Source organism: Phascolarctos cinereus, unplaced genomic scaffold, assembly GCF_003287225.1.
Source record: "Phascolarctos cinereus isolate Bilbo 61053 unplaced genomic scaffold, phaCin_HiC Scaffold_4;HRSCAF=312, whole genome shotgun sequence".
Taxonomy (NCBI): domain Eukaryota; kingdom Metazoa; phylum Chordata; class Mammalia; order Diprotodontia; family Phascolarctidae; genus Phascolarctos; species Phascolarctos cinereus.
In genome coordinates this window covers 558,663,935-558,736,023 of record NW_027555847.1, presented here as the reverse complement: position 1 = coordinate 558,736,023, position 72,089 = coordinate 558,663,935, and the positions used below count along the sequence as shown (strand labels likewise).

General features: G+C 40.6%; 2 long non-coding RNA genes across 2 annotated transcripts; both read left to right on the top strand.

Annotated features, from left to right (window-relative positions):
- The first annotated feature begins 20,780 nt into the window (after positions 1–20,780).
- Positions 20,781–33,564, top strand: LOC144457002 (uncharacterized). The gene is made up of 2 exons (XR_013486259.1): positions 20,781–20,885; positions 32,274–33,564. It is a non-coding gene; the product is annotated as an uncharacterized LOC144457002 (long non-coding RNA).
- A 1,990-nt stretch (positions 33,565–35,554) lies between these two features.
- LOC144457001 (uncharacterized) lies at positions 35,555–43,021 on the top strand. The gene is made up of 2 exons (XR_013486258.1): positions 35,555–35,878; positions 42,170–43,021. It is a non-coding gene; the product is annotated as an uncharacterized LOC144457001 (long non-coding RNA).
- The last annotated feature ends 29,068 nt before the right edge of the window (positions 43,022–72,089 follow it).

The window sequence follows — 72,089 nt, the reverse complement described above, 5'->3', positions numbered from 1 at the left end:
ACTAGAATAATGGAAGGATTGGGAAAGGCTTCCTCTAGAAGGTAGGATTTTATCTGGGACTTAAATGAAGCCAGGGTAAGCCAGGAGGCAGAGATGAGGTGGGCAAGCTTTTCAGGCATAGGGACAGCCAATGAAAATACCTGAAGTCAGGAGAGTGAGTGTCTTGTTGAAGGTACAGCAAGGAGGCCAGTGTCATTGGAGCACAGAGTTTGAGGGGTGCATAAGGTCTAAGAAGACTGTAAAGGTGAGAGACAGGGAGGCCAGGTTATAAAGGACTTTGAATGCTAACCAGAGTATTTTATATTTGGTTCTGCTGGTAATAGGGAGCCACTAGAGTTTATTGAGTGGGAATGCAGGGGGAGGAGGCAAGAAGGGTAACATGGTCAGGTATTTTAGGAAATTCACTTTGACAGCAGATTGGAGAATAGACTGAAGTGAGGAGAGACTTGTGGCAGGGGGAACCAACCAGCAGGCTGTTGCAAAAGAGCAGATGTGAGGAGCTTGGAGCCTGCACCAGGGTAGTGGCAATATCAGGAGAGAGAAGGAGGACAGTGTGAGAGAGGTAAAATTGACAGACATTGGCAACAGATTAGATGTGGTGGGGGAAAGGAGTTGAGGATTACACCTAGGTTGCAAGCCTAAGTGACTGGAAGGATAGAGGTGACCTTGAAAATAATCAAGATTGGAAGGGGGGAGGCTTTTAGGTGAAAGATAATGAGTTCAGTTTGGGACAGTTTTCTAGAACAAAGACTTTTTCTTTTTGTTTTATCCCCAATGGCTAGAATCATGCCTGACATATAGTAGGTACTTAATAAAGGCCTGATGATTGATTGGTTGTCTGTAAAACAAGGAAAAATACTTTGGAATTGACCTCACAAGGTTGTCATAAGGCTCAAAAGAAATAATACATACAAGGTACTTTGCCAATTTGAAAGTATTACACTAACATAAGTTATTATTGACAGAATGTTTTCCTTTGCCCTTTGGGAGATATAATTTATAATGGGGTTTTGAGGGGGTTCTTTTTTTTGGATACTAGCTGTCTTTCACACAACAAAGTTTCTGGAAACTCAACTCATTTCTGTCCAAATATTAATGCTGTGTGTGGTTTTTCTAGGAAAGCTAGTCTTCTGAGCAAGAGATACTCTTTTCTCTGTGTGGGGGAAGAGGAGTTGTCTCTGGACCTGACAATTCTGTGGAGTTACCTCACTTACTTTGTGAAATACTAACAATCCACACGTGCAGAGCACAGTCAATGTAAGAGGAGATAACGTTAACACCATCCTTTAAATTCTATAGCTAGGGACAAGGTTCTTCCTATTAGAGATCAAAAACTTCAAAACTAAAAAGAGAGGAATTGGCAGCTGTTTTAATGGAACAAAAACTCACTTCACATGAGTGAAATTGATCAGATCCAGGATCTCAGAAAGAAAGGCCTGGAGATGGAATGGATTTCTCAGGAGTAATTGGGAAAGTCCCTCAGGATCCAAGCTGAGGATTTTAGCATCAACCACACAACCATGGCAGTCATCTATTCATAAGCAAGGCTCTCCTCCTCAGGCCCTGCCCCCAATCTTTGTTCAGAAAAACTGCCCAAGATGTGGATCATCTTTTCTTGGGCTTAAGGTCTTAGAATTAGGTTCTATTGCCTGAATTCAGGGGATGATATTTTAACATAAAAGTGTGGGAGTGTTGTTTAACTGCTGGCTACTTTTAAAGGTAAATTATGCACCCAGCTCTGGGATTTGCCCCTGAATCATCCCTGAAAGCATTGCTCGGGCCATAAGGACTTTCCCAAAACCTAGTTTTGCAATAACCAAAAAGATTCTTTCAACATTTCAACTGTTTAAGACAGGTTTTTAAGAAAGACTGACTCCTCAAGTCAGTTCCAACTATTTTGAATGTACTGTGTTTAGCAAATGATCTGTGTGACTTTTGACTTCCAAGTTGTTGGGGTTTGTTTTGGTTTTGTTTTTTTTTTAATTTCTGTCCTGTAAAAAGTAATCTAGGTTATCAATCTCCCCTTCCATTAAATTTCCATCCTATTCAACGAGTCACAGAAAGCAAATTTCTTGTATCTCTTTAACTCACCTTTCATATACATATAACTTATCTAGGTAGTGTCCCCTTAGCCAATAGCCTATTAATTAAGGATGGTCCATAGTGTCTTCTCTTAGTGTCTTCGGGGTGACCTAAGGCCAAAACTTTATCAAGAAATAGTGAAGATCTGAACGTCCTGCCTTCTTTTGAACTCCTCTAGAATCACAATTTCACAAATGGAAGGGCTTGTGCCTGGCATTTGCCATTTTATATGGGCATGTATGCATAGATTCTCTCTCTGTGACTATGTCTCTATCTCTGTCTCTCTGTCTCTCTCTCACACACACACACACACACACACACACACACACTATAGATATAGATTTATATAGATATAGATATACACTTCAGATACATAGAGGAATATGTGTGTATATTAACTCTGCTTCAGTGACCCCAACTATGTTGTTGTTCAGTAGTTTTTCAGTCATATGCACCTTTTCATGACCCCACTCGAGGCTTTCTTGGCAAAGATACTGGAGTGGTTTGCCATTTCCTTTTCCAGCTCATTTTACAGATGAGGAATGGAGGCAAACAGAGTTAAGCAACTTGCCCAGGGTCACACAGCTAGTAAGTGTCTGAGACCAGATTTGAACTGGGGTCTTCCTGACTCCAGGCCTGGCTCTCTATCCACTGTGCCACCCAGCTGCCCTGATCCCCACTATGATAAAAGCTAATAAAAAAGACAAAAATGCTAGAATAGAATTGGATTTGGATGCAGAGGACATTCATTCAAATGCCAATCTTGCTACATTTATAAAGTATTTAGCACAGTGGCTAATACACAATGGGTACTTAATAAATGCTTGTTCATCTAGGTGACCTGTAAGATCCTTTCAAGCTCCAGATCTTAATTCTTACAATAGACTCTACAATATATCACATCATTTGGGAGGTGTCTTGGTACCTGGTACAGTAGGATAGGCATAGGATTCGAAGTAAAAAGATCTTAGTTCAAAACCCAGCTGTGTCTGTGAGACCCTGGGCAAGTGACTCAACCTCCATAGGCCTCAGTTTCCTCATCTGTAAAATGAAGGGGTTGGAGTCCATGACCTGTAAGTCTCCTTTCCAGCTCTAAATCTACAAGCCTATGAGCCTGCAACTGCACCAGACCAAATTTAGGAACTATTTCACCCACCACTGGAACGTAGCCATGCCTTGGTACCAAGCAGCTGTTGGATGGTGCAACAATAGACAACAGTTTGGGACAGGAAGTGAAAAGTACCACATCCTCTTGAAAGTACAAGGGGAATTTATTAGGCCTATTATCATGGCTTCACACTTGTTCAGCACTGACAGTTGGGCTCCAGTGCCTCACAAAAAGACTCGACTGCTGTGTTACCAGCTTCAGCACAGTGTAATTCCCCTAGCCTTTGCTTGAGAGGCAGAGCTGAATCTCTGGGTCTTAAATGCCTGGCGAAATCAATCAAATATATACTGAGAACCCTCCTCCCCTTCCCAGCAGGTCATTGTGCTAAGTGATACGGGCAAGGGGGAAAAAAAACCCAAAACACCAACTTCAAACAATCCTTCAAGAAGCTTAGAATGCTGGAATTTTAGAACTGGAAACCCACCTTGGAAACTATCTGTCTGGGGAAGCAATATAATAGAATCGAGTCAGAAGATCTGGATTCAAATCCACATCTGACACTTAGCAGCCATAACCTTGGGCAGATCACTGAACTTTCCTCAGTTTCTCATCTCATGTACTACATGACCTTCCCAGCTCTAGCTCTCCCATCCTATGAACTTCATGATCTAATTGGAGAGACAATGAATGAACAGACAAAATGGTGTGCAAGGCACCGTGTGAAAAGTGTCTTAGAGACAATTTTGTGTCAATAGTAAAAAGAGCACAGGGTTGAGAATCAGGATTTTGGGTTTTGTCACTAACTAAATGAATAACCCAGAGCAGGCCATTTAATACCTCTGAGGTCCCTTCCAACTCTGAAGGTCAGTGATCCTCCAAGAGTTCAGAGGAGGGAAAACATGGAAATCTTCAGCATTCCAAGAGTCCACTTAAGAACCCAATCCCCAAACATTGTATGATGACTGCATCATACAATGGAAAGAGCCCTAGTTCCAGGGTCAAGGACCTTGAGTTCAAATTCCACCTGTGTTCCGTATGGCCTGGGTGACCTTTCTGCCTGGACAAATCACTTAATTTTCCTTCACTTCAATTTCCTCATTTGTACAATGAGGAGCTGAGGGTGTTAGATTGGATGGCCTCTGAGGTCCCTTTCTGCTTAAATTCCATGATCCTGATGTCCAGGCAAATGTCCACAGCCTTGGTTGAAAGAGGATCAAATGACAGTCAACAAAAAGAGGGTAAATGGATTCTGAGTCTTAGGGTTAGGGAAGACATGAAGCAGGCAGCTGGGCCGTTGAGGGGACTTGATGGAAGAACATTGAGATGGCACAACAAAAGCAAATCCTAATCTTACAGCTGAATCTGTGCATTTATCATGGGAGGTGCTGAAACAGATTTCCGTCTTCAGACCACTACAATACAAATAAGGTACCTAGGAAGGAAAAGGAAAAATGGAAAAGAATGTTTTTCCTTTGTTTACCTCTCCTCACTTCTATCTAAAGCTCTGTTCACTGGAACTTCTGCCTGAGATTATGTTATTCTCTGTCTTTGATCTCAGACCTCCTCCCAATTCAATTCCCTTCACAGAGCTTCTGAAGGCCTGGAGCCCAAAGAGATTTGGTGGCAATAGGAGGCCTAGCTTACATCTACCCTATGGGGTGAACCATGTTTGACAAGGCCCAGACTCCATTATCCTAAATTTAATGCAAAGAAAGAAGGAGAGAAAGTTTGCTTTTGGCAATGAAACATCTGCCCATAGTTTACCAAAGTCGAATCTCTGATCACTCCCTGAAGCCACAGAATAGAAAGCTGGATCCTCAGCTCTCTCAAGGACTGCCAAACATCAACTCTTTGGTTGGATGGGGAGGAAAGCAGAAAAGTCTCTTCCTCCCATCTTAAGACCAAAGCTTTAGACTTATATTGCTGTGTGAAGGCTATAACTGGCAATGATTTTAGTTTGTCAGGCAGTTTGCCTACACAGAGGAGATGTTGGAATTGGTGGGGGTCTCTCTACAGAGATGCAAGACCAGCACTCTAGTTCACAGGGCCCACAGCCAGCATCACTAATTCTCAGAAGTCATCTGGTCCAGTTTACATGCACCCAGATCTCAACAACATCCCCAATACAAGGTCAGTTTAAAAAGGCGTAGTATAAGGATAATGCAGCTTGTAAGCATTCTTCAGCCATTTCTTGAGTTGGCTTGACTGCCCCCCTCCACTCGCCACCCCAGAATTGAAAAGAATCATTTCAAAGAACTGTAGAGTGTTAGAGCTGGGAAGGCCCTTAGAGCACAGATAGTATAGCAGGAAGAATGCTGGATTTGGAACCAAAAGACAGGACTCCACATCTGCACTTTGGCCCTTACTGTGTGACCACAGGCATATTAGTCAACATCACTGAGCCTCAGTTTCTTCTACCCTGTGAACTTTAAAATACCATATAAATGTGAGTTGTCATTAGCTGATCCAGCCCTGGTCTGGTTAATAGGGAGGCAGGAGAAAGGGGAAGGAACCAGAGTGGACAGCAAACAATTGTTGGCTTCAATTCACATTATTCTGTGTTAGGGAAGTGGTTCTACAGGAGGGGAAAAAATGCATCCTAATATTTTAAATATATGCCTCCTCCTAAGCTTTGAGCCCTACTCAGGCTAAGGTCATCCTGGATTCCTCACTCTCTTACCACCCCTATCCCCCTATCTAAATTGTGGCCAAGGCCTCTCTATTTCACTTTTGCAGCATCTCACCAACATGTCCTCTTCTCTCCTCTGACATCAACATCATTCTGGTGCAGGCTGTCATCACCTTGTGCCTTGATATATAGCCTGCTGGTGGCTCTGCCTGCCCCAAGTCTCTCCCCACTCCAATCCATCCTCCATTCAGCCACTAAAGTAATTTTCCTAAAGTGCAGGTCTGATCATGTCACTCCTGCCCCAACTTATTAAACTCCAGTGGCTCCCAATCACCTCCAGAATTAAATACAAAATGCTCTGTTTGGCATTTAAATCTCCTCATTACCCAGCCCCCTCCCACCTTTCCAGTCTTCTTGTACCTCTCTCCTTGATATCTACTCTTTAATCCAGCAACGCAGGCCTCCAACATGGGCCTCCTGGCTCTTCCATGAACAAGACATTCCATTTTCTCTGGCTGTCCTGATTGGTGGAATGTTCTCCTTATTCTTCTCCACATACTGATCTCCCAGGCTTCCTTTAAGTACCAGCTAAAACCCTTTTACTAGAAGCTTCCCACAACCCTATTCATTCCAGTGTTTTCCCTCTGTTAATTATTTTGTATTTGTCTTGTATACAGCTTGCTTTGTACATATTGTTTGCTTGTTGTCTCCTCCTTTAAAGTGTAAGTTCACTGAGGAAAGAGACTATCATTTGCCTCTTTTTGTACAGTGCCTAACACATAGTAGGCACTTAATAAATATTCGGGGGTTTTTTGGTTTGGTTTGGGTTTGGTTGGGTTTGGTTTGGTTTTTGTGAGGCAATTGGGGTTAAGTGACTTGCCTAGGGTCACACAGCTAGTAAGTGTCAAGTGTCTGAGACAGGATTTGAAATCAGGTCTTTCTGACTCCAAAGCCAGAGCTCTATCCACTGCGACACTTCACTGCCCCCACACTTAATAAATTTTGATTGGTTGATTGACTGAAGAATATTTGTAGGGACTCTCTAGAGAGATTTTCCGCCTGGGACTTTCATTAGTAGATATATTAGATCCATTAGGGAGAAACAGTAATTTTTTATTCTCTTATTTTAAACTACAGTTGTATAGCAGGTTTTCTGGAGAGTTTCCTTAAATAGGTCAGGTTGTTGTTGTTTTGGGGTTTTTTTCAGATTATTTTTGCTTTTGTCAATTTGTTAAATGTTTAAGTTATGGATACTTGCTATATTACTGAATCCTATATAAGAATTGATATTGAGGCTAATATGAAAAGTATAAAATGCTGACACTTGGCAATTTGCCTAGAACATATTATGATAGGTCATAAAAGCTCTTTTTTTCCCCTTTTATTACTTTGCAGACCTAGAATGCTTGCTTTATTTGTGACATGAGTTCAGTAAGCCTACCTAAGATGCTTTTGTATTGTAAGTCATTGGAAATGATTTGTATATTGTCCTAGAAACCCCAGAGTAATCAATCTTACATGCTTAATTCCTTTCACTAGGAGCCTCACCCTCATTCTGGGCTTATTTGATTTTGTTTTCTTTAATCTTTGAGCCTACTTGTCTTGTTACTGGATGAGTCTGGAATTCCTTTAGGAGAACCCTTTAAATATCAGGGATCCATTGGGGGAAATTTCAGGTGCCCTTTGGAATAGGGGCCCAGAGAAAATTTGACAGAGGTTTGAAAGAGAATACCTATGATACAGGTACCCCTAGAGAAATTTTGGTGTGCCCTGTGAAGATGGACACCAAGAAAATCTGTCTGAACCCTGGTAGATGGCCTTATGTACTGAGGGAACCATGGAAGAACTTGTCACCCAGGACAGTTTGGTTTCTCACCTAAGAGTGGGGAAGGACTTTCAGTCAACCCCAGGTCCCTATTCCTTGTATCTAGAGGTATGAAAACATGTGAATTACATGTTTTGATTACAAACTACGCCACATAGATTTTCCCTGGAAACCCTTTAGTACAAGGCTCTGAGGAAGGCATTTAAAGGAAAATGCAGAGTCTACCCAAGTTACTAGAGGGTTAGCCATGATTTGACCTTTGCCAAACCAGTAAATTTGCTGAGAACAGCAAATACTAAAACTGAGGAGAGTATAAATGTAGAGCCAAAACCATCCCACCTCACTTTAGCTTGATACCTTAACTAGGTAAGGACAGATTTCCATCAAAAGTCTTTAAAAGTAATTTGATAAAGTGAAATGATGAGAGGTCTACTCTACTTGACTATGGTATTTTATTAAGCTCTCTAGATCCTGTATAAGACCATTAGCTGAAATGGGAAGTTTTTCTAGAAACTGGAGCTTGGAGTACCCACTGAACTACCTGGGGAGAGGATGGAGGCTAGAGAGGAAGGGGTGACAAGACTTTGACTTTGGCCTTTAACTTCCCTCCTTTGACCAGAGGTCAACTTTCTCACTTTAGAGATATGAAGGATGTTGTATACCATCTTTCCAATGGTGTCTTAAACAGCATCTCCAATTCAGCTGGCAAGAAAAGTCAATAAGCATTATTTAAGCATGTAGTATGTGCCAGGCACCATGCTAAGCAATAGATACAGATTACAAGCAAAAAGACAGTATCTAATGGGGCAATACAAAACATAAAAGGAAGCTGAAAAGGGCTGGGGTGGAGGGAGGGAAAGTATACATTGGGACACAGTGAGAGGCAGAGTTGAGGGAGGAAAGAGGGTTGTTCCTCAAAAGGGAGGCTCTGGAAGGAACTCACCAATGGGTGGAGGGAACTGCAAGAATGGAGGGATAGCCCAAGGTGAGAAGATTATAGGTGATAAGGAACTTGCAGGGTGTGAAGATTAAAGCCATGAGGTCAAAGGGCCACAGGAAAACTGGAACTTTTCCCAAAGTAAGAAGGCCACAGGGAACTTCCAGGTTGCAAAGGCAGCTGAGGTATGACTATGAAGTCCAAAGAGTCAAATTAGCGCTATGACCATCAAGGTCTCCAAACTTCTCTGGGCCCATTTGCTCACCCAAAACTCACAGCTAGTAAGTGTCAGAGCCCAAGTCCTTTGACACCAAACTCAAAATGGTCAGCAGCATTTATAACAAGAGCCAAGGACAAATTGAACACAAACTCACCATGCCTAAGGGAAGCTTTTTGTGTGTGTGTGTGAGGTAATTGGGGCCAAGTGACTTGCCCAGAATCACACAGCTAATAAATGTTATGTGTCTGAGTCCAGATTTAAACTCAGGTACTCAAGACTCCCGGGCTAGTGCTCTGTCTACTGAGCCACTTAGCTACCCCATGGGGGGGGTGGGGTTTGAGCACTCCACAATCAGGAGAAAAGGCCCTCTAGCAAGGAGAAGCCATAAGCCCTCCCCCACTCTTTGCCAGTGTGTTCTCTACACTTGAGCCCAACTTCCCCTGGATTCTGTGTGGACTTGTGGAAAATGTTTTACAGAACTTTAAGAGGATATTTTCTACCTACTGGTCTTAAGGTGCAGTGGTAAATACCCCTTTCTAAAAGCTAAATTCTAAAAGTAAATATTGTGTAAACTCCCCTTTCTAAAACCTACTTAATGCTGTCTGACTAAATGATTCTCAGCTGATAACCTTGGGAGAAAGAAGCCAACGGGGGCTCAAGCCAAAGGCACTAATGAATCAGCCCCTGTCCCCTTAGGAGTACCTCTGTAACCAGGAGGGGAAGATGTAGCCAAGTGACTCCTCAGTGTGAGTGGTAGTTTGCATAAGGAGCCACAGAACTCACCTGAACTTCAGGTGCTCTGAAGTAGCTTTCAAACCCCAAAGTGATGGGTCCAAATAAGTTGGGGAAACTCTGCCTTAAAAGGTTTCACTTTCTCTAAATACATATTTCTATCTCCCAAAATGACACTAATGAGGTCTGTATTTTCCTTAGCTGATCTGTCCAGGGCAGGAACCAAAAGAAACAGTATTAAACATGTCTCTACAGGAAGCTGCTCTCTGCAGATTTACTCCATCCAACCCACTTCAAAGTCTAGTTAATCCTGAATCAATCCTGAGGTGTCTGGACCAACAAAAGGTGCTGACTGCTGCAATGAAAGGACTCCTTACCTTGGCCTTTTTACACAGAGGGCTTCTGTTTGTCCAGCATCTATGCCAGGTCAGGCACTTCAAACAAACCCTTATATATATCCTGAGGAAAAGGGCAGAGCAGGCCCACATGGGAAAGAATCCATGTCTAAACTTCCACAATCAATCACACCAGAGGGGAAACAAGGAAAATATTTGAATGGCTCCTATGCCAGAGCTGCTACGCTGTAAGGAAAACAGCAAGAGGGTGATGAGGGAAGAAGGTACTTCCACGTACAGATGTCTGGGAAATTCCATTCCTTTGTCTGTTCTATACCCCCCACCTATCCACTCCAAAATCTGAAGTCAAGCGCTCTGGCTGTGAGCGATCTCTCCAGAAAGGCTCCACTAGTGACACTGTGGCTACTCCTGAACTTTATCAGAACTTACAGCTAACATTACCATCATATAGATGAAAGGGGAGCAAGGGAGGGAGATTCATCTGTTCTTACGGTATAGCAAGATTCTGATTGGCAGCATTATGTGTATGAAATACCTTGGGTTTGGAATTAGAAAATGGGGGTTCAAACCACACCCCTGCCATTCACTATCTTTGTGACCCTAAACAAATTATTTCATCTTTCTGAGATTTTCAGTTTCTACATCTATGAAATGGGAGATATCTTAGACTTGGTATGACTCAAGCCAGTCTCCTAGTAATTTAGGATCTGATTTTAGAACAAAATGTACTATTTGAAGTTCATTCAATGGTTAACAAAAGATGGTTTATTCAGTCATAGCATAGAAAGGTTACTCACTATCAACTTCTGGATGGCTTTGTCCAGGTCTGTAAGTGACCCTTTAAGTTCAAGAGAGCTGGTGAGTCCAGGGTCCAAAGGGTGGAGCTAACTTCCTCAAGAGAAAATGGCCTGAAGAAAGATGAACCCAAGTCCTGGCCTGGATTGGCAGAAGATATGGACAGGGAACTTTTTCAGACAGTTCAAAGCTACCCCAGTTTCATCTGCCATACCCTCTGACTTGATCAGATATCTAAATATAACAGGGACAAACAGTGCTAGAAAATGCAGAGAGTACTAGGATGTATATGCCAAGGTAGTCAACAACAGAAAGAAATACATCATATATCAAGACATTCCTAGCAGCCCTTTTTGTAATGACAAAAACAGGAGATAAAGTAGGCCCCCTTGCAAAACAACTGAACATAATGTGGCATATGAGTGAAGTGGAATATTATGGCACTATAGAAATGATAAATATGAGAAATTCAGGGAAACATGGGAAGACTTGTGTAAACTAATACAGAGTAAGTGAACTAATATAAAGTAAGTAGATATAGGAAAACAATATATACACTAATGTAAATAACAAACAATTCTAAAAGACAGCCAAACTCTGATTAATTGCAACGATCAATCTTAGCCCTCCCAAAAGAAGATGAAACACACATCCCTCCCCCTCAATAGAGAGGTAGGGCACTATAGTGAAGAATATTATATATATAATCAACTCTGGTTGCTTCGCTGGTCATTTTTGCTTAATTGTTTTTCTTTGTTACAAGGATAAGTTTAATTAGTGTTACAGAGGGAAGGATACTGGGAAATGTTTGTGGTATAATAACAAAAGGCATCAATAAACTTTTTCTAAGAAAAAATATAGAATCTTTTTTAAGTATTCAAAAGTTCATCGCAAACTGATCTATTTGATTAAGTAGGCAATCAGAGAGTAAGGAGACTTGGGTTTCAACCTTGGTTATAACAAGGTCAGAATGATTACCCCATTTGTAAAACAATCAATAAACATTTATTAAGTCCCTACTATGTGCCAGACACTGTGCTAATATGATCCTCAACTCCTCCACATTTGCTTTACAGGAAGCTGGTGAAATTTCATGAATCCACAAGTACCATCCTTTAGTGTAGTACAAAATGCTATAGAGTAACAAGGTATAGTCTTGCCTGTTACTGTTACCTGGATGATGACTCTCATAAATGCAGAAATTGAAACAACTGAAGGAATTCTCTGAAAGCAAACATTCTTCTTAATTTACTCTAAATACCAAAAGATTGGTTATTGAAATTAAAATGATTTTTAAAAAAAGGAAAGAATGGAGAGGAGAGAGGAGAGGAGAGGAGAGGAGAGGAGAGGAGAGGAGAGGAGAGGAGAGGAGAGGAGAGGAGAGGAGAGGAGAGGAGAGGAGAGGAGAGGAGAGGAGAGGAGAGGAGAGGAGAGGAGAGGAGAGGAGAGGAGAGGAGAGGAGAGGAGAGGAGAGGAGAGGAGAGGAGAGGAGAGAGAGGAGAGGAGAGAGAGGAGAGGAGAGGAGAGGAGAGGAGAGGAGAGAGAGGAGAGGAGAGGAGAGGAGAGGAGAGGAGAGGAGAGGAGAAGAGAAGAGAAGAGAAGAGAAGAGAAGAGAAGAGAAGAGAAGAGAAGAGAAGGGAAGGGAAGGGAAGGGAAGGGAAGGGAAGGAAGGGAAGGGAAGGGAAGGGAAGAGAAGAGAAGAGAAGAGATGGAGGAAAAAGACCAAACCAAGCCTAAGGATTTCTTTTATTTTCTATGTCAGGTCAGCCATTCTCTGGGTCGGAGATGATCAAGGTCTCTTGTCAGATTTTGTCAGGAGGCTGGAGAGTGAAGAGGACGTGCCCACATGAACTTTCTGTCTTTCACCCTGGCCAGTCCCAAAGCACTTGCTGGGCTTCACTGATTGATGACATAGGAATAGCCTTGTCTGGCCCTGAGAAGAGACGCAGCAGCTGTTCAGAAGCCCTGGAAGTGACCCCATTCAGCATTTTTTAGACAGACAGCACAGAGGGATATAGTGTCCGTTTACAGCAGCAAGCGAGGTAATATTGGTGTAGGAAAAAGAGCACCACTCTTGGAGACTTGGTTTTGAATCTCTGCTCTAAAACTGTGTGCCCCTGGGCAAGTCACACTCACTCTTCTGACCTTTAGTTTCCTCATCTCAAAAATGGAAATAATACTACTTGTTCAATGTATATAACAGAGCCATTGGGGAGAAAGTCCATGGAAACCCTGAAAGTGCCATATGAATGCTAGTCATTGTCATTCTCAGAGTAACAACAGCAGTAGAAGGAAGAATTTCCTTACCTGACCTCTGGGTGAAGCAATGGGCCCTGAGATTCAATGTGAGTATTATTAAAGAGTATTACATATATAAGAAGAAAGGGATTTGTGGCATCTGAAATGACCATGAGTGAAGTAACCTCTACACTTTATCTTGTAAACGGCAGGTGGTTGGCATCAGTGTGCCAGTATATGTTAGGCTTCCAGTCAGAGAAGACCATGCACATAAACAACCATGAAATAACAATGCCCACTCTGCTCTCCTGCCACCTAATTCTTCCTGCTCTTCCCATTCCTGGGACAACTCTAACTATTTCTGTTCCCCCTACATCTTCATCAGGTACCTGACCCTTCCTGAACCTAATTCCCCAGGTCCAGCTTCCTCCCACCACAATATGCCCATTTCCCCACTCTCTAGTATTCATGTTACAAATTCACAAAAGTAAAACTTCTTGGAAAATTTTAAATTTTAATTAAATTTGAAGATTTTAAATTTTAATTAAAATTTAAATAATGTTTTAAAAGACCAAGGCAAAATTCAAGAGGGAGTGAATCTTGCTGACCTCTTTCAACTCTTTTCCCTCCCATCAGCCCCTGAGGTTGTATGTGATATTCTTAAATGCTTTATTTGGGTGGTATGACTAAGGGCCTCCACCAGATTGCTCCCCTAATGCTTCATCATGGACCTGTGTTCTTAAAGACTCAGCTATTGGAGAACAAGCATCATTGGCAGGGCTCACCAAGTTGCAAAGCCCTCAATCTACAGCTGGCAACAGATTATGTGACTACTGGCCAAGACCAAGATAAGGTCAGAGAGGTTGTTACTCAGGTTGGGCATAGGTAGATGAATTTTTCAGCTACATCTTCTCTTGAAGACTGTGCACCAGCTCCCAGAAGGATTGTCATCTCTATCAGTAGACAAAGCCCAGTGTGGTCCAGTGAGATAAGCCCTGGATATTAAGCCAGAGGCCCTTAGTTCCAGTCCCACCGATCTCACTTCTGACTCGGGCAACCCTGGGCAAGTCATTTAACATTTCCCACATCTGTAAGGGGGGGGGGGCGGTTGGATTAGATGGTCTCTAAGTTCCCTTCCACCTCTAAATTTATGATCTTATCAATACAGCAATGAAGACCCAAATCCTTGGAATTTCAGAGTAGCAATGGAGTACTGTCTGGAAAACTTTGTTTCAGAAGTACAAACACTGACTCTTGCTCCAGACTTCTTTGAAATGTCATAGATGGGCTCCATGCATTTTGTGCATGGATTAATTCAGCCATGTTGAGGTGAGAAGATCTCATTCAGTCACTGGACCTAAGAGGAATTCTGTGGTTTCTCAGAACAAGGGTATGTACATTGCTTTTCCCCATGAGTGTCTGCTTTCTTTCAGTTTGGCTCAGGCAGCCAAGGTGCAGACCTGACTCAAACACATGCCAAAGGGCTTAAGGACTGCTTACAAAAGAGGGAAAATCAGGCTGCACAAACTCTTCTGAGTACCAAACATTTTTTAATTATTATTTTCATAATGTGCCTCTTCCCTCCCCCCACCCCAATGATTCAGGAATGATGGCTAGCCTCCTGGCTGGGTGGGAGCCAAGGGCCAGCTTTACAAAGGAAGCCGAAATGAATGAGGTCTGTATTACCCAGCTGGTCACTTCACACAGTAGCTCTCATGAGGTCACGGCTTGGGGACGGCTGTTGCCCCATTGAGTCAGGCAGAGTAACAAGCATTTGGCAGCTGTGTGTGTTGCTGATGCCCATGGTATGCACAGCCCTATCCAAGGTACAATCACAGAGAAGTTCTGTATCAGAAATAGGAGTTATGTCCTCCCCTTCCTTCTGGAAACCAGAACTCTCAATATTAGAAAGTCAGAGTTTAAGAGCTGGAACCTTAGATCATTCTACCATTTTGATAGCTTGGTGTTTATAGGCAGAAAGAACACTGGAGAACAACCATGACTTCAAACATCTGATAATGAAGCATGCTTTTGGCTTCTTGTCAAAGTGATGAGGACTAGAGGTACAGAATAAAATGTTCATTTTCAGAAATGGCCAACATGTAGCTTTTTTTCTTTGCTTGATTATGTTTATTTGTTGTGAGAGAGCTTCTATCTGGGGAGATAGTAAGACAAGTTAATGGGTAATGATAAAAATTACTCCCCAAAACTGATAAAACATGTTAAAATAAACAGAAAGGAAACAAGAAAAAATTTAAAAGAGGACATACACAGGCCAATGTTGTTACTATCTTAGGAGATTGAATCTATGCTTTTTTTTTTAATGACTTTGATATAATCTACTTCATTCTTCTTTGCTTATTGACATGATGGTGTTTGTTGTTGATTGGTAAGTTAATAATGAAAATTAAAATATAGAAAGAAAAGGCTCTGGATACTCTGAAAAATTGGGTTCTAGAACTAGCTATGGGACCCTGGGCAAGTCCTTCACTTTCTCCAAACATCGATTTTCTCATCTGTATAATGGTGGGATTTGATGAAATGAACTCTAAGGAGGCAGCTAGGTGGCTCAATCGATGCTGTCTAGGACTTCAGTGAGAAAGACCTGAGTTTGAATCTCAGATACTTCCTAGATGTGTGACCCTAGGCAAGTCACTTAATCTCTGTTTACCTCAGGTGTCTCAACTGTAAAAATGGAGATAATAATAGCATCGACCTCCCACAGATGTTGTAAGGAAAAAAATCAGATATTTGTAAAACAAAAAAAAAGTGCTTAACAAAGTGCTTAGCACATAGTAGATACTATATAAATACTTACTACCTTTCTCTTCCCCTCTTCCTACACAGTGAATCTATATCTATGTGTGTGCGTGTATGGATCATCTTGTGTAATTTACATCTTCCATTTCCTTCCCCTTTCATAGTTCTTATTCGCAAACTCCTTAGGGCATCTATGGCTCTCCACCCTCTAATTGATCTACCTTTCCAGCCTTGCGTTGGAGTGAAGGACATGTGAAGGAAACTACACTCTGCATTCCAGCCAAACTAGAACATCATGAAAAGTTTCTAGATTGTTCATTTAATCACTTTTCTCGTTTGTTACCAGTGCCCCGAATATTCTCATCCCCTCCATCTCAACTTGTTAAAATCCTGTACTGAGCCTTTAATGTTGGCCTCAAATACTGCCTTCTCCAGAAATTGTCCCTGAACTCTCTTTTCTGGGAATTCATGCCTCATCTTTCCCAGTAGAGCATAAACCTCTGGAAGACAGAGGCCTGTCCTAGGACCTTTATATCTCTGTTGGTGCATAAAACAGCAAGTTGTACATAATAAGCAGTTAAATGTTGGCTAATGTGTGCTGGCTTCCTTAGTAAGTCCATTCTCATGCTGTCATCAAAGCCCCCCCTTTTCTTTCTCATTGTTCTTAGGGTTCCCACTTCCTCTTTCCCAGACCCTATGCAAAAGTCCCCATAAAAACAAATTCAAAGTTAAAGAGGGAAATAGCACCTAGCAGGCTAAAAGGGCTGGTTTTCTTTCTTTAGAAATAAATTCCTTTTATTGACGCCTTTTGTCTATATCACAGTAATTTCCCACACACTTCCTCAAGATGGAACCCTCCCTTGGGACAAAGAAAAACAATTAAAGAAAAAAATCCAATAAAAATACCATATATGACAATGTACACAATATTCTCCCCTAGTAGTCCTGTAACTCTCTGCTTATGAGGGAAGAGGCATGTTTCATTAAATGTCCTTTGAGACTTTCACTGGTTTTTCAGTTGCTCAAATTTCAATTTCCTTCTAGTGATCTTTTAAGGGCTGGTTTTCTGAAGGGTGTGTTGAAGTAAGACTGGTCTTTTTTGATGACAGAGGGACAGAGATGAGGAGACAGATGGAGCAGTAGGCCAGTCCCTGCCCTTTTGACGGGATTATCTTATTGGAATTATCAGGATAGCTGCAGCAGTAATTTGCACTCTAATTTAGGGGGATAAAGTCCAGAAGAGCATGTATTGATCTCCCCTCTATTTAGGACCAAGAAAGTTATAATGGATAGAGTTTTGGAGTTGGAGTCAGCAAGACCCAAGGTCAGACACTTAAGTATGTGACCCTTGGCAAATCACTTGTCCTTTTTTCAGTTTTACTTTCCTCATCTGTAAAAGGGGTATTATAATAGCCCATACTTTACAGGACTATTTGGAGGATAAAATGAGGTAATATGTATAAAGCACTTTGCCCTAAAGCACTATATAAATGTAAGTTGGTACTATTGTTAACTAGGAGGTGAGGAAGAAAAGAAGTGGTTCCACCTTTCAATTTGACAACTTCCACAAAGCAAGCTGGGAAACTGCCTCGAAGGGGAAAACCCCAGAGGGAGGTAAGCCTGCTCTTTTCCCCTGTGCTAAAGCACAAAAAGAGTAAAGTTTGCTCCATAAGTTTCTAAGGCAAAGGCCCAATTATCTTCTGGGTTAATCCACATCCCTGCTCTTGAAACTGCAAAGAACATCAGAAGGTAGAGAAGGAAGGAGGGCAGAGAAGGACAAGAAGCAGCACTTTGGTTTTTTGTCCCAAATCCTATGACTGCATTTAAAGGCTGGGCTTTCCACATAAGCCTTCAGTGTTCACCTCAAATAATGCCTTGGATTCTCCAAGACCCTGGTTCCTCCTAGTGACTTTTCCTACTCCTCCTCGATCCTACAACAAGATAGTAAGACTATGACCTCACTGGGAACATGACCTTTCATTCCAAGGACACTGGGGGAAAGTGTAAAACTATCCCCTGATTCACTCCCAGCTTGGAGGTTTTAAAACAGTTTTGGCTCAGTTCTTTGCCTCACCCTGAGCCTGCTAGAAGTTCACCAGGGTAATTTGCTCCCTGGAAGGGGTGGGGGGGACCTGATGGGGCATACGGCAAACTTTATTGGTCATGACCCCTAGTGAGCTGAGGTGCTTGAGAATCTGATTTCATGGGCCAGTAGGCAAGCCTCGTAGATAAATACTAAACATTATTATCAGTCCTTCCCACCTGTTCTCTTCCCAGATGGCACATAAATAATAAAATTTGGATATGTGGTTTTTGTTTGTTTATTTGTTTTAATAATTATTCTTTAGTACTGGTCAAGCATTGCTACTGGTTACCTGAAGCCCTATCTGTGGCTCAACATAAATATATAAAAATACAGCTCTAAAAATTATCAGTTACCAAGCAAGAAATAGGAGAAATACTAAGCAGACCCACAAGCTAACTTCTACTATTCTAGAAACCATCACAACTACATCATCTGGCCACTGAAATTCAACACTACCCACTAATCCCTTCCCACACACTTTATTGAACAGGACAACTCCAGTTACCCCCTCAGAGCCCCTCCTTCCAGTTCCATGCAAAACCCTGGCATTCTGGGAATTTTCCCTGTTTCCTGAACACATGCAGTCCAACCCTGAATTGAATGCACATTAGGCTCTACTCACAGTCTCACTGAGTTTCTCGGGAAGAAACTGATGGTCGGCACAGTCTACCTATCTGCCTTGTCTTGGTTGTAAGTAAAGTTTAGCCTTGCAGCTATAACCAAATAGCTTCACCCCCATCAGAGGAGAAAACTCACTCCAGAGGACTACAAAGTGGTCACACTGTTTCTTGGTGCTTGGGAGGTATTGTCTGTCAGTCACCACCGCTAACAGGAGAAGGGAATTTTACAGACACACCATGGTACAGTATCATTTACCTTCTCCAGCTGCTGCTACAATTAAGACAAAGAACAGAAATTCTGTAAGATCAAGTGAAAACAATTCTTTTTCATAGGACACAAGCTCTATTTGCTCCCAATATGGAACTGCCCTGGTCTTTCCATCTCTTTTAATTGGCAGATAATCTGTGAAAGATTGATACAGTTTCTTTCATGCCGACCTTCAAACAAAATCTAAGAGCAGGCCACTCTGAGAAAACTAGACACACAGAAACCAAAGAGTAGTCCAAGGGCACATTAATAGGACTGAACCTAAACATCCAAGGTTCCTTCCAGTTTCAGTTCTAAAACCCGAGGATCCCCCAAATTCTAAACCAATAAATTCAGATGTTCTTCCCAAAGATCTCTGGTGAAAGAGATTCTACGGCCTCCTTGGAGAACCCACAACCACCCATTCTTCTGTTCTCTTCAGTCTGTACAGTTGCAGCTCAGCTGAAGGGAAGATATACTTGCAAAAGTCTAAGCTAGTTTCATGATCAATATGCTAGAGCTTCCTCTCCTCTTCTCTTTTTTTTTAATCTCAGAGCTAAGAATTCATTTCTGTCTGCTGAATAACACAGGATCTTAGTAGAAGGGCAAAGAAAGAAGTCTTAGGTGTGGTTTAAGGCAGCCTTTAAGATCGTGTCAAAAGGAAGAAAAAAATGGTGTTTATCATTCAAGTAAATAAGCAGTGGTCCGCAAGCCCAGCGCCTAAAAGAAATGGAATGTTCTTTTTCTTTTCTATTCCCTTTTGCAGCATTTCTAGGCATCTCAGTCTGGCAAGAAAATTTTTACTTTGTGAATGAGCAAGAAGCAAATACCTGTGCCTTCAGAGAGCTGATGTAGGAAATTAAAGGAGGGGAGGGATGTAGATCAGCACTGGTTAATATGGGCAACATCAGTGCAAATTTTACAGGCCAAAGAGGCTGCTTTTGGAACACCATCTGCAATATTGGTGCTAATGCATGATTTCTGTGCTGTGACTGGTAACACTGAACACTTTTTTTTTAACTTGGAATTAAACTTAAAAGCTCAGTGCACAGCAGAGGCTTTTCCTTTTGCTGAAAGAGTAACCAGCTAACTTTTCCCTCACTGTTAAAATGATAAAAAAAAAAAATTAAAATTGGAAAGAAACTTGGAAGTCACCTAGTTGAGGATGCAGGAACTCTCAGTCCACCATCTCTAAAAGACAGGTGGTCAACTAACCTGGGCTGGAACATAAGTAGCAACAGGGAGCTTACCTCGAAGGAAGCCCAATCCATTTTCAGATAGGTCTAATTACTATGAAACGTTTCCTTCTATTTCAAGGATATTTGTCTTCCACAAATTTGCACTGATTGGTTTTTGTTTTACTCTCTAGAAATCAATAAATCAATCCACAAGCATTTACTAAATGCTTCCTACCTGACAAACACTCGGCTAAGTTTTGTTTAACCAAAACAAAAGAAAGAGAGCCTGTCCTCAAGGACCTTGCATTTTAAAGAAGACCACGTGTACTTATATAAATCTAAGGGAGTGGTCCTTGAAAGTCCAGACAGGGGGAACCTTCAGCCTGAGGCCACATGTGGCCCTTTAAGCCCTCAAGTCACATGTGGCCTTAAGGCCATAGGTTCCCCACCCCTGGCCAAGACAAAGGGGAAAAAAGATTGTGCCCAGTCCTGAACACTACGTCCCAGATATAATTTTCTTATCTTCCCAGATCCCCAAAGCCTTTCTCAGGATTCACTCAGTATATGCCACTTTAGAGAAGGTAGCAGGAGTTAACCCTCACCCTAACTTCAATAGTCACATACTCCAAAACCCAAGTAACCTGGTTATTCATCCTGAAAAAGAGATAACCACAGTAGTTAGCATCTGTTAAATCCTAATGTGGCGCATTTGTCTGCATAATTGGGTCAAGAGCCGTCATAATTCTATCATTTGAAAGAAATAGTCATATGTGGGACCTTTGCAGCCCTGGGTAAACCCAAGTCCTGCTCAACTGCAACGTTCATGTGTGTCTGTGAAGTCTTTAAGGTTTAAGAAAGAGACTGGCTGGCTATAGCCCTGGCAGAGGAAGTAGGCACTAATAGCTTCACACTTGAGCTCCTATCTCTGCCAATGACACTGCTATGACTCTTCCTGTTTCTTCTTTCTTCTGCGCACTCAGATCATCCTGTTTCTCTGCTGCAAGCTTCTGAGGAAACCGGGTCATTGAGTGCAACATGGGGTGGACTGCCCTCCACTCCAGAGCAAGTACAGGTATTCTGACTGTCTTTTGTCAGTTTCTTGGTGTTAATGAAAAGCTTTTTAATGGGGTTTCTGCTAGAACTGAATATGCACACAAAAGAATCCAATGAATGGAAGAAATCTCTCCCTGGTGTCTTTCAAGAGAGGAGGAAGATGAACTATTGTAAGACTTTGGGTGGAGAAAGGTAGAAGTGCAGGCTGTCTGACCTGACCACCTGGGTTGTGGACACATGGTGTTGCTATACACTGGTTCATTCTTTCCTGTTGTTAGGTGAATGTGTATCAAAGATGGAATGGACCAAGTAGATTTCAAAAGGTCAGGAGAACCATTGAGAGTCTGCTTTAGCAACCAGAGCTAATAGTTTCAGGAACCAAGTTCAGTGAGTAGCGATCCCTGAGGAGTGGCCAGCTAATCCAGAACAGAAGTAGATTGACCTGACAGTAAGGAAGATACCCAGTGCTACAAAAGAAGGAGCAATTCTTTCATTTACTATGCCATGCCCAGAAGTGAACTTGTAAGAAAAATGATGGCAGCAATCACCTTTACATTTTGACCAACAATCCCCAAGGATCAAGGTGGCCGAGAAGAGTAGGTTCACTGTTTGGGAGGTCTTTCTATTTCAGTTCCTGTTCTCAGTAAACATCTTTTTGAAAAAGTTAACTGACATTAATTGGTTAACTGATGTTGAGGCAATAGCAACTGGTCAAAATTATGTTAGGGCAGCTGCCACTAGTTAGATGATTTAAGGGAGATACTGTAGCAAACCATTGGGTGATATTAGGGGAAACACACTGGATGGGGCCTCATGACCTCCCTGGCTTCCTTTAAGTCCCAACTAAAATCTCACCTTCTATAGGAAACCTTCCCCATTCCCCCCCCCCTTATTCCGGTGCTTTCTGTTGTTTAATTATTTCCTATTTATCCTTTATATGGTTTGGTTCATATACACATTGTTTGTACATTGTCTCTCCCATTAAATTGTAAACTCCTTGAGGGTAGGGACTATTTTTTGCCTCTTTTTGTGTCCCCAGCCCTTAGCACAGTACCTGGCACACATTAGACATTTAATAAATGTTTATTAATTAATCATGAGAGATAGTATTAAAAAATACCCAAGGTTATCCTTAAAACTTAGAAAGGAAATAGTGGTCTTTCTCTGAGAACATGACCTGGCAGAGAAATAGAGGTTGGAAGAGTAAGCCCAGAGTCTATATGTGCTACACTTTTACGGACAGGTTTTTTCTCTTGAAAAATATAAGCTCAGGGCAGCTAGGTGGCTCAGTGGGTAGAGCACTGGCCCTGAAGGCAGGAGGACCTGAGTTCAAATCCGGCCTCAGACCAAACACTTGACACTTACTAGCTGTGTGACCCTGGGCAAGTCACTTAACCCCAACTGCCTAAGCAAAAAATATGTGTGTGTGTGTATAAGCTCCATGAGAATAGGGACTACTTTATTTTTGTTGGATCTGAAGGGCTTAGTACAGTGTGCAGCACATAGTAGAAACTTAATAAATGACTGTTACTTGATTACTTGTTTGAGTTCATGGAAGAGGTGGCATTTGAATTAAGCTTTAAAGGATGGTTAGGGGAAACAGAGTAGTTGCTTATTGATTGGGGAATGATGATTAAAATTTGGCATACAGATGTAATGGAACATCAAGCAATAAAAAAATGACTTTGATGTATTCTGCTAACCATGGGAAAGTTTGTATAACTTGATACAGAGCAAAGGAAGCAGAACCAAGAGAACAATGGATAGGGTTACCATAATAACATAAACAAAAACTACACCAAAAGCAGCCGAACTCAAATTAATTTCAATGACCAATCTTGGTCCTGGAGAACAATGATGACATATATTCCCTTACTCTTGGTAGAGAGGGTGGGAGATTCTGGGGGCAGTATGCTATACATGCTGTCTGACCCAGTGCTATTGTTGATTGGCTTTTCAGTATTCTTTCTTTGTTAGAAGGGGGAGGGGAGGCCAAGAGTGGTGAGGGATGGGAGAGGTTGGTTTCAGGAAATGACTATGACTGAAAGACAGAAGACTTAAACAAAAATCTATTTTACAAAGGCTTTTAAGCTAGGGTCTACAGATTAAAAATATACATATTTTGATAACTGTACAATGCAATTGATTTCCTATAATCTTGTGTTTTTTATTTTATTTTATGCATTTAAAAACATTATTCTCAAAAGGGTACTATAGGTTTCACCAGACCAGCAAAAGGGTCTATATCACAAAAGGTTAAGAATCAAAAGATTTAAAAAGAAAAAAAGATGGATGGTGTGTGAGAGAGACAGAGAGAGAGAGAGAGAGAGAGAGAGACAGAGAGAGAGAGACAGAGAGACAGAGACAGAGAGACAGAGAGACAGAGAGAGACAGAGAGAGACAGAGAGAGATAGAGAGGCAGAGAGATAGAGAGAGAAAAAGAGAGAGAGAGAGAGAGAGAGAAACAGAAGAGTGATAGAGACAGAGACAAACAGAGAAAGAGACAGAAAAAACACAAAGAGAGAGACAGAGACAGTGCAAGCCCTAACTCAACAGAAAATGATAGAAACATGATGAAGGTGCTGCCTCCTCTGCTTGTCAGCCTCTTCCCAGAGTCTCTCCCTCCAGTGCCTTGAAGAGAGTTTGGAAACACATGTCTTCTCTCTACAGTCAGGAACTCAGAAGACCATGATCTCTCTGCTCCCCAGATCTTCCCAGCTCCACCCTTCACACAGGTATAAGGAGAGGATCCCATGCACATAGGCTTTGACCCTGGAGTTCCATGTACTTGCTCTGTTATCACTCTATGACTCACAGATCTGAAGTTCTACACAACTGTTGCCCTCTGCCCTACATCATGCCATTTCTATGAAGAACATTAGAAAAAGAGACTCACTCTGCCATCAGGGCACATATAGGAAAGAGGCAAAAATCAAAGGTGAAAGAAAGCAGGTGAATCCTAGAATCATAGGTCTATAGCTGGAAGAAACTTGAGCTGCCATTTACAAAGAAGAGACTGAGGTCCACAGAGTAATTTTAAGTAGCAGTCACCATTCGAACTCGTCTGGTGACTCCAAGTTCAGAGTTCTTTCTACTGCACCAAAGTATACAAATAGAACTTTTAAAGAGGTCTTTTAGTCTAATACATTTCCTTACTTTTCCCCCGGAAGCGTCAGTTTCCTAATTTGTAAAATGAGAGAACTAGGGGACATGAACTCTAAGATCCTTGCCAGCTCTAAATCCTCCAATTCTGTAATTCCCCAGGCTGTATGGTACTTAACTGTCCTTAGACAGATGGTAACTTCCTCAATTTTTCTTAAACACCCACAAAGAAGGCAATTTGGCAACCTCCCTCAATGACCCATTACAATGTTTAGCAATCTTTTACTTTCTGAAAATCATGTTATATTCTCCATAATTCATTCTGGAGAATTAGTGGTAAATTTCATCTTTTTATTTGCTTTTCTGATGTGTTTTAAGGTCCCTTCCAATTCAAAAACTCTAAAATCTTATGATTGCGTGACATCACAGCAGGGGGTAGGGAGGAGGGGGAAGTTAGCTCTTTAGGTTTAAAAACCAGCCTCATATTCCAAATAAAATGGGCCCTATGTTTCAGAACAGCTGAAGGCAGGTGTAAGAAAGAAGTTTTAAACTGGCAGGCATTGGAGGCACTGACAGAAGAAAACCACACAGAGAGAGCTCCCCCAACCCCCTCGACCTCCCACTTTGAGGCAGGGCAGGAGACCAATCACTGGGCACTGCCAACAGTGAGACCAGAGGCAAACTGAAAATACTCAAATGACAAGCCAGAGCCCATCTGAGGGGCCCCCAAACATAAGCAACATTCCCAACTGCCCACTCTCACTGCAAAACCTCACTATTCACCAATGTACAGTAGTGGGTGAAGGTAAAGATCACCAACTCTGCACCACATTAAGGTTCTGAGCCAACACCCCCAGTCTGAGCAGCCGACACTAGCCCAGGCTCCAGAGGCGGGATCCCTTCTTGACTCTAAGAGGACCAAAAGTTAATGAAAAACTTTAGAGACCCAGAAAATATCCCATTGAAAAAAAGCCTGGTTAGAAAGGTTTTTTTAAACATGTTCAGAAATGTGCAAATCCAACCTCACAATGCAGGGCAGTGTGCATGGGGGGAAGGAGGTAGACCAAGATATGGAGGGAGACAGAAAGAGAGGGAGAGAGAGAGAGAGAGAGAGAGAGAGAGAGAGAGAGAGAGAGAGAGAGAGAGAGAGAGAGAGAGAGAGGGAGAGGGAGAGAGAGAGAGAAGGGTGGAAAGAGACAGAAACAGAGACACGGAAAGACAGAGAGAAAAAGAGGAAGGGAAAGAGATAGATAGGGAGGGAGGGAGAGACAAAGACATGGAGAGAGAGAGAGAGAGAGGAGGGAAAGAGACAGAAACAGACACAGAAAACAGAGAAACAGACACAGAAATAAAATCATCTAGTCCAATTCTCTCGTTTTTGAGATGAAGAAACTGAGATTCAGAGAAATTAAAAGACTTATGCATCAACCCTTCTTGATTCCCACCTTCCCCCAGCTTCTAGTAATGACTCGTCTCCCAAAATTGTCATGTATTCATCTGTGTATACTTACATTCATTTCATCCCCTCTTTTAGAATGTAACCTATTTGGGAGGAGAATCTATTGTGTTTAGCACATAGTCAGCGCCCTTGGGGAAGGATATAGACCAGCCGGTGCAGGGTTCAGGGCCAGTATGATGTGACCCATAGGATAGATACACACATGCACATACATTTACATACACACACACACACACACACACACACACAATTGTCCCAATACAACCCCCCAGGTAGAATACCGTCCAAACTCAAATGAGTAAAGGGGGAGAGAAGCCCATTTCCTGGAGAATGTCACACAAGACAACTTTTGCTAAATGCAGGTGGGGGCTGGGTGGAAGTGGTAGGAAAGAATCCACTGAAAAGCCCACGTCTAAAGGGATATAACTTTGGGATCCGATTCTCACCCCGAGAGGTGGCCCCAATCCATTCAAGTCTGCCGCATGCATGACTGGGCAGCAGAGCCTGCCACTGCCCATGGATAAACAGAGAATTTCCATCTCCATGTTTGTCCATCCAACACCTTTTGCCAGCATGAGATTAATAGACCTTTTTTTTAAAGGAAAAAAGGGGAGGGTGGGTTAAAGGCAGCCACACACATTCCCTCCTCTCCCAAATAAATTAAAAAGTGGGAAGTATTTTAGGCAAGAGCTTGTTTTGGTGGTGAGCTGTCTTTTTTTTTCCCTTTTCCCCCCATGGCTTTAGGCTATTTTACCAACCAGAGTCAAACAAAGAAAACTTGGAGACCCAAAGAATAATAAGTCAAAACAGGCTGGGGGGGGGAAGCAGCTAGGAAATAGTCCTTTCCAAATGAAGCAAATTTGCCAGCGCACCTCCCAGCCTGCCTTGTCCCATTTTGGGCCCTAATCAAGCCAGGGATCGAGGTGCCTTCATGGCTTCTTTTTATTACATTTCCCATCAACACTGCAGTTTGTCAAGCTAAAGAATCCATTTGTAACTTCAAGACACTTTTTTCCCCTCACTCCTTTTAAAAATTATTAACATTCACTAAAAGAAAGGGAGAGGGGTGCATGGCTTGCCCTCTTTTCAAATTGCTTATGAAGGAAACCCTGCTTATCACAACAGGTGCACTGGCTCCTGGCACACATGTGCGCACACACACACACACACACACACACACACACACACACACACACACACACACACAGAGCAAGGCAGCCCAGAGCTGAAAGGCTAAGAAATTACTTGTCCTCTTTGTCAGCTGCTCATAGAAAAAGGGTAAAGCCTGCTTTGGAAAGAGATCTTGTGTCCTTGTAAAAAAAAAAAAAAGAGGGTAGAAGAAAGATTTAAAGATGGCAAAGAGAGGGCGGGTGAAGAAGTGTTAAGGGGAGGGAGAGTGAAAAGGAGCTTTTGATTGGGTTGACTTAGGTTTGCTAAGTAGGAAAGTCAGTGAGGCCTGGTGAAAGGCCATTGAGAAGAGGTCCTAAGTGTCCTATAAGACTTCAACCACATCATTTCCTTGCCTTCTTGAGGAAAACAAGGAAGAAGATAATGGCATTCATGCTGGCTGTTGGGAGGACCAACTGACTGTAGAAAGAGACGGTGAGGCAGAAACAAACTCTAGTGTGGTCCTGGCATTCCTCACAAGAAAGGGGGTCCAGGTCCAGCACCCTATCCAGGTCCACAACACCATATAGCCACTATGTAGAATAATTAGGATCACACTAGTTACAACATGAAAAGTGCTTAGGAGAGGTCAGTAAGAGATTAGAGATACAGAAAGGAGGGAGGAATTATCAGAGGTGGGAATAATTGTTATTGATTGTCCTTTGATCTCAAAAAGGACTGTGACATCAGGGAGGTGATGCCATAACATGTAAGTGGTGGAGACAGGGAGAAGGGGGAGGGTGATGGGACAACATCAGGAAAAAACGTCATGTAGGAAACAACACCTCTCCTAGGTCTTAAAGAAAAAGTAGTTCAATGTCAAAGATCGAGGGAGTTCATTACAGGCGTAATAGAATTTTGAAACAAAATGATAAAATACACATAGGTGGGAAAGAGTAAAAAAGAAAGAATAAAAAGCTCTCCAATTTGACCAGAACACAGACCACTTAAAGAGCAACAGTAAAATATGTCATGAAAATTAAGTTGAACAGATTGTGGAGGGCTATGAACGCCAGACCAAGGAGCTTTTAATTTTATTCATTAGGCAATTAGAAGTCACTGACAATTTTGTGCGGCCCAGAGTGACATCATAGAATCTATGTAGTAGGAAGATTACTTAACAAGCAACATGATGACTGGGAGAGGGAAGAGATTGGGGATGAAGTCTCTTCTATCAGCTAGGACAAGAGTTCTGATGTAAAGTAGTTGGAGCCCATTTATGCTAGGGTACAAGAGAATCTTGAGTTAGGATCAAAAGGATTTTACTCAACTGGTTTCAAATTAAGAAACTCCATGGGAGTCATCTCCTCCAGCAACCTAGTCCATGCAAGGGACACCCCTGATCATTAAATGGTCTGTACAAAGGGCTCCCAAGAGACCTGCTGTAAACTGCGCCTTAATAGGCCAGGGCTGGTTTTGAGCCATTAGAAGCCCTTCAGGTCATAACTCTACCAGACTGAAAGCTTCATCAGGATTACCAGTAGCCTTGGTTTATCCAACCTTTGAATCTTTCCTAATGCCTTGCTATTAATACGGGGAGCATTTAATAAATGTCTGTTAAAATAAAAACTCATGTGGGTGGCCAGAACTTTATATCATTACCTAACTCCCTTTAGCAGCTACTAATATTCTCAATACTTGATTGGAGGAAGCAGGACAGAAAGCCAGTAGAGAGTTGTTTTATTTAGAATAAATGTATACCTAAGTTATGTTGCTTCCCCCTACTCGTTCAGAGACCTCCCGTTTTGGAGGACCTGGGTTCAAATCTGACATCTGTTACTTACTATGTGACCTTGGGCAAGTCACTTAACCTGTGTAGGCCTCAGTTATTTCCTCTATAAAGTGACATGATGACCTCTAACTTCCCTTCCATCTTTAAGTCTTTGATCCTATGGCCATGTCCTTGAGAACTTAAACCTTTCAGCTCAGGAATTCCCACCCTGGAGCCCTATTGTCCTGACTGATGAGTATCCTCTGTTTTGAGGCCCCATGCTTCCCTCCCATGTTTCACTTTACTCCCTGGCCATCTTCTCCCTTGCCACTACTCCCATCCCTTCTGTCCTTCTCACCTCCATCTAGCTTGCCAGTTCTGGAACCATCAATTCTGTTGTTACTACTGGAAAGAGTATATCAGGCTATTCTTCTAAGGCTCCACTCACCATCTCCATAATTTTCCAAATCAAATAACCCTCAATGTCCCCCTTTCCCCCTTTATGTGTGGCCTCCTCCTATTAGTACGGCTGAACAATTTGTGTTATATGATTATGATGGAATACTACTGTGCTATAAGAAATGATGAGTCCAATGATCTTAGAAAAACATGGAAAGACTTGCACAAAATAATGAAGAGTGAAATGATCAGAACCAAGAGAACACTGTATAGAGTAATAGCAATATTGTTTTTAAAATGACTTTAGGCAAATAAGTCATTTTGACTATTATAAATACCCAAATTAACTACAAAGGACACATGAAGAAAAACACTATCTGTATCCAGAGAAAGAACTGATAAATAGAAATATGTATAGAAGAATTTTACATATATGCATATATATGTATATGTATATATGTGTATATATATATACATATATGCATATATATGTATATGTATATATGTGTATATATATACATACACCTATTTGTGCCATCTTGGGGGAAGGTAGGAAAAGAAGAAATTTACATAATAACTTTATTATATATTTAAAAGGAATAGCAAGTTGTACATAATAGATTTACAGGCTCATGTGCAATCATCTGTTTTATTATACTATGTTATGGAAATGTTTGTTTTATTCCATAAATTAAAAATATTTTTTAAAAGAACATTAAAATAAATTAATTTTGTAGAAAAGCTCTGTGAGGGCACAGATAGTCTTTGTTTTTGTATTTATTTCTTTCCTCAGCACTTAGCACAGTATTTTGACACATACTAAGCACTTAATATAATACATGTAAAGCATTTTGCAACCTTAAAGCTTTATATAAATGTTAGTAATTAGTAAATCATTAATTCATTCATTTCTTGTGGGAACTCCTTCAAGCCATCTATTACTTAGAAGGTAAGTCTTGAGCAGTTGCTTGAAGCACAGAGTTGAAATATCTTGCCCATGAACACCCAGACAGGAAGAATGTGAGGCAGGATTGAATGCCAGGTCTTATTGAATCTTTAAGTAAGGTAGATTTTAGTGTGTGTAAGGAGAATTTTGTTATTCCTTTTAGATAATACTTTCAGGATCCTAGATAATATTTCCCATGAATTATGATCGAAAACAACTTCTACTGCCCAGTCACAGTAGAGATATAGGGGGGACATAATGTAGGCCTGCACTATGTTAGGTCATGACAATATTGCTAAAGTTAACCTGTGAGCTTAATATTGGCAAGATGCCTTCTTTGTCTGTTGCCCTATAAAACAAGTGGGTACTGGTCAGTAAGTGGGGAATCCATTTCAGAGTTTGGACAACGTATAAAGGAATGCGTGTACCTGCCTTGATCAGCCCTCCTCAAGGGTTGGGGAGAATATTGTGCTTGCCTCAACCAAGCCCCCACTGAGGCATAAGGGACTAGTAAGGAGTTGTGGCTCCTACCATTCTTTCCCGCCCCTGTGAGAAGGGTGATTAGGGAATGCTGTAGGTGCTCCCATTATCAGCAACTCTCTTGAGAAGACTAGACTAGAATAAAGTAAACTTATTTAACCTCTCCAAAGCTGTCTTCCTGTCCTTCTGGCTGTACAGATCAAGAGTGAAGCTATTAGAGGCTGGAACCTAAAAACTCCAGAGCCTCCTGTGTTGTTACTTGTCTAACAGAATCCCAGCCCAGAACTTCACCCCCTCCACGTCATTTTGCCTCTTTTGCTTAGAAAATAAGTATGAAGTAACAGAATTTATAAGGATTAGATTGCCAGGAACCCAACCCCTCCCATTTTAAGACTTGTCACGAATGAAGCCCTCTAGAAGTAGCTACAGGTCCAGAAGGTGGGCCCCCAAAGTCTAGAGACAAGGTCAGGAAAAGTCAGCATAGAGGATACTGCATTAGGTTGGATCTGTTCTGAGGCACTATTTTGTGGGTATTCAGGACTGTGAATGGGAGAGGGACAAGCATCTACTGCTTACTGCACTATCTTGGCTCTCGGAAGTCAAGCATAGAGCACTGACTTTGGAGTTAGGAAGACAAAGGTTCAAATTCCAGCTCTGCTGCTTATTACAACATTTTGTGTCATCTTTATAGGCTTCAATTTCCTCATCTGTAAAAGGGAAAGGTTGGACCAGATTGTTTCTAAGTTCCTTTCCAGTTCTAAATCTAGAATGCCTAATCTTACAAAAAAGAAACACTCAGGTTAGAAGGAGACAGTACCAGGTGAGGTCAAATCCCCCCAAATCCATGCATGGGATTGGTTATGTACAAGAAAGCTTCCCAGTAATGACCAAACCCTATTGGTGAGATTAAAGTTACCAGGAAGCAGTCTCAAACGCAGGTTCCAAAAAGTAATCTTTAAACTTGGGACTGTTATAAAAAGTGTGTTCCAATGAAGAAGGCCAACACTGTAATAAGGAATGCAAACAAAAGGGTGGTGGTCCATATGGAGAAAATAAAAAGGAAAGATATGTGGGAAAGGATCTGTCAGTGTTTGTCTGGCACTATTCAAGAGAGAGCATACAGTGTCTGGCAGGCCTTGGGGTGAAACAGAAGAGTTCATCAAAATCTACTGTGGTCGCAATGAAATGTCCATCAGAACATCTGCCTCCCATTGCTTTGAACCCTTATACGTCATGTCAACTGCTCATTACTAACCTGGTTTCTAAGCTAACGTAAGTACTGGGAAGGGGCTACCTTAGAAAGGAGACATGACTCCTACCAAATTACCAAAGATGACAGAGGATAGGTTTCATTAGCATAGGGAACTCCCAGGTGAGAACACTTCCTCTACCAATGTAAGTCAGCACCTTCTCTGTAGCTTGTAGGAGAGTTACTCAGAGCATTGAGAAGATGAAGGACTTATCTAGGGTTGCCCAACTAATACCTGCCAAAATCAGGACCTGAATTCAAATCTTCCTACCCCCTAGGGCAACTTTCTATCCATTCAACCATGCTGTAAGAGATGAAAGAATAAAAATTGCTTAACATGTCTATAGCAACCTAATAAATTATTGACAGGAATCTTGGTTTGATCCAGCTGTTATGGAAAGCAATTCGGAGTTATGAAATAAAAGTAATAAGACCATTCACGTCCTTCAACCCAGTAAGCCCACTATTCAGTTTATGCAGCATATGGGAGAAAACTCAGAGTCTGGAGTCAGAGAAGCTGGGTTTAAATCCCACTTCTGGTACTTGATGTTTATGGGACCTCCCTGAACCTCAATTCCCTTCTGTAAATTAAAAGATTGGACCCTATGGCCTATATGATCCCTTCTATCTCTGGACCTATGAGATCTTCAAAGAGGTCAAAGACAGAAAGGTCACACAGGTCTCCATGTGACTGTAGCTTTCTGGAAAGAGTATTGGATTAAAAACTAGACACAAATTCAAATGTAACCACGGGCAAGTCTGTGAAACTTGTTTCTTCAACTGTAAAATGAGGGTGATAAAATTGGTACTTCTCTTCCAAGGTCATTATAAGAATTAAAAGAGATAATGCATTTGTATCCAGCACTGTAATTTTTTTTTTTTTTTGCTCTGTAGGACTAGGTGTATGTTTGGCTCCCCCTGTCTATCTCTTTATCCAGGATATTGGGAGAATCAGCATCCAGGAATCTGAATAACTCCACCCAATCATTACTAAAGGGACCTTCTGGGCTACAGTGAAATATTTAATCAATTTCCACATCCTTGGAAAGTGCTAATATGGGCAGAAAACACATGTTTTAGGAGCTGGAAGAAAGGGCACCTAAAAAATGTGAGTTCATTCTGACCCAATCCAGTGTAAGTGATGAAGATCAGCAACAGGAACTACGAGAGAAGTCACTTGGTGGGGCATAATATTTGAGCTGTAACACTACCATAATGGAAAACTCTGAAATGCCCCACTCTTTGGGTAATCATTGAGTATTATAGGCAAAAGTATTTTCCTATGAAAAAGAAGCAGTAGCATCCACTGGGAACTTCAGTGGCATGCACACAAAGCAATACAGAGAAATTCTATAGCAGGATAACAACAGCAAGAGAGACATCCAATGCTGAGGCGGGAAACTTCAAGGAGCCAGAACGGTGAATACCAGCAACTAGAAGCTGTGGAGGGGTAGCTGGGGACCCAGTACATAGAATATTGGGGCCAGCGTGAAGAAGATCTCAGTTCAAAACTAGCCTCAGACACTAACTCACTGGGCCCTTGGGCAAATTACTTAACCTCTGTCTACCTTAGTTTCCACCACTAAAAAATGAGGATAATAATAGCACCTACCTCTCAGGGTAGGATGTGAGGGTCAGATGAGGTAACATTTGCAAAGCATTTAGCACAGTATCTTGTACATAGAAAGCATTCAAAAAAAAATACTTGTTTCCTTCTTTACTATGAAGAGCTGCAATAGGCACCCTAAAGAACCATCAGAGGAAACACCTAACACCTGCAATTATAAAGGTCTCTGAGATCGCTCTTCGACACGTGTCAATATTTTTTTTAAAATCTCTGATAAAGAATCTATTTGTCTTCTTTAACCTGTAAACAAACCTTGACTTCTTTGGGATTTATGAACCATGTACTTGCAAGGGGATTTGTGGATAACACACTGGATAGGATCACATAATGAAGTTCTCAGATTTTCTGGGTGAGAGCAATGAGCCAAAGATGTGATAGCTCTCTTGGGATATTCGTGTCTTGGGAGAGGCTCCTACCCAAGATTTTCACATGTAAAAAAGCTTTATAACATGGTAAAGCACTACATACATGTAAGTTTCTTATTTGTTTTTTGTTGTTATTGCTTTACTGTGTCCTCCCTACCCCCAAAGAAAAATAAAGCTTTACTGCATCTAGAAATTTGAGAGAAATGATTATTAATAACCAACAATTTGGGGGGATTCAGAGCTCTCCCTTGCTTCCAAAGTCCTGATTTTGAAAGTTCAGTCTCTTGAAGGACATTGATGATAATGAGGTTGAATCAACTGTCCTTAATCTTGGTAAGACCCCACCCAACCTCACAAGAAAATTAATCCAAGGTGGGGAGGCCCATCGTGTTCTGCTCAAGATTGGATAGAGACAGATCCTTTTGTTTAGATAGCCCAAGTCTGGGGGTGGTCTGAGTATATAGCTTCTCTGTCCAAGGGTAACATGATGTCCCTCTCAGCCCCTCACTGAACATCTACTCTTCAAAAATTATATAAACTGTGAACCCAACACCATGATTGTCTTTGATCCAAGAGAAATGCCAAATGACCATCCTTTTATTAATAATTTGCTGGCCTTATTAATAAAATGATTAAACTACTCAGAAAGTATGTCTGTCAGACTTTTTTAATTGTCACAGATTGCAATGGTGATATATACAGCCCCAGTATAAGGGTAATCATTTAAATAGATACTTTGTCCCCATGACCCAATTCAGGAATCTATCAAGTACCTATTCATTGCAATTCTTCAATATTAAAGGTACATAGACATATGGAAGAAATAAGAGAGGAACCTGGAAATAATTCTTGTTTTCTACAGTGCTACACAACAATACATACAACAAAACATAGAACAACAAAAATAACAATTATTGAATCGTAAATGGCTTTTTAAGGTCTGCTAAGCATATTTATATAGATTCCTAGTTTTGTTGTTCAGTCATGTTCAAATCCATGATGCTATTTTGGGTTTCCATTTCCATTTCTAGCTCATTTTACAGGTGAGGAAACTGAGGCAAATAGGGTTAAGTGACTTGCCCAGGATCACACAGCTAATAAATGTCTGAGACCAGATTTGAACTCAGGAAGATGAGTCTTCCTGACTCCAGACCTGGCACCCTATGCACTACACCACCTCACTGCCCTATTTACATATAGAGAGAGTGCTTAAGGTAGGGAGAACGCTAGCCACAATACAGCACCAAAGCAATGGGATTTTGCTGCAGACAAGTATGCATAATAGAGGAGGAATACAGAGTGGATTCCTAAGGAATAATGCCTACTCAACTTAATTTAGTTTTTGGACTGTCCTGCTAAGACAGAGGATCCATGAAATAGCCAACCTTTAGTGAAACATAGCCACCTGGAATAGAGAGGGCTAAGATCTCTGCCCAGAGAGAGGAGTCCAAGAGAAAAGACTGTATCATAGCCAGAGGGCACTCTGCCTGGCTTCTGTGAGTTGAGTGTGATGGGCATGAAAAAGAGATGTCAGCAAGATCTTATCAGAGAAATGTTCTAGTCACTCTGCCCTAGCCCGGAAGCTGATGGCAACATCTATGCCCAGTAGCCACAGCTGCTAAAAAATTATTTGAGACCTGCATAGCGATGCTTGAGATTGCACATCCATTGTAGAGCTTATCTAGTGAGAACAGCTCAATGACATCACCAAAATACATTGGTGGAATGGCAGCATTGGAGGTGTGAGCAACCCCCTCCAACCATGTACCCTAGCCAAATGTATTCCCTATACATGTGCCCTTTATGCAAAATTTCTATGTACCCACCCTCCCTACTAACAGAATATGAATTCATGAGATGCCTCAAGTTTATGAAGAGATAATCTGTTCTTATTATTCTGTTTCATTAAATGACTTTACTCTGAACTAACTGTATCTTTGGGCTGACTAGAGAAAGGCTTTGAGTAAATTCTGACCTATAGAGTACCTTGAACCTGGAGAATAGTTATTCTTGCCTTCTATACATTATCACTTGATCCTTGCAACAATCTACGACATAGGAGTGCTGTTATTATTCCCTTATTTCAGATAATGAAACTGAGACTCAGAAAAGTTGAGTGACTTGCCCAGGATGACACAGCTAGTAAGTGTCTGAAGTAGGATTCAAACCCAAGGTCTTCCTAGCTCCTGAGTCCAGCACTGGATCCACTACTCTTACCCAGTGATGTGAGGTAGTCAATCTTTGAGATCCACCCACTCACAAACACTTGCTTTCCTACCCAAATCATTTCGAGGATTAAACAAAATCCACACAAAGAAGTGAAAGAGTTAGAGAGAAGCCTTGAAACCAACAAGAAACCCTAAATGAGCATCTGGCTTTCAGCAGTCTTTTTGTAAAGCAAAGACCACACCAGGCCAGGCCAGCAGCAGCTGCAAGGGGAGAAGTGGGCTGCCCAAAAAAATACAACAGGAAAAGGAAGAAAGGAACCATAAATCACAAAATTGCTGGTAAGGATCAGATACTACCTCCCCCAGCCCCCTTCTCCTCTACCTCTCCCAACCCCCATCTAAAGTCCTGAGAGCTAGTCTTAAATACAAGCCATAATAATGCAAACCAGGTGTCTCAACTTCCTACCATAATGGCTAGTGAAGCCATCTAAATAGAATAATAATAACAACAACAACATCTGAAGTACATCTGTGTTTAAACACATAAAGAGCATATTTTTCTTTCTTCTCCAAGTAGGTGTCTGCTCTGCATTTGTATTCTGATAGCATCAAGGAGCCGGGGGAACAAGTCATCTATAGTAACAGATATTCCAGCCTGGAGAGTAACTCACATGTTTTCTTTTGTTGTGTGTGATTTTTAAAGAAGGAAGGGGAGGGGGAGAGCCGTTCATGACAAGAGATGCTACTTCAGGGAGACCACTGGAACTCTTAAATTGCAGAAGATGAAGCAATTTAGAGACAACTCCAGGCTAATGCAAAGAGACTGAGACAGACAGAGCAGAGAGATAGAGCCAGAAACAGAGAGACAAAGAGAGACAGACACACAGAGAGAAGCGGGGGAAGACAGAGAGAGAGAGAGAGAGAGAGAGAGAGAGAGAGAGAGAGAGAGAGAGAGAGAGAGAGAGAGAGAGAGAGAGAGAGAGAGAGAGAGAGAGAGAGAGAGAGAGAGAGAGAGAGAGAGAGGGAAGGAGGAGGGACAGAGGGAGAGAGGGGGAGGGAAAGAGGGAGAGGGAGAGAGGGAGAGGGAGAGAGAGAGAGAGAGACTGGTTTCCTCTATTCCATCAGCCCTCTCTCCTCAGAAAACAAGGCTGAAAACCTCTTTGGTGGTATCAGCTGGAAACACAGACAGGCAGTGTTTTTAAGGGGAAGACCTCCAAAGTGGATAAATCCATTCCTCTTATTGACGAGAATATTAAGCCTCACACTTAAAAGGCAGGAGGAGGAGAAGACTAGGAGGCACATGTTTTGAGACGAGGGAAAATCTAAACTACACTCTTTAGGTATGTGGAAAAACTATGGCCAAGAGGGGAAAGAGGCTGGAGTGTTTTAGCACAGAAGATAGAAAAAGAGAATGAGCTTAATGCAAAGCAAGGGAAATTTAGAGTTGACATTAAGGAAAAGAAAACCTTCTTAGTGGATCAACTGACAGAAACCATTGGTAAAAGAAAGGTAGTAGAATCTTGGAGGGACCCTGCAAGAAGTCAGCATGGCATAATGGAGAGTTTGTGAGATTTGGACCCAGAAAGACCTGGGTTCAAATTCTATCTCTGAAGCATATCTGTATGACCATGGGTAAGTCATTGAATTTCACTAAGCCTCTATTTCCTCATCTGCAAAACAGCTCTAAAAAATACCTTTAGTACATGCCCCAAGGGGATTTTCTAAGGCAAAAAGGGTTTTGCAGATTTTAAATTGTTATATAAATATTAACTTCACTTTCCATGAACTGCTCTTCCACCCTACCTCAGCAATACACAAAGATGGTCATAACCCTGATCTTGCCATCACCCACAAATGTACTACCTCTATGTTCAATAATTCTGAAATTTCCTTGTCCAACCATAATCTATTGGCTTTTTACTTCTTCCTTTGCCTTCCCTTACAACACCCTTCTCTTTAACCATACTATGACCTCCAATCTATTGACCCTTCAATTCTCTTCCAGGCCATCTCCCCTGCACTAGCCACTCTCGCTTCTTTTCCCCATCTTTACTCCTTAATGAATCAATTTGAACTCTACTTCCTCTCTTAAATTCCTAGTCCCCTTATCACATTGCCAATTATGTCCTGCCAAGCCTCCAAGCTAAGCCTTGGATCACTCCCACCATTAGCCACTTTTGTTCCTATACATGTGCTGCTTAATAAAGATAGAGAAAATCACACACTGTTTTGCCTGACTCAACTACAACTTTATGTTACACAACCTCAACTGGGCCCTCACAGCTTCTAGGCAATCCTACCATACCTCCCTTATCAACTCACTGTCCCATTCTCCATAGCGGTTCTCCGGAATCTTTTCATCCCTCCTCAAACCTCCCATGGTTCTCCTCCCCCCATTCTCTCAGCTAAGAACTTTGCCTCATATTTTACAGGGGGGAAAAAAATGAAGCTATTCACCATGAGATCACTCTTCTCTCCACTTCCTTATCTGCCATCATTCCAATACCTTCTGCCGCTTTCTCCTCCTGCACGCTTATCTTAAATGATGAAGTAGCTGACTCCTTTCCAAGGCTAACCCCTCCACTTCTTCAAGTGATCCCAAATCATCCCATCTCCTCCAACAGATCTCCCCCCTCTGTCAAACCCACTCTTTCACCTATCTTCACTCTCTCCCTGTCTACTGGCTCATTCCTTATTGCCCACAAACACGCCCTTATCTCCCCCATCCTGAAAAAAAAGAAACCAGAAAACCTTACTTGATCCTTCCAACCACTATCATCCTGTATCTCTTCTGCTGTTTCTAGCTAAATTCCTCAAAAAGGCTATCTACGATAGATTTTTCCACTTTCTCACTCTCTTCTTAACCCCTTACAATCCACCTTGTAACCTTATCATTCCACTAAAACTGCTGTCTCCAAAATTACTAATGATTTCTTAGTTGCCAAATCCAATGACTTTTTCTCAGTCCTCATTCTCCTTAACCTCTCTGCAGCCTTTGACTCTGTCAATCACTCTTTCTCCTTTGATATTCTCTTCTCTCTAGATTGTGGGACACCACTCTCTCCTGATTCTCCTCCTAGATATATGACCACTTCTCTGTCTCCTTTGCTGGATCCTCTTCCAGATCATGCCCTCTAACTGTGTGTTTCTCAGGGTTCTGTCCTAGGCCCTTTTCTCTGCTCCCTCTATATTACATCGTTTCTTGATGGATTTAATCGCCATCTCTATGTTAATGATTCTCAGATCTAACTATCCTGGCACAGACTTTCTGTGGATGTCCAATCTTACATCTCCAACTGCCTTTCAGACATCCTGAACTATATGTCCAGTAGGTATCTTGAACTGGCTGTCGAGGAGATATCTTAAACTCAACATGTTCAAAATGAAACTCACCCTAAACCCTCCTCATAGGGCAGGTAGGTGGCACAGTGAATAGAGAGTCAGGTCTGGAATCAGGAAGACTCATCTGAGTTCAAATGTGACTTCAGACACTAGGCTATGTGACCCTAAGCAAATCATTTAACCCTGTTTGCCTCAGTTTCCTCCTGCATAAAATGAGCTGGAGAAGGAAATGGCAAACCACTCCAATATCTCTGCCAAGAAAACCCCAAACAGGGGGCAGCTGGGTGGCACAATGGATAGAGCACCAGCCCTGGAGTCAGGAGGACCTGAGTTCAAATCTGGCCTCAGATACTTGACACCCACTAACTGTGTAACCCTGGGCAAGTCACTTAACCCCAGCTGCCTCACCAGGAAAAAAAAAAAAACGGGGTCAGACACAACTGAAAATAGCTGAACAAATCCACTCCTCCACCCTTGCCTATTACTGTAGAGGACAGTACTATCCTCTCAGTCTCTCAGGCTCACAGCCTTGAAGTCATCCTGAATTCCTCATTCTCTCTTGCACCTCATCAAGCTGTTGCCAAAGCCTGTCAATTCCATCTCTGCAACATCTCTCATATACAAACCCTTCTCTCCTCTGACACTGCCACCAGCCTGGTGCAGGCCCTCATCACCTACATGTGGATTTTTGTAATAGCCTACTGGTGGGTCTACCTGTCCAAGGCTCTTCCCATTCCCATCCATCCTCTATTCATCCACTAGCGTGATCTTCCTAAAGTACAAGTTTCAACCATACCATCTGCCCCCTGCTCAATAAACTCCAATGGCTCCCTATTGCCCCCAGGATGAAATACAAAATACTCTGTTTGGAATTCAAAGCACTTCATAATCTAGCCCCCTCCTACCTTTCTAGTCTTTTTACACTTTTCTCCTTGACACAAACTCTTCAATCCAGTGACGTTGGTCTTCTGATTCTTTACACAAACAAGATACTCTACCTCCCAGCTCTGAGCATTTTCTTTGGCTTTCCCTAGTGCCTGGAATGCTCTTCCTCCTCTGGTCTGCCTGTTTGCCTCCTTGGCTTCCTTTAAGCCCTAACTAAAATCTGCTCTTTTACTGGAAGCTTTTCTCTATCACTTCTTAATTGTAGTGCCTTCTCTCTGTTAAATTTTTCCTATTTCTCCCACATATAGCTTGCTTCATATGTATGTTTGCATACTGTCTCCCCCATTAGATTGTAAATTCCTTGAGGGCAGGGACTGTCTTTTTGTCTTTTTGTATCCCTCGGTGCTTAGCATGGTTTTTAGCACATAGAAGGCACTTAATAAATGTTTGATTGATTGGCATTGTAAGAATTATTTTTTTGGTACAGACCTAGGTTTTCATTAGTTTAAGAAACTTCAAGTATGAAGATACATCAGCAATTCATCTATAGTTCACAGCCTTTAAGAGTTAAGAGACTTGCCCACAGTCATGAAACTATTCTGTGTCATAGGCACGAACTAAACCCACATCTTACTAATTCTGAAGTTGATTTCATTATTCACATACGTATATGAAAGTTACATATGAGTTATATATTAAGTATATTAATATATAATGTTATAATCACATGTGAGTTACATATTTACTCTTTCAATAATAACATGCAGCTATGCCTAGATCCTGTGAAATAAATGAAAGAAATGTCTTCTGTTCTAGGATTCTACCTGGAGAACCAGCAGAGAACAAAAGGGATGTAGGATTAATGCCTGCACCTACTAAAAGACATGTTCTGATATCAGTACTGACAGAAGTAATTACACATGCTAATGAGCCATTGTCACATGTTAATAGTAGTTGTGTTCATTTTAAAATAATTAACATGAATACATGGTAAATACACCATTACAGCATGTAAATACGTTGCTTATCCGTGTAATTAGGCATGTAATGATGCCAAGTTATTTCTTATAACATGTGAACCTAATGTACAGTGCCTCTTACACGCAATGCTCTCGAAAGCCCCCTCAGCTGGATGGTTCTAAGCACATTCTCTATTCCCTGGACCAGACCAGTCAGCAGCCTTCTTCTAGTCTTTACCAGGACCCCAGTCAGCTGGATTTGCAGAAGCAAAGCAGAAAATAGTAGTTGCCAAATCCTTTACCTTCTACTCAGCCCAAGCCCTCCTGCCCCTGCTACCACCCTGCAGCCTTTGCACAACTCAAAGTGGGAACTTTAATTAAGCTACAATGTTTACAAACATATTATTTCTGATTTTTTTTTTCATTTTTTACACTGGGCTCTACAGTCTACTTGGGGAGAAGCCTTGGCTTTATTGTCTTTTTTTTTTTATTACTGACTCCTTCCTACTTGCACCCCTGAAAAAGAAAATTGAACTGCAAAATAGCAAAAAGAGTTAGAGGTTAGGCAAATTGAGTTCTAGTTCTGACTCCCTTAGTTATGGTATGATCTTGGGTAAAGTATCAGTTTCTTCACTTGTAGAATGGACAGCCACTTAAGAGATCCTATTTGAAATCTCTTTGAAAACTATATTCTATGAAAGTAAGGCAATTGCTATTTCTACCACTGGTGCAGTGGATAGAATGCCAAGCCTGAAGTCATCTCCCTAAGTTCAAATCTGACCTCAGACACTTACTAGCTGTGTGACCCTGGGTAAGTTACTTAACCCTGTTTACCTCTGTTTCCTCATCAGTAAAAAGAGTTGGAGAAGGAAATGGCAAACCACTCCAGCATCTATGCCAAGAAAACCTCAAATGGGGTCACAAAGAGTTGGACACAACTGAAAACAATAACAAAAACTACCACTGGCAAGGGGAACCGGACATCAATGAGGACAATATCACTGTGCATCACAGTCATGCTAAGCTAAAACACGCAGAAGTCAGAGAGTCCCCTGAAAAAAGAGGATCTATGGGGTGGGAGTGAGGTCATACATGCACAGCTGCACTCTGGGTTGGGTGACACAATTCTAATTCTGAAACTCAATGCTCTGTTCACTCTTCCTGGTACAGTTTTTTGTTTTCTGTTTTTCTTCTGACTTTCCAGAGCATCCCATTGTCCAGAGAACAATACATGCCACTGACAGGAATTTTAGTGAGAACAGAACAATCCTTGTGTGAAATCCTACAGCGATTCTTAATCTATTTTTTGTGTCATAGACCCTTTTGGCATTCTAGTGAAGCCCAAGGACCCCTTCTCAGAATATCTTTAAATGTATAAAATAAGATACACATGATTACAAAGGAGACTATATTGAAATGAAAATATAATTTTTTTCCCATCCAGGTTCAAAGGCCCCCTGAAGTCTATCTACAAACCCCTCAAGGGTCCATGGACCTCAGGCTAGGAACTATTGCTTAGAAGAAGGTTTTCAGGAAAAGTGGCAGGTGCTCATGATGGCATGAAGAATCAGCACCAAAGTGCCCTTTGCCCAACAGTCATTTCAAGAAGGCTACGTATCAAACGAACCTCTTAGTTACATTTGGAAGAATTTGCTTGGGGATCCAGAGACAATGGGTTGTGGTAAAACTGACTGCTGACCAGGACTTCCCAGACATATGGGGAAGCCTTACCCAGTCCCTTCCTCACTCTACTCTCAGACCCAAACTCTCTGCAACCCACAGAGCAATACCTGGTCTCTCAAAGTGATACCAATTACCTTTCTGCTTCCCTAAAGATGCCAGCTAATGGTAACCCCAGCTGGAAGTGCCACACACTTTGCCCTAGCTGGTTTCTGCAGTGTGGAACAAGAACAGGACATCCTAGAGAGACTCCAGAGATATTTCCCGTCCCCTCTTTCCTTCTCAGTGTACTGACAGTGCTGGATCAGGAAAGCAGAATCCTGACATTCATCAGAGCTATCAATTAAAAAATAGGGGTTTGGGGATTGTTTTGGTTTTTGTTTTCTGGCATTCAGATAGTGCTTCAACTTAGTATTTCTTTAATGGTGGTCTGGCTCTTCTAGGCCATGTTGTTTTTTACTTTTTAAAAAGGCATGTGTCAGAGCCTTGGACTTGGACAATTCAAGCTGTGGAAACTGCTGCTTATGGGGGAGGGGGTGGGATCTTCATATTTGTATCTTCAAATCCAGGATACAATTCCACAGAGAGGCAAAGAGAGATTCAGAGTCTTTTACAACTTTCAAGAAATATATGTGTGTGTTATTGTGATTTCTAGGAGTAGATATCAACTTACAGCCAGGAGAAACAGCCAGGAGCATTCAAGGTAACAAAGGAAACTATCCAGGGCCTAAAAAATTTGCCAGATACAATATATTAAGTGAGTAATCCACATGCTGAAGTTCTCTCTCACCTCCTTGGGATCTAACTTCCTCCATTACCCTCTTCCTTTCTAGCATGCCAGGAATCCCAAGAGATTGGGTAGTGCAAAGTAACTGGCTTTCTAAAATCTGAGTTAAGTAAATGGAGAGATGGCAATTTTAGATAAGGCTATTTGAGGGGGCCATACCACTGGAAGAATATTAGTGGTGTGTGTGTGTGTGTGTGTGTGTGTGTGTCTTTGTTTCAAGAACAAGCTTGAGGTTATTAAAAAAATTTTACAATTTCCCAGATAATCCAGCCTCGGGTCACATTATGTGACTGTGAAACATGCAACACTACAATCTCCTGAAGAAAAGACAATGGAAAGGCAACAGAGTCAGTGTGAACAGATTGCAACTCCTAAAAAACGGGAGCGGGGGAGAGATTACACAGGAGAAGCAATATAAAGGATATCACCAAAGAAATGCAAGCGGGCAGCTAAGTGGTACAGGGATAAAGCACTAGTGCTAAAGTCTGGAGGACCTGAATTCAAATCCAGCCTCAGACTCTTACTAGCTATGTAACCCTGGGCAAGTCACTTAACCCTGATTATGAAAGAAAGAAAGAAAGAAAGAAAGAAAGAAAGAAAGAAAGAAAGAAAGAAAGAAAGAAAGAAAGAAAGAAAGAAAGAAAGAAAAGAAATACATCATGGGGAAGGGGGTAGGGAAAGGGCAAGGTAGGCAATTCACAAAGCAAGAACAAGTAATAGCTGATGTACAGCCTACATACAATGCCAAGAGAACTCAGTGGAATGCCCCTAACACCTTGGGTGAACCCCAGATGGTAAACAAATAGGAGAACATGAGTGAGAGATACACAGGATGGGCAGACTTAAATAGGTTGCAATCAATATCATTAAAATGAATATGGTTGTCAATGAGATCAGAGATCCATTGAGTACTGGAGGGCACAAGCTTTACTAGATATACTCACCATTCTCATTGAGGCATAGATGTAAATGGTGTATTTGAGGACTAAGGAATTTTCTCAATCACAATAGTTTTGGGAAAATGAAGGCAAATGAATTCAGATTTCAGACAAGTTACATAGTAGCTACTAGAGAGAGAGAGAACTAAAGGAAATAAAGCTTCACTTTGTGTCTCCACTTCTTCACAACCATGAGAAAAAAATTTTTTAAATACACTGAGGGATCAACTTACAAAGCAAAACACTAGTATTTGGAATGAATGAACAAATAAAAAAGTATTTCTTAAGTGATTACTATGAACAAAGCCTGTGCTGAGCAGTAGGGATAAAAATGGAAAAGTGAGAGTGTCTGGTCTCCAGGAGCTCCCACTATAAAGGGAGAGGCACCACATATAATAGGAGGTTTCCTCTCCAAGTCAGGTAGAAAGGAACCGTGGTCTTTAGTGTGCAGCAACAAAGCAGATAGTAATCTTTAATGTCATTTCCATTAATAAAGCCATATGAGTTCCTGATGTTGAACCATTTGATAGCACCGAGGATTTTAGTGGCAAAAACTTACTTTTAGGGGCCTGAAAGTAGTAACTGTGGCTGCTACAGAGGCCTCAGAGGACTTTGGCTAGAGAACATTGTTAAGGTGACCTAATATGGGCCTACCTGGCTCGGACTCTGTCCAAGAGAGTTTAACTACCAGAAGTCAAGGAAGAACTTCATTATAATTTGGCCTTCCATCAATCATGATTCTGCAGCGAAGACCCTCTTGGTCAATGGTAGATTGAGGTATTGGCCTTTCAACCTTCCCTTTAAGGGAGCCATGATACATATTCACTGCAGTACTCTGCAAGTTGAACCATAATAACTAGGGAATGCCATCTAAAACACTTAGAGACAACTATCTATCATCAATGTGAAATGTCTAATGCTTTTCAGAGCAGCTTCCTGCAAAGGCCTCTCCTCAAGGCAGTGTTGCAATAAATGTATCTGTATTGGTGCAGGCCAATCTAGATTTCTTTGTTATTATTATTTGTTTTGATCATCTTCATTTGTTGCCACTCCCACTACCCCACCTGCAGAGCCATTCTTATAATACAGTATAAAAAAGAAAGAGTAAAAAAAAAAACAAAAAAAACCCCAATTAATTCCAAGAGAATATGCAGTGTTCCACACCCATAGCACTCCACTCTTTGAAAAGTGGAAAAAGGTGTATTCCTATCTTTTCTTTGGGACCAAACTTCCCTGTAATTACACAGCATTGGTTCTCTAATTTTTTATTGGGTTTTTTAAATTTTTATTGCTGTAGTCAAACTATATATCATTTTCCCCATTCTGTTTATTTCACTTTGCTCTATTTGTTCCTATAATTCTCCTCATGCTTCTTTGTAATCTTCAAATTTATTATTTCTAACGGTACAAGAATATTCTGTCACACAGTCAATGGCAGACAGGTAGCAAGCATTTACCAAGGGTTTACTATGTGCCAGGTACTACGCTAAATATTAATAATAGCTTACATTTATGTAGCACCCACTGCTATGTGCAGCTACAAATATTTTGCTACATAAAGACCTTTCTTTGCCCTTCTTGGGGCATAACTAGCAGTGGTATCTCGAGGTCAAAGAACATGAATATTTTTGTCACAGTCCAAATTGCTTTCCAGAGTGATTGGAACAACTCACAACTCCACCAACATTGTACTAGCGTGCCTGTCTTTCCTCAGCCCCTCCAACGTTGACTCAACAATTTTTGTCATCTTTGTCGATTTCCTGGATGTGTGATGAAATCTCAGAGTTATTTTGATTTTAATTTCTCTTCTGATCAGTGATTTGGAGCAATCTTTCACATGGATATTAATAGCTTGCAGTTCCTTTGAGAACTGATTTTTTATGTCCTTTAACTACTTACTCATTGGAGACAGCCTAGATTTCTTTATGAAGGAAAGAGCAACATGAATCACCATTTCTACTGATGCATCACTGGTTTGGGTTTTTTTTTTTAATAAGCAGAAGCTGCAAATGTTTCACCATGAATGCCTTTATATGGCTACAGGCAATGTTCTGCTTATTTTCTATATCTAACCAATTCTTGCTGATTTCCTTTGTTGCTCAGTAGTGTCCAACTCTGTGATTCCATTTGAGGCTTTCTTGGCAAAGATACTAGAGTGACTTTGCCATTTCCTTCTCCAGCTCATTTCACAGATAAGGAAACTGAGGCAAACAGGGTTGTCACTTGTCTAGGTTCACACCCCCAGGAAGTGTCTGAGGCTGGATTTGAACTCAGGAAGATGAGTCTTCTGGACTCCAGGCCCAGTGTTCTATCCACAGCACCACCTACACTTGATGTTTAGGGACCCTCTTGTCTTTTGTGCCCTGTACAAAGCCAAGGGAATTGACACCCTGTAGCTAGTCACTGTGGTGACCCAAGACACTGCTTCCTCAAATGGGGCTCTGTAGCAGTTGAGGGACCTTGGACAAGTGGTCAGAAATCTTAAATATGAATCAATAGCTGAAAAGTTTAACCCTGACATCCAAGGTGAACAGATACTGGAGCCATCCCTGATTCTGTTCTCACAGTTCAGAGCCCAGAGATCAGACTCCTGGTTACTACAATGACCTCATCATCGTCTGCCAATTCTCATTCCACTCTCACACTCTGGGAAGCCCTCAAAGGCCCTCTGGTCAAAGGACAAATATTCTCACTCTACTGTAACAATAAATCACTTTTATATCGCACTTTAGGCCTTACAAAGTGCTTTCCTCACAACCCTTTTTATAAATGAGGAAACTGGAACACCAAGGGGCAAAGTGACTTGCCCAGAGTCAGACTAATACTAAATATTAGAGCTGGGAACCAAAATCAGTACTCTTGACCCACCCTCCTCTCCTTGCCATCCTAACTCCTCTCAGGGCAACTCAGACTACAAAGACCTTGGAGGGCTGGAGAAGCATTTTCCCCTCAAACCTCCACCCCCACCAACCCAATCCCCCCTACCTTCTACAGTCCTGTCCCTGAAGCATCCTCCCTCTCCCTCATAGCATGTGACCCCACTGCCCTCTTTCCCAATCCCTTTCAATAAGGGATGAGGAAAGCTTAAGAAGCAAAGGAGAGGGGAAAACAAAATCTGTGGGATCAAAAAAACAAAGATGCCCCCAAGAAGATTTTCCACAGGAAGGTCATGCAGGAGCAGGGCCACAAAAGGGCCTCCCCTGACTACCACTGGCCACAAGGCTGCCTCTTCTACGCAGGAAGTAAAAAGTGTTTTGAAATGTTCCCTGTGCTTACCCTCACTCTCCACCCATAGGATGGGATGGAATTTGCTTCATAGAAGTATTGCCCTCATCTTAATACATCCCTTGAGACAATAAAGATGGTCCCCACATTTCATCCATCCCACTTTCTCACCTACAGGCTCCATTAGTGACACCTTTCTAATTTTTTTTAACAAAATTTTATTTTTTGTTACATTTTGCACTCCAAGCTATCTCCCTCTCTCCCTCTCGACCTGCCACTAGAGAAGGCCAACATTTGACCCAGATATTTATGTGAGATCATACAATACATACTTCTACATATCGGTTCTTTCTCTGGAGGTGGATGGCATCTTCCTTCATAGGTCCTTTGTAGTTGATTTGAATATTCAGATTACTCAGAATAGCTTAGTCATTCACAGTTAGTCTTTAAACAATATTGCTGTTACTATTTACAACCTTCTCTTGGTTCTGCTCATTTCACTCTTTATCATTTCATGCAAGTCTTTCCATGTTTTTCCAAAATAAGTCTGCTCCTCGTTTCTTACAGCACAGTAGTATTCCACCACAATTATATACCATAATTTATTCATCCATTTCCCAATTGGTGGGCATCTTTTCAATTTCTGGTTCTTTGCCACCACAAAGAAAGTTGCTATAAATACTTTAAAACATACAGTTTCTTTTCCTTTTTCCTTGATCACCTTGGGAAACAGACCTAATAGTGATATTGCTGGGTCAAAGGGTATACACAGTTTTATGACTCTTTGGGCATAAGGTGGGATCAGTTCACAGTTCTACTGGCAGTATATTAGTGTCCTAATTTTTCCACATCTCCTCCAACATTTGTCATCTTCCCCATCCATCATTTTAGCCAATCTGATAGGTATAAGATGATATCTCAAACTTATTTTAATTCGCATTTCTCTAATCAATAATGATTTAGAGCATTTTTTCATATGACTATATATATATAGCTTTGCCTTCTTCTTCCAAAAACTGCCTGTTCATATCCTTTGACCATTTATCAATTGGGGAATGACTCATTCTTTAAAATTTGACAAAGTTATCTATCTATTTGAAATATGAGGCCTTTATCTGAGAAACTGTCTATGTTTTTTTTCTCCAATTTTCTGCTTTCCTTATAACCTTGGCTACATTGGTTTTATTTGTACAAAACCTTTTTTATTTAACATAATTGACATTATCCTTTTTACATCTCACAATGCTCTCTATCTCTTGTTTATTCATAAATTCATCTTCCATCCACAAATCTGATCAGTAATATGTTCTATGTTCTTCTAATTTACTTATGATATATCACTTTACATCTAGGCCATGCATCCATTCTGAGCTTATCTTGGTAAATGGTGTAAGATATTAATCTATACCTAGTTTCTGTCAGATTGCTTTCCAGTTCTCCCAACAATTTTTGTCAAATAGTGAGTTCTTGTCCCAAGAGCTTAGATTTTTACATTTATCAAACACAAGGTTAATATAATCATTTACTACCATGTAATATATGGCTCCTATATTCCACTGATCCACCTTTCTATTTCTTAGCTAGTACCAGAGAGTTTTGATAATTACTGCCTTATAACACAATTTAAAATACAGCACTGCTAAACCTCTTTCCTTTACATTTTTTCATTAATTTATTTGATATTATTGACCTTTTGTTCTTCTAAATGAATTTTGTTATTATTTTTCTAAGCTGAAGAAAAAAAATTTTTTTGTAATTTAATTGGGATGGCACATAAGTGGGTTGGTTTAGGTAGAACTGTCATGTTTATTATGTTGGCTCAGCCCACCTATGAACAATTGATACTTCTCCAATTACTTAAATCAGTCTTTATTTGTATAAAAAAGTGTTTTATAATTATGTTCCTATAGTTCCTGGGTTTGTTTTGGCATTATACTCCCAGGTAGCTTATATTGTCTACAGGTATTTTAAATGAAATATCTCTTATTTCTTGCAGGGCTTTGTTGGTGATATATAGAAATGCTGATGATTTGTGTGGGTTTATTTTATATCCTACTACTTTGTGAAAATTATTAATTTTTTTCAATTAACTTTTTAGTTGAATCTCTAGGATTTTCCAAGTAGTGCCTCTTTTTTTTTCTGGGTTTGTTTTTTTTTTTAGAGGAGAGCTACATCTTAGACAAATTTCTCATTCTTGGACAATTGTCCATTGGGTAAGTACTTCACTATCTCCCCTAGTCATAGCTGTGTCCTGACATCAAGTCCAATAGTCTCTCCATTACATCAGTCTACCTCTGCTGTGGTTTGTAACTGATCAGATTTGTGGATAGGAGAAGAATTTATGAATAAACAAGAGATATCTAGTCAAGGGGTTCTTCCATCTTTCTTTATGTCCTGGATTTCTTTGGCAGTCTGGTGAAATCCAAGGACACCTTTCTCTAAATAATGCTTTTATATGCAAAAAAAAAAAAATAGAAAGGAAATTGATTATATCAAAAACCTTTTCATCAAAATATTTTTGTAAACTAATTAATGAGTCCCTGGTTAATTATCCCTGAGCTACAAACTCAACTTCTCTTTTTGTTTAAAGATAAGGAGATTGAAGAGATTGTACCCAGATGAGCCAGGCTACATCAGAGGGACTCCTGCTAGAATGGCCAAATATCCTTATCACTGACCTCTACTATTCAATTCAATTTAAGGGCCTACTATATGCCAAGTTCTACGCTAAGCACTAGGGATCCAAATAAGAAAAAGAGGAAGTCCCTGCTCCCAGAAAGTTTACAATCTGTTGGGGGAAGACAACACAGAAAAGGAAGCAGAAAAGGGGTTCACTTTAAAGGGGCAGAGCATGCCACTAAAGGCAAAAAGGTGCCCCAGCATGGGGTCAAGAAGTTCCCACGAGTCAAAATCAAGCAGAGCTGCTGGTGGAAAAACAGAGTTACAGTTATCACCTCCACATTGCAACTTTCCCCATCACGGTTTCGATATATTGCTGGTGGGCTTAAGAAATTAAATGGGAATTTGGGGGGAGTTTTGTGGAAGCCACAGATGACAGGAGAAGGCCAGAAGATGAAGCAGAAAAAGTTTAGAAACTCAGAAATGCATAAAATATGTGTATAGTGTTATATAATATCAACATATTTTATCTTTTAATACCATAATAATTCAAACCTCTTCTCTGGTACAAAAGGAGGGCCAAAAAATTTTACGCAGATTTTCCAGATCATGGGGGTGAAGGGCCCATTACTCTTGTGATATAGAAGGAATAACCACATGAAGAAAATTATGAACCCTCTATAATGGAAGTGTTCCACTCTCCAGCCCTCAATCAGAAGGGAAAGGTAACTGAGGGTAAGTGGAGAAAGTGTTGAGTATCAAAACCTGAATCTATTTGGGAGATGATGGGATTTCAAGTGATCAGTTGTTTTGTTTTGTTTTGTTTTGTTTTGAGGGGAGCACCATGGCGGTGTTCCCCTGAAGTAGAAAAAAAGCAGAGCTGCTGATGAAAAATGAAGTTTTCTATTAACACCCCTTTTGCCAGTGCCCAGTGGATATTAAATGAAAGCACTGTTATGGACACAGGCCAGCTACATAGACCACTAACCAGGCCACTTTCCTTTCATGTGGATCTTTGGAAGGGTTAATACTGGATCCTTTGAAATATAGCCTAACAGCTGCAAATGACATCAGATTTTCTGCTGCATTGGCTTAAATCAACACAATGAATCTATCAAGGGGAAGGCCAAGGCACCATTTGGGGCTTAAACAAAAAGATCAGGCAGAGATATCCAAATACATGAGACAGGGAGAGAATGTCCCCATGGTATGAAGGTGTGTTCAGAATGGGAACATTTCCAATATTTCTCTCAAAGGGTCACTGCCTTTGCACAGAGGAAAGAAATCCAAGGAGACTTTCCACAGCCACCTTCTCCCTACTCATGTTCATGCTCACTCTCTAGTTCAGACTCAGCACATGGCAGGACATTAGTTGAAACAATAAATGTGCATGGACTTCACAGGGGCCTTGCCTGGGCTTGGTCTTTTCATCAGGTGAAAAAATGGCAGTGTCCACACATGTTTGCAATCATTACATTCCTAAAGAAACACACACAGTTTGGAACACTCTCCAAACCATTTTCTCAGTAGACTAAAGGCTAAGGACCTCAACTCTCCAAACTCCATCCTAACAAGTGGGTTTTTCATCTTATTTTTTAAATGATAGCTTTTCTTTTTATATCATCTTTATTTCCAAAGGCATCCCTCCTTCCTCCGCCCCAGCAAGTCATCTTTTGTAACAAATATTAAAAATGAAAAAGACAATTCAGCAAAACCAACCTACAATCCAATTGTGTCTGACAGTATATGCAATATTCCACACCCATTGTCCTCCAATTTGGGGAAAAAAGAGGAGGCATATTTTCTGAACTCTTCTTCAGGGCCATGTTTGGTCACAATATACAGCTTTCAGTCTTATTTTTGTGTCTTTTTTTAAATTTCCATTTATGTTGCTATTGTCATTGTGTATATTGTTGTCCTGGTTCTGGAAGCCCTACTCTACGTCTCATAGAAATCTTTTCATGCTTTTCTAAATTCTTCATATTCATCATTTCTTACAGAACAATAATATCCCATTACATTCACATACCTCAATTTGTTTGGCCTTTTCACAACAAGCATATACCTACTTTGTCTCAAGTTCTTTGCTAATACAAAAGTGCTGCTACAAATGTTTTCTTATATGAGGAACCTTTCTGTCTTTGCCTTCTTTGGTGTATTTGCCTAGCGGTGGGATCTCTAGGACAAAGGTATGAGCATTTCTCTTAGTCACTGTTTTACTATAATTCCAATTAGCCTTCCGAAATGATTGGACCAATTCACAGCTATACCAACATTATATTCATAAGCTGGTCTTCCTGCAGCCTTTCCAAACATTAGCTCTTTCTGGGTTTTGTTATCTTTGTCAACACACAGGGAGTGAGATAAAAAACCTCATAGTTGTTCTGATTTGCTTTTCTATGATCATTAGTGATTTGAAGCAATCTTTCATATATTGTTGACGTTATACAATTCTTCTTTGAAGAACTATGTATTCACAGCTTTTGCTATCCACTGGGGATTGGTTCTTAATCATTTGTATATTTTTATCAATTGCCTGTCTACCTTGAATATCAGAGCCCTATGAAAGATACTGACAAATTTTTTAATTCAATAGATTCTGCAGTGTGTATAAGTCTGTGTGCTGAGCTCATCCATGCACGGATATATAGTTTATGCATCACAGCATGTACAGAGATGCAAACCTACTGATGAAACAACTTCAAGACTCAAGGGAAAGAATAGCATAGTAGAAAAAAGCAATCTTCAGAACCTCTGTTCAGGAAACTTGGGGAGCCAAGCTGCTTGGCTCATCTTGCACCATTAATTCCCTATAGCCTACCATGGCACTTGCTTTAATAATTCTGAAGAGACCAAAAACTGATGCAACTCAGCCGCCTTTGCTGCTAACCACTTGCAAAGCTCTCACTTGCTAAAGTCAGTCAAAATCTTCCAGGCTCTGGGGAGGAGGAAGACTCTCAAAGGCAGGGCCTTAGTGGCAGGGGATGGGGCAAAAAGGGGAAAAAAGCAAACTTCTGGAGTGAAGCCAGGACCCATTTACTCTCCTCCTAGTAAACACACCAATCTGCTTCTTGTTTTAAACCCACCCTGGAATTTAAGGTTATCTGATGCCTCATCAGCTAAACAAACCAAAAGTGTCCATCTGTTATTAGCAAGGATTTTATACCCCGGATTTCCACGTGTTTAAAGGAAGCCCAAACTAGTTCAGCCCTTAACCTCTAAGACAGAGCTGTAAAGCTGTGAAAAAATTATGACTCTGAACAATGTTTGGATCAACCTTCATCAGGGAGGGGACAGGCTGCCAAGATCTCTTCTTCTGGTTTTGGAATAGGGACAGAATTACAGACTGAGAACCGGAAAGGAACTGAGAGGTCAACTAATACGACCCTTTCATTTTACAGATGAGGAAACTGAGGCCCAGGGATTGTCAAAGATCACAAAGGTGGCAAATTCTAGAGCCAGGATTTGAAACCATGTCCTCTGAATCCAGAGTCAGTATGCTTTCTTTTTTGTCTGTTTTCATTTTATTTTTTATTCTGATCTTAAAGACCAAAAAAGACTAGATTCTGTGTGAAACTATAAATTTCCCTTTCACATCACTAACTTTAAAATTATATCTATATATAAAATAGATATGTTTTACATATTGTGTTATATACATAATATATGTATATACTTTATATATATGTGTGTATATATTATACATGTGTCTATGTGATACATACCATATGTAATATATATTTATAATATATATGTGTAATACAAATATAATACACATATGTTTCACACATTACTTTCAAAACTGTCCTTCTTGTCTATGCTTTCTTCTGAGCTTCCTCCTGTTCTCTTCTGCGCATTTTTGTTTCTAGGTTTCAACGGTTCTCTCTTTTTGGAATCTAATAGATATAATTTTAAAGTTAGTGATGTGAAAGGGAAATTTATAGTTTCACACAGAATCTAGTCTTTTTTGGTCTTTAAGATCAGAATAAAAAATAAAATGAAAACAGACAAAAAAGAAAGCATACTGACTCTGGATTCAGAGGACATGGTTTCAAATCCTGGCTCTAGAATTTGCCACCTTTGTGATCTTTGACAATCCCTGGGCCTCAGTTTCCTCATCTGTAAAATGAAAGGGTCGTATTAGTTGACCTCTCAGTTCCTTTCCGGTTCTCAGTCTGTGAGAACTTCCTTCCCTTCAAACCTCTCCTCCCATGCCAGTTTTTCCTACTCCCATAGATGAGAGATGGAGCAGTGACTGTGGAAGTTAGCTTAGTTGGGGAGTTGTCCAAAAAGGCCCCCAAATATCCAAGGGGAAGGTCTTTTGTGTTAACATAGACTCCTTTTTAAAACGTAAACACCTCAAGGGAGAGGATTAAGCCTTAATGTAAATGACTTTCATCAGATATTCAGGTGGTCATCTTAAGTTTGTGCCCATTAGGGGAATGGAAAATGGAGGAGCAGGGGGTGAGGTATGGAGGCAAGAAAGGATTGAGAGACTTGCTCTGAAGCATGGCCATGACATTTCAGAGGAAAGCAGGTGGGGGACTTGGAGAACTGGGGCAGAGGGCAGAATGAAAACAGTAGATATGGGGAATAAGGGACACCAGGAAATGAGCAAAAGGGAGTAAAGAACGATTTCTTTGAAATTCTGCACAGAGCCCCAGGGAGGTCCATCATTCCCTACTACTGACCAGTCCTGAAAACTCTTGGGTTGGAATATTGGTGGCCCGTGGCTGCAAAGCAAAGATTTGGTAAATAACGAATGTCTGGAAATAATTAAAATTATAAACTTCTTGATCTCCAAAAACTTTTAGTAACCCAGGCCCCATTAATTTCAGTGATCATTCCATTATTTTAGCATCAAATGCCTTAGTTTGAATTTAAAAATGGTCCTCAACATTGTGTTCAATGTATTTTGTTCCCTGACCTTAGAGACAAGGGCCAACTGGATGGATACCCTATCCATCTAGAACAGTAAGAGTAAAGAGTGGATTTTGATGTGTAATATTTTAAAAAAGAAAATTTTTAAATGCTTAATAGAGCAATAACTATAGTAATTTTAATCAATTGTTTCCTTTCCTAAAAAGAAATAAGCATCACTTATCCTAAAGGAAGGTAAATGGAAACTTTCAACAGCTCAAGACTGAAGTCTTCAAGGTTCTTCTACAGACCATGCTGGACATAACTCAAACTTCCTTGTCCATCCTTAACCTTCTTCATTCATTCTTTCCTGGAGCATCCCAGATTTGTTTTATCTGATTGTCCTGCTGCAAATCTCCAAAATGAAGCAGGTGAAAAGCAAAATAAATTAATAAAATGCATTTTAAAAAAAGAAATAAAAGAAAGTATTCTATTGAAGATGGGAAAGGAATGAAGTAATTGGGTAGTGACAATAATGTTTTTTAAAATTAAAAAAGCATCAATAAAACATTTTTTAAAAAACCCACAAGCAGGCTACTTGAATGAGGCATAGGGCCTAGTTTGGAAATTTGCTTCATTTTAAAAATTATTTTATTTTTGTCCAATTACATGTAAAAACAATTTTTAACATTCTTTTTTTTTTAAATTTTGAGTTTCAAATTCTCTCCCTCTCTTCCCTCCCCCCTCTTTGAGAAGGCAAGCAATTTGATATAGGTTATACATATGAAGCCATGCAAAACATATTTCTATGTTAGTCATGTTGCAAAAGAAAACACAGTCCAAAAAGAAAAGAGAAAAATCACTTCTTTCTCTGGAGGTGGGTAGCATTTTTCATCATGAGTTCTTTGGAATTGTCTTGGATCACCGTATTGCCAAGAATAGCCAAGTCATTCAGTGTTGATGATCATGCAATATTGCTGTTACTGCATACAATGTTCTGATTTCTCACTTTACTTTGTGTCAGTTCATGTAAGTCTTTCCAGGTTTTTCTGAAATCATTCTGCTCATAATTTCTTATAGTATAACAGTATTTCATACCAGTCATATATACCATAACTTGTTCAGCCATTCCCCAATTGATGGGCATCCCCTCAATTTCCAGTTCTTTGCCACCACTAAAACAGCTGCAATAAATATTTTTGTACATGTGGGGCCTTTTCCCATTTGTATGATCTCTTTGGGATATAGCCCTAGAAGTGCTGTTGCTGGGTCAAAGGGTATGCACATTTTTATAGCCCTTTGGGCATAGTTCCAAATTGCTCTCCAAAATGGTTGGATCATTTCACAACTCCACCCACAATACATTTTCTTTTTCTGTCATAGTGGTCAATTTGATAGTGTGAGGTGGTACCTCAGAGTTGTTTTAATTTGCATTTCTCTAATCAGTAGTGATTTAGGGCATTTTTTTTACATGACTAAATACTTTCTTTTCAAATCAACACATTGTCTATATCTGAAAATGTATACTTCATCCCACACCTGTTGTTCATCATGCCTTTGCCAATGGACAGGAGGCACTCTTTGCCATCAACTGCCTCCAGGGCATATTGAAGCCAGCTCAGAAATTTTCAGTGTGAGCATGCACATTTCAGAAATCCGGAAATACTACAAACGAGAACTTGATTTATAGTTTTGTAGATCATCTAAACTTAAGAAAGCGATGGCGAAAAGTGTTAATAATGCAGATTAAACCTTAAAATGAGTTATGCACACATTGTTTTTCAGAGCCAGCTGTTAAACATATACCAGCATATCACTGGTAACAGCATTGATAAGTGTTCTCTAGTCTTGGGGAGCAATCTGTGAATGCAAGAAGTCCTAAGTTTCCCAGTTCCCTCCATTATGAATGACCCAAAGCAAAGGGAGTTCCTTAATCTTTCTGCTAGAATGGTCTACTGAGTCACCATCATTTCCTGTTCAGTGGCAGATAAGGAGATTATCACGTCATCTTAAAGCACCAAGCCCCTTTCAGTATTGTATTAGCATGGATAGTAGGTCTGAGTAGATGGGGCAGTTCTGCTCATACTTGCTGGAAGTATACTCCAATTCAATGCCCTGCTACCTATATTTATAAAAGACAGTGTGCAGACAGTGGAGAGAAAGCTGGCCTTGAGCTAGGAAGGCCTGGGGTCAAATGCTTTATATGATACATATTGGCTCCATGAGCCCACGCAAATCACTTAACTCTTCAGTGCTCCATGATTGCCACCTTTTCAGCCTGAGTGAAGAGGGGGCATAGCTAACACACCACTTTCCCAGAAGAACATTACCAGAATCTGATTCATTTCCTGGAACAAAGCATCAATCAGTCCCCAATGTCTCATGCTTCCCCACCCCAACTGCGATGGTGTTTTTTTTTAAATAAGATTTTATCTTCGGTTTTAGATATCGCTGTAGTTTTCCCAACCATCCCTCCTCAACCCTATTCCAGAGAGCCAACACACAAAACAAGTGATATTTTTAAATGGGGAAGAGGGGGGAGAATCAGCACAAATAATCAATACATTGAAAAAGTCTGAAAACATGTGCAGTGTGTAATATCTGTGGACCTCCTGCCTCCACGAAAGGGCAGATTAAGAATATGCTCTCATCTGTTTTTATTGAAGTCCGGATCAAACTTAGTTATTCTGTAATATTCACTTTTGATTTATTGATGTATGGTCCATTCCATTTATATTGTTATTGTTGCTGTTGTTGTTATTCAGTTGTTTCAGTCATGTCCCACCCTTCATGACCCCATTTGAGGTTTTCTTGGCAAAGATACTGGAACAGTTTGCCATTTCCTTCTCCAGCTCATTTTACAGATGAGGAAAATGAGGCAAACAGGGTGAAATGACTTGCCCAGGGTCACACAGCCAGTAAGTGTCTGAGGCCAGATTTAAACTCAGGAAGATGAGTCTTCCTGACTCCAAGTCCAGCACTCTACCCACTGTGTCACCTAGCTGCCCGTTTACATTGTTGTAGTTCTTGAGTATATTGTTCCCATGGCTCTGCTTACTTCACTCTGCATCAGTTCACATAGCTTTTTCCATGCTTCTCTTTATCACACATATTTCTTACAGTAATATTCTGTCATATCAATGAACTACAACTTGTTTAGCCATTCTCTAATCATTGGGCAAGGTCTTTGTTTCCAATTCTTTGTTATTACAAAAAATGCTTCTAATATTTTGGTGCATATGGGGTCTTTCTTCTTATCGATGGCTTTCCTGGGGTATAAAATCCAGTAATGAAGTCTCTGGGTCAAAGGGTATAGACATTTTAGTCACTTCGTTTGCATAATTTCAAATTGATTTCCCAAACATTTGTATCATTTCACAGCTCCAACAACAATGTATCAATGTGCTTATCTTTCCACAACCCTCCAACATTGACTGTTGTCATTTTTTGTCATCTTTGCCAATTTGCAGAGTATGAGGTGAGACCTTTGCATTTCTCTTGTTATTAGTGATTTAGAGCTTTCTTTCATATGGCTATGAATACTTTACTATTATTCTTTTCAGAATTATTTGTTCATATCCTTTGACCATTTGTCTGTTAGGGAATGGCTATTAATCTTATATTTATTTACGTGTTGTTTATATATCTTGGATATTAAAGCCTTATCAGAAAAAAATGATGCCAAGATTTTTGCCCATTCAGTTACTTCCCTTCTTATCCTAGATGTGTTAACATTGTCTGAGCACAAGCTTTTCAGTTTCAAGTAATCAAAATTATCTATTTTTTCTTTTATAGTTACTTCTCTCTCTTGTTTAGTTAAGAATACATCTCCTACCCAAAGCTGCGAGAGATACACGATCTGGTTCTCTTCAATTCTTTTATATTATGACTTTTATGCTAACACTGTATATCCATTTACCACGTATTGTGGTAAGGCGTTAGTCTAAGCCTAATTTCTGACAAACTGCTTTGCAGTTTTCCATCAAATTGGGAGTTTTTGCCTTAACAATTTATGTTTTCCAATTTATCAAACACTGAGACGTGGCAAGGTCCTCTCAAGGTATCTAATACAAACAAAACTTTCTAGGAGCCTTTACCCATCTACCTTCTCCCAGTAAGAGATTCCCATAGAACAGACCAACTGCTGGATGATTGATCCCTAACTCATGGGGATTAGCCCTCCATGGAAGAGTTCCTACCTTTGGTAACTCAAAAGAAACTTCTGATACACTCCTGCAGTTTGATGGCATCAATTCATTGGATTCACCAGCTCTGGAAAGGACCAGAACTGACCTTGGTAGGACTGTGTGTAACTCTAGGGAGTATCTTAACCTCTCTCAGTCTTATTTTCCTCCTTTGAGGAGCATGGGTTCAGATCTCACCTCTGCTACTTACTTACTAGCTATATGATCCTGAGCAAGTCCCAATCTAAAAGGTACAGTGAATAGAGAGTAGGTCCTGGTGTCAGAAAGACCTGAGATCAAATCCAGCTCAGACACTTACTAGCTATGTGAGCCTGAGCAAGTAACTTTCTCTCTGTTTGCCTCAATTTCCACAACTGTAAAATGGGAGTAACAACAACCCCAAGGTTGTTGTGAGAATCAAATGAGATGATATTTGTAAAGTGCTTATCACAGTGCCTGGCACATGGGAGGCACTCTACAAATGCTCATTCCCTTCCCTTTCCCACCCACCCCCACTCCAAATATGACTTCCAAATTAAAGGAGTCAAACCAAAACATCTTATTAACTGTTTGATGTATCTGGATAACATCAAGTTTTATGGTTCCATTGAAAACCAAATTAAATTGCTCCTTCATCTCATGGAATCTTTCTTGATAGGTATAAAATGCTTAACATATGCCACAGGATACAGACTGAATCTGGAGCTCATTTTGAACCTATGAATCGAAGCAACATTTAGAAGTATCTTGGTCTTCTCCAGGCAAGACACCTCAAGTATAATAGTATCAGGGAGAGGGCTGAGCCTGAAACTATTTACCAGAATCACTAGCATTCGGAAATGAAAGCTGAATGGGGGAAGGCACATTGAAAGCAATTAACACGTATACAATCCCAGTCTTAATATACACTTTCAAAATTGTGAAATGGATTGTAACAGATTTGGAAGGTACCCTAACAGAAACCAGGAAGATACTAACAGAACACATTCTGATACTTTTAGTCAACTATCCAAAGCAGCTATTGTATCCAGCTACACAGCAGTCCAAGGCAGCTAGGTAGCACCATAGTGCATAGAGCTCCAGGCATCTTCCTGAGTTCCTCAGACACTTGCTAGCTAGGGCAAGTCACTTCACTGTCTGCCTCAGTTTCCTCATCTGTAAAATGAGCTGAAGAAGGAAATGGCAAACCACTCCATTATCTCTGCCAAGAAAATCCCAAACGGGGGTCAAAAAAAGTCAGACATGACTGAAACAACTAAACAACATCGAAACAGTCCATGCGACATTGACCATAAAAAAAAATAATAATAGCAGAGCAGTGATTTGCCCAAGATCATTTTTCTCTGAGCCCCATCAGAAAAGATAACAAGATAGCAGTAACAACAACACAGAGACCTAGCAAAGAAGACCCCAGTTCACATTCATTCCTGTTGTCCGGAGTGGTACTAAGATTGTTTCCAGGGAGCCTACAAAGGAAGAGCTTATATCCTAATTCTTTTTTTTTCCCACTGGCAATGAGGTTAAGTGACTTGCCCAGGGTCACACAGCTAATTCTTTTATTCAACCAGACAATGCACTCATTTGATCAATCTATGCAATAATCCCAATTTCCCAAATACATTTTGATCTGGTTTGGCCGACTCCATCTCTGAGTTAGAGGATCTGGGTTAAAATCCTGACACTCCAACATATTGACCTTGGGCAATTCATTTCCCCTGTCCTGTAAAATGTAAAATGAGGAGATTGGACAAGGGGTCTCTCAGGTCCCTCCCACTCTAAGGATCCTAAGAACCTATAATTAATGGATTTAACTATTAATTCAGCTCCAAAGCTTTAGACCTATGGCCCACAGTATGATGAATTTTCTGAGAAGAAAGAACAGTTCTCTCAAATTTATAAAACGTTCACCTTGGTGATCTCTTCTAAAAGAGCCAAAAGGCCAACCCCAGGAAAAGTGAGAAGTTGACTAGTATAGTGAATTTAGTACAATGCTAGGAGGCAGGATGTTAGAGCTAGCTGTAACTCCCTAAACAGGTCTATGGGACCTTGGACACTTCTCTACATCACTGTTCCCCTGACTTCTGAAAGAAAAGGAAATGAAAAAAATAGGAAAAAACAGCATGTGAGACCTGTCTCAAAGGGATGTTGAGAGGAATAATGAAATAATGATTGCAAAGCACCTTCAAAATACAAAGGGCCATTTAAATGCAAAATAAAGTACAGGACTACAAGTTCACTTTGGCTTCAGGGAGAATGACTGTCAGCTGCTGGAGCCATTAAAAGTCACAGGCTATAAAACAGGCCGTAAAGTGGGCTTTGTTCAGCAATGCCCCTGCAGAATCATATAACCTTGCTTGGAATTAGCTGTTCATCCCATTTCAGGACCGCTCAGGCCACCCCAGTGAGTCTACAACAAAAAACAAGACATCAGGTATAATCTCATTTCCTCCTATCCTAGTCTGCCCCTACTCATGACTGCTGCCTGCTTTCCTTTCTAAAGTGACCAACTTCAGGAAAGGTATGGGGGGTGTTGCTTTGGGTAACGACAACTCAGCTGCCGCTCCACTTCCACCTTTCCCCAACCAGTCCAGTCCCATAATTTCCAAACCCAAAGCAGCATGTAGGCATTGTGACATCATTAGAGCATATAAGGCTAAGGCTGATTGATCAGAGACAGCTGGGGTGAAGTGGAAATTGTTTTGGAGTCCGATAGCCAAGATATATATAGGGAATGGATCTAAATATTTGAGCAAGAGCCAATCTTCATGAGATGAGTCCTCAAAAAATATGAATAGGCAGTTTTGCAAACTAAAAAAAAAAGAAGAAATAACCAGCATGCACATGGTATTTAAGTTTTTACACAATGCTTTATATATGATAACATGGTCCAAATCACTAATAATAAGAGAAATGCAAATTTTTCAAACTCTAAGTTTCCACCTCACAACCAGCAGGTTGGCAAAGATGATAAAACAGGAAAATGGCAATTGTTGAAAGGGATGTAGGTGGACAGGCATACTATATGCACTGTCCACAGAGTTGAGAATGGGAGCAATAATTCTGGAAAACAGAAAGCTCAAGAAAGAAAAATAGTTGTTGACTGTACTGAAATAGTTACTAAACTGGCTGCACCCTTTGACCCAGAGATGCCTCTATTAGGCATGTACTCCCAGGAGGTCAAAGACACAGGGAAAGGACCAATACGTACAACCACATTTATGTACAAAAATATTTCTAGCAGAGCTTTTTGTGGCATCAAAGAACTTGAAACAAAGTATCTGCCTATCAACCGGGCAACGGGCTGAACAAACTGCGGTATATGAGTTAATGGAATGCTGTTGTATATAAGGAATTACTAATATGATAGATCCAGAAAAATTTGGGAAGATTTTTATGAACTGATACAGAGTGACATGAACAAAACCATAAAAACCAATCAACCAGTCAATGATCAATCAACAATTTGTTAAACATTTACTATAGTGGAAGCATTTAAAAAAAAAAGGCTCCTTTTTGGTTTCTCTAGAAATATGATGAAATATTTTTTCTAAAGCCTTTTCAGACTCTTAGAAAAGCTCTTTGGAAAGGTGGGTAGGATAGGTCTGAACAAAAAGGAGAAAGAGTCTTTCATTAGGTAAATGGATTAAGAGTAATAATCAGAAATTTAACAAAGAGTATATCAAGTCTAGGGGCAGTTAGATGACTTAGTGGATAGAGCACTAGGCCTAGAATCACAAAAACCTGAGTTCAAATCTAGCCTCAGGCACTTACTAGCTGTGTGACCCTGGGCAAGTCACTTAACCCTGTTTGCCTTAGTTTTTTCATCTGTAAAAGGAGCTGGAGAAGGAAATGGCAAACCACTCCAGTATCTTTGCCAAGAAAACTCCAAATGGGGTCATGAAGAGTTGAACATGACTCAACAACATCAAGTCTAGATAAGAACATAACCTTTGCTCAACTCTGCATATGACCAGAATATCAGCCCATAAAAAGACAACCTCCTCTATCTGCTGAAGAGATTAGACTAGGGTCCATTCCATGGAAATAATAATAGCAACAATAATAGTAATAATGATAACTAGCATTTTACACGGTGCTGTAAGGTTTGCACAGCATTTTATAAATACCTCATTTTACCCCCACGATCCTGAGATTGGTGCTATTATTATCCCCATTTTACATATGAGGAAACTGAGACAGAAGTTAAGTGACTTGTTCAGCATCACACAGCTATTAAATATCTGAGGCAGGATTTGAACTCAGGCCTTCCTGACTCTGAATTCAAGGCTCTCTCCATTGCCATTATTCTATTTAAAGGCTGGTACTCGAAACACCTGACAAACCTCTATGGGAGGAACTTCCTTGATTCCTGGAGGACAGTGTCTATAAGAAAGAGGAGAAAGAGATAAGGTTGCTCCATTTTGGAATGTTAACCCAGACTGTATTTTAAGATATCATTTCTTTCTTCAATAATCCTATAAATGTTGCCTGAAATCTTGAGACAGAGAGTCATGTCTGAGAGCATGAGGAACTATGGCAAGTTTGGATATCTTGCCTGCACATTCTCTCTCTCCCTCTCTCTCTCTCTCCTTCTCTCTCTCTCTCTCTCTCTCTCTCTCTCTCTCTCTCTTTCTCTTCCTTTCTCTTAACTCTCTCTCTTCCTCTCATCTCTCTTTCTCTTTTTTCCTCTTCTCTCTCTCTTTCTCCTCTATGTCTCTCTTCTTCCTCTCTCTTCTTTTTCTCTCTGTTCCTCTCTCTCTCTCTGCCTCTCTTCTTCCTGCTCGCTCTCTCTCTCTCTCTCTTCTAGAAATAATTAGCTGGATCTAGATTAAAGTTTAATTGAATAAAACTTTCTCACAGACTAGTGACTGAATACCAAATACACTATTAGTATTAATATTTTTTGCCTCAACACTATGTGTCAGATAATATGCTGAGTTCTGGGGACACAAAACCAAAAGCCAAAGCAGTCCTGTCCTCAAGGAACTTACATTCTAATACAAGTGACATGTGTGTATATAGGTAGATAGGAGACACGTGAAAACTAAGTTCAAGTGAACTTAAAGGGGAAGAACTGGTACCAGGAAGACTAAGAGTCCCTGGAGAACACAGATTGTTTTAGGATTATTTGTTTGTTTTTGCCTTTCTTTGTATCCCCAGAACTTAATACATAGTAGGCAATTAATAAATGCTAGGTGACTGACTGATGGACAAGGCCTCCTACAGAAGAAGGTCATGCTTCAGCTGAGGCTTGAATGAAATCATGGAGTATGTGGAAGGGAGTAACTTATGGGAAACCTAGAAATATAGGAAGGGGCCAGATTGTGAAAAGGTTTTAAATAACCAAACAGAGGAGTTTATATTTAATCCTTGAGGCCACTGGAATTTATGGAGTGTGTGAGCAGGGGGAGTGGTTCAAGGGGGTATGATATGGTTAGACCTGTGCTATGGAAAAATCACTTTGGCAGCTGCACGGAAAATGGGTTGGACTGGAATGGGCCTTGAAGCAGGGAGAAGAATTGGGAGGCTATTGCAATAATCCAGGTGAGGGGTGATGAAAGCATGAACCAGTCTGGGAGCTGTGTGGGTGGAAAAAAGAGAACCTATTAAAAAAAAGAGAGAGAGAACCTATAGTGAAAGATATTATGGTGGTACAAATAGCAAGGTTTGGAAATGGACAAGTTATGATGAGTGAGTGAGAGGAAGAAGTTGAGGTCTCAAGCCTGTGTGACTGGAAAGATGGTGGTGGCCTCAACTGTAATAAGACAGGTTGGGAAAAGGGTGAGTTTAGGAGGAAAGACAATAAGTTCTGTTTTGGACATGTTGGATTTGAGATGTCTGACAGAGATTCCCAAAGTGAGTGATACCACCCCCTGGGGGGCACTGGAACAGTGGGGAGGAGGTGGTAGTAGCCTCTGATGCAATTGGGGAGGCATCAAATAAAAATAAAGGCTGATAGAATCAGAGGGAAAGAAGAAAAGAAAAAAATTTTGAAAAACCATTTGTACATGTTTCATCTGTTGTATAAAAGAGTTAAAGTTGCAGTAATTACATTATTTCCAAATAAACAAACAAAATGCAAGTTATAACCAATAAGGGGTCAAGTCTGCAGACAGGTCTTAACAAGCAAGTGTTGACAGAGGAGGGTATTGCACATTGTTGGGAAGTCCAGCATGCATCAGTAGGAATAGATGTGTGTAATAACTTGTTTACAATATAATACTATACAGTTACATGATGCAATATTATGTCATCAACATTTGAATGCAGGAAAAAAACACACATTTACAATAAAATATTAAATTTAAGATGAGTTATTTTTTAAAATAAATATTTTATATTTTTAAATGACATACATTTTTTAAAAACCATTAAAAGGCTAAAGAAAGTAGACTTCCAGGGGGTGCTGAGTAATTTTTTTTAAAAAGGGGACAGTAGGCCAAATAAGTTTGGGAACCTCTGCTGTAGGACATCTAGCTAGAAATATCCATTAGGCAGTTGGTGATGTGAAACTGGAATTTAGGAGAGGGACTCAGATTAGATACATAGATGTGGGAAACATCTGCATAAAGATGAACATTGAAGCCATGGGAACTGAGAACATGAAATGAGACAATCTAGTGGGGAAAGACAAGAGAGCCCAGGACAGAGTCTTGGGATACACCCATACCTAGTGAGGTGAAAACAATATGTATGATGAGCAAAATATTGTAAGGGATAACAAGTACTCCTTTGGAGAATAATGGAACTCTGATCAAAACAATAACTAATCATGAATTTAAAACACTAATGATGAAGCATGTCTCTTACCTCTTGGCACAGAGGCAATGGACTAGAGGTGTGTAGTGAGATACCTTTTCTTTTGTTTGTTTATTTTTTGTTTGTTTTTGGTGAGGCAGTTGGGGTTAAGTGACTTGCCCAGGGTCACACAGCTAGTAAGTGGAGCTACCTTTTCAAACATGGACAATGTATTGATTGGTTTTGTTTGTCACAAAAGAGGGTTTCTGTTTGGGGAAAAGGACAAATCAGTAGAAAATAATAGAGAAGAAAAAAATATTTAAAAGAAAATAACGTCAAAATACTATAAAATATACAAAAGAAAACAGAAAACTTCAGAAGAAGACACAAACATGGCAGTTTTACAACCATTGTATTAAGTTTAACATGCAATATAAAATTTTACATAACAGTTCGCAATGCCATATACTATCCTCATTTTTGTATTTGTACTTGTAGTGTATTTGCATATTGTAGTTTGAAATGTTTGTGTTTGCTTTTGACTGTTAAATCCTTAAGAAGGAAGAAAAGAAAGAGAAAAAGGAAGGAAGGAAGGAAGGAAGGAAGGAAGGAAGGAAGGAAGGAAGGAAGGAAGGAAGGAAGGAAGGAAGGAAGGAAGGAAGGAAGGAAGGAAGGAAGGAAGAAAATACACTAGCACTGTCATTAGAAAACATGGGTTGGAATCTGGGCTTTTGTCACAGCTATGTGACTATAGACAAGTCACATAAACTCTCTGATCCTTAATTTCTTTATAGATAAAATGGGGGTAATAATATTTGCAGTAGCTACTTTCCAGGATAGTTGTAAGAAAAGCATTCGGTAAACTTGAAAAGCACCATGTGGCTAAGTTCCCCCACCACTCTGGAACCCCTTGCTACCTTAGATTGAGTATGGGATGTTTGGGGGCAATCATAGCTAAAGCCTGGATCCAGTGCGTTTTCTACATACCAACAGGAATTGTAAATAAAATAGCAACAAATTTAATTGAGACAGAGTAGTGAGGTAAATCAAAAGGGGGAAAATCAAGTAACAGGGTCCTCCTCATCCTCAGGCCCAAGTCACAAAATGGGTACAAACTCCCACAGAATCCTAAACCAGTGGGTGGAGAAACAAGCCCCTGGAAATTCCATTCCCAAAGTGGAGAAGTGCATAGAGACAGAAGAGCTTTCATGGGTCCATGTCCCAGCAATTGGCTGTGCTCCATCACTTCTGTTCCACTTCTTACAGTTGCCTCATTCAAGTCCTGGAGCTCCCTTTGCAGCAGCTGTCACCCAGTGAAGCTCCACCCTCTGCCCTTGCCCCTTGCCTCTAAAGCTGTCTTTCTCTGCTTCTCAGAAGAGCTGCTGTTGCCCTCTGCTAAAGTTATCATCTGCTGCAGCTGCTTCCTTGGGGAGTGTTATCACACTCTTGTGAGTGTGAGACAACCCATACATACCCCATGCTTTTGTCAGTGGTGTCAGATCTATACCACACCCGGGCTCACATAAAAATGATTGTTCAGAAAGCTATGGAAACTTTACTTACTCATCCCCTAAACAGAAACACAAACACAAACACAGACCCAGAGAAAGGTGTCTGATCCTCACTGCCAACCGGGTCAGGGTGAGAAAATACTTTCCATCTCTTCTCTACCACAGAACACAAATTGTACACCCCTCATCCTTCAGTCCCATCTCCTACTGACTTTTTCTGAGCCTTGGGACAAACATACTCAATGCTTTCCATTTCTTTCAATCTCTTGGCTCAGGGCTTTTTCATTGGCTTTTCCCCCATTTCTGGAATATTCTTCCTCCTCAACTCTGCCTACTGACCTCCATGGCTTCCTTCAAGTCCCAGCTAAAACCTCACCTTCTACAGGAAGCTTTTCCTGACCCCCTTTGTTGATTATTTCCAAGTTATCTTGTATGTCACTTGTTTTATACATAGTTGTTTGTATGTAGTCTAGCCCATTAGACTGAAGCTTCTTGAGTTCAAGAACTGTATTTTGCCTTTCTTTATATCTTAAGAGACTGTTTTCACTACGACTCATGTTACTCACTCCCAAAGAGGGCCCGGGCCATTCAAATTGCCTTGAAGTGTCAACAAGCCTGAAGAAGGCATTTAGTAACCCATGAGAGGGAGGAGTGAAGCTTGGTCCTGCATTTCTGCCACAACCTCAAAAAGTCTCTGTCCCTTTATAGTTATACAAGTGTGAGGGCATTATTGTAATGTTCTATGAATTTATAGACTGCTTTACAGTTTTCAGAGTGCTTTCAAATACAACAAAATTCCTTCATTTATATGGTAGACACTAGTAGATTTTGAAGCTATTTAAATTCAACTAGATTGAGAGAGGACAGAATAGATGGTAGAAACTCCTTTGAAATGGATGCTACTTCAGAAGGTATAAAATGAGGGTATATATTTTGTGAACTTTAAGGTGTATCTATGCATCAGTGTGAAGACTAAAATCTCTAATTTTGAAATGATGAGAACTTCTCTGTTCACCTATTTGCATTTCCTTTATGGTCCCCTAGGTAAGGGAGCTGAATTTAGATACCTACTTGTAGTGACTGCATCATAACTAGACTGAGCACCACAAACCTGCCAGGCCATTAGGAGGCTTCCTGATTTGCTAAGAACAAATTTAGGGTTGGAAAAACAGATCAATAAATTCTGTCCAAAGAGTTTAACTGGATAAAATCTAGTAGCACATTGCTAAATGTTTAACAACTGGCTCTCCAGGAAAAAAAAAGTAGACTTCACACACTTTTAAATTTAATCTGCATTAACATTTCTTAAGTCTAGACAAACAAAACAATAAACCAAGGCTGATTTGTAGCTGTGGCTCATTTATGAGGCCATAATTGCTGACACTGAAACTTTAATAATACTCTCTCACTAGGTAGTTTCAGCTGCCTCCAGCACACTCCTGAAAAATCCCACATTCAGAGTGAGCATGTTTTAAAAAAAAAGATACCATCCATTCTTATCAGAGGGACATAGAGACCTTCAGAAAATGGATACAACCTTGAATAGATACAGTGTCATGTAATTCCTTGTAGACAGGAACCCTGGGATAACTTGAAGAATAGCTTAGAAAATTTGGGGCCACCTTTTCTGAGTCTTGTTTTATACTTCTTTTACAAGGCGGCTAGGTGGTATGGTAGAAGGAAGGAAGATCCCAACCTGAATCGGGAGAAAGGAAGGAAGGATAGAATGAAGGAGCAAAGGAAAGAAGGAAGGAGGGAAGGAGGGAACATAGGCGTACTTGCTTTGTGACCCTGAACTCTGAACAAGGTCACTCAGATTATCAGGGGCCTGGATAGCCCTCTAATGCAATGAATTGTAGAAGAGATACAGATTTGCATTGGTACAAGGACTCCCTACACTGATAAAATCATTAATCTTTTTTTTTAAGTCCTCAGTATATTGATGAAAGAAAAGAAAAGCCTTGAAATGTAAACTGTTCAGAGGTCATGGATGAGCAGTTCTAATCTAGCAGAGAGAAAGGACCATTTCCCCCAAATAATTTGCAAACCAGTGATGAATTTAGGAATGAGCTATACCGTGTCCTTCAAGACTTTTGAGGTCTTGATGACCCTTGACATTGATCTTGGATGGATCCTAGTCATAAAGACATATTCACTAACTTTTCTCATTGAACTTTTGCTGCCTTTGGTTTTACTGCTTGAAGATATTGTATCCCTCAATAAGCCATTGAAGAATAATCATCTACCTTCACACAGAAAGTGAATTGTCAATAAACATACCTACTATGTGCCAGGCACTATGCTAAGCCCTGGGAATACAAGTCTGGAAGCTGATGACCAATATGGGCCAGGGTTGTCTGTCTCAGTATCTTCAAGTATTTTTAAAGATGTCTATGGGAGTTGCTTTGAAAATGCAGATAAATGCAACATTCTTTTTTTTCCACTAAGAAAACATAGTATCATAAAATATAGAGCTGGAAAGAACAAAGTCACAGAATTTGAAAGTTGGATGGGACCTTAGTGTCCAACTAGTCTGACACATACCCAAAAGGAATGTCTAGTATGCACAGAGTTGAAAAGGTCCTTACAGATCATCTGGTTCAATCCCTTTATTTCATATGCAAGTATGGGATTCTACCCCCACTCCAATTAATCAATTAATCAACTGAGTGAACACAGTATTACAGAATTGTCCCATAATTGCATCATGATGTGTGAACAAGCTCTTAATCAGTTTGAAAGGACTGTAGGGTTTTGGACTACCGAATGAAAGGCAAATGGTATCATACCAGAAACATCTTAGAACTGGTTGAGAAGAACAAGTCACCTCTGTTGGGCCCTTTCTGCAAAGAACAGTTAGTCCAGCAGTGAGTTCAGCTCAACATCGGGCTAGTCAAGAGGCAGAGGAGTCCTGGCACTGGGGCATCTGGAGGTACACTTTTCCACCTATCCCAGAAGGCCAATGGGGTAGGGGAAGGTAGCATTATATCACCTCCCCCTTTCCCAATGTTCCTACTGGAACCAACGAATCCATCTGAGAGCAGAAGAAGACACACCAATGACTGACATAAATACAGAAGACAAGGCACACATGAAGAGAAGTAGTTTCAAGGAGCACAATTCCTTGTACCAGAGAGAAGTACAGGCTAAAGAGTCTACTTAGACACTGACTTCCAGACCACACCAGAGAGTTATGTCTAAGGAGAATTTACTCAACAAAAGGAGAAAAGGACTTTCAGTTACCAAGAGTTGTAAGTTACTCCTTTGCCATATGTATTCTGTGTGTGGGGGGGGGGGTTTTACAAAGGACTGGCACCTCTGGTGTGAGGGCTTGCTGAGCCCTTTTCAGGGCTGCTCATGCATCTTTGGTGTCCACCTGGCACCCAGCTCTCACCTGTGGCTCCAAGAAGTTGCTGCATGCACAGCAACCACACTCTGACAAAAACCATCTTGGCAAAGGGGCTAAACCAGGCTGAGGGTAACCAATAGGTCTCAAACCTATGGGTGAGTTAGGGAAATGTCCACCCCAAGCATGGGAAGACTTCTGTCAGAATGAGCAGATGAGAACAATTTGCTCCAACAGCCATAAAGGTGACTGAAGCAGGTGCTGTGGAGTACTTAGAGACTGGTCAGACATTGAAGATGTCAAGGTCATCCACTACATCCCCAGCCATTGCTGGTCATGCTGACTTTCGTCTTGCCACTGGACTTTGATGACTCTGGGAGAGTAAGTGAGGCTGATTCCTTTGTGCAACTCTGCCTCACTTACATCCAATTCACACACAAGTCAAGACAATCCCCCAGTATGTCATTGGTCTTCTTTGAAAACAAAGAAATAACAGTAAAAAATAGTTTGAGTCTATCCTTTTCATGTACCAATATGCACTTATGGGATAGTATGTTCAAAGTTTTTAGTGGGGATGTTTTGTACTATTCTTTTATAATACCTTAATAAATACCCTTTTCTAAAAGTGAATCAGGGTCTGATTGATTGATGTTTAATAGGAAGCTCACTTTTAGGGTCTCTTAAATGACATCATAGAAACTCTGGCCCCTCAGCATTGTCCTTAGAACTCTGAGTAGGAGCAGCAGTCACCTCTAGAGACCTGGCCCTAGAATGCAAATTGGGCAAGTGGCCCCAAAGAGGAAGAAGAAATCTTAGGTCCAGAGAATGAGGTTAGCTATCCAAGGTCACAAAGGTAGTAAGTATTGTTCTAGGGTTTAGCTTTTTTGCCATTAGCCCATGATTTTATCAGTGTAAAGAATTCTTATCATGTAAGCTCCCTTCACTATGCAGACTGGAAATGCATCTATAACTCATATAGTCTTTCTTTTAATTAATTAATTTTTAGTTTTCGACAATCACTTCCATAAGCTTTTTTTTTTTTAGCTAGGCAATGGGGTTAAGTGACTTGCCCACAGTCACACAGCTATGAGTGTTATGTGTCTGAGGCCGGATTTGAACTCAGGTCTGCCTGACTCCAGGGCTGGTACTCTATCCACTGCACCACCTAGCTGGCCCCTCCATAAGCTTTTGAGTTTTAAGTTTTCTCCCTCTTCTTTCCTGCCTCCCTCCCCAAGACAGCGTGCAATCTGACAACACACTCTTCATATACATTCCTATTAAACATTTTCACATTAGTCATGTTGTAAAGAAGAATTAGAATCAATAGGAGGAACCACAAGAAAGAAGAAACAAAACAAAACAGAAAGAAAAAAAAAGTAACTCATATAGTCTTACAGAACTTTCTGGAGCCCTGAGTGATATGTTCAATATCATTCATCTAATATGTGTCAGAGGCAAAACCCATCTCTTCCCAAC